The sequence below is a fragment of the Lampris incognitus genome, chromosome 5 (assembly GCF_029633865.1).
Source record: "Lampris incognitus isolate fLamInc1 chromosome 5, fLamInc1.hap2, whole genome shotgun sequence".
Taxonomy (NCBI): domain Eukaryota; kingdom Metazoa; phylum Chordata; class Actinopteri; order Lampriformes; family Lampridae; genus Lampris; species Lampris incognitus.
Window position 1 is genome coordinate 15562432 of NC_079215.1, and position 56958 is coordinate 15619389.

Sequence of the window (56958 nt, forward strand, 5' to 3'; positions counted from 1 at the left end):
GAACGACACCCGAGCATATCTGCTGTATTCTTCACCATGGTGTTTGAACCTACACTAAGTGCATCACCCAGTCAAGTCGTCTATTACCCCCTTCACTGAATAATTAACACTGTTTATTCCCTTCTAATCAGGCAGCTCCCATTCACTTCTCTCCCATTTAAGGTGACACATGTTTGTGTAGCTGGGCATATGTTACAGAAAAAAATGTGTTACAGATACATTTTCTAAGCTTCCCTCGGCTAACTTTTTTAATTGCTCAGACAGAGCTCAGTCTCAAACGCTGGATGTCTCTACCTCTCTCCTCTGCAGGTTGTATCAATTCCATACAAATGAATACTCCCCCCAAATTTACCTATTTATTTCAATGCATCCCTATAGTCGTAACCAAACATGTTTTTCCGCAGACTTAATGCCATTATTATTATTAATTTTACTTTCCCCTTTTTCTCCCCAATTGTATCCGGCCAATTACCCCACTCTTCCAAGCCGTCCCGGTCGCTGCTCCAGCCCCTCTGCCGATCCGGGGAGGGCTGCAGACTACCACATGCCTCCTCCGATACATGTGGAGTCGCCAGCCGCTCCTTTTCACCTGACAGTGAGGAGTTTCACCAGGGGGACGTAGCATGTGGGAAGCTCACGTTATTCCCCCCAGCCCCCCCCCCCCCGAACAGACTGACCAGAGGAGGCGCTAGTGCAGCGACCAGGACACATACCTACGTCCGGCTTCCCACCTGCAGGCACAGCCAATTGTGTCTGTAGGGACGCCCGACCAAGCCGGCGGTAACACGGGGATTCCCTGTGTTCGTATGCAACGGAATGGACCGCTACGCTACTCGGACCCCCCCCCCATTACTTCGTCTTTCATTTGGAATAGTAACACGCCCCAAATTGCAAGAAGTGTCCTGCAACATCCAAAATGTCTCGGCGGTATGGCAGCACCAAACGTTTTAGCATGCTACAGGGCGTCCGATATCCCTCTGATCGTGGACTGGCTGTATGAAGACCCTGGTGCAGATGCTCCATCATGGTACACTCTCGAATCCTTGTCATGTCCACCCTCCTCTTTGCCAGCCTTATTTTACTCCTCCGTCTCCACATCGCCAGCAGGTTGTGCTAAAAATAAAATAGTGAGATCAACCATGAGGATCTGGACACAGATGCGACGCCATTTCGGGTGGTTGTCCTCTCTAAAATCTCCTGTCCACTGAAACTATGCTTGCAAACCTTCCCTGCTAGATAACACGTTCATAGATTGGCAAGATTCTGCTATTAAAACGTTTAATGATCTCCACTCAGGCGGCGTCTTTTCCTCATTTGAACAACTTGGGTCGAAATTCAATCAGCCTAAAAGGGATTTCTTTCGTTATTTACAAGTCCGAGATTTTGCACGTAAAACGCTGCCCCGGTTCCCTTCTCTACCTCCATCCAATCCGTGTGATGCTCTATTACAGCACCCGCCTACTTTTAGAGGTAGACTATCAACACTGTATAGAAAGATCAGTACAGTACAGCACTCCTCCACCTTCTCTACAAAGACAGACTGGGAATTAGATGTGTGCAGAGGACATAACAGAGGTACGGTGGCAGTCCATCTTACAAAGAGTCCACACCTCTTCAATTTGTGCCAGGCATGGTCTAATGCAATACAGCATCATGCACCGTACCCACTGGACAAAACAAAAGATGTCACAACACTTCCCGGAAGTGAGCCCTGCTTGCAGTCGTTGCAGTTTTATTCCAGCTACTCGTGCCCATATGCTGTGGCCATGCGGTGAACTTGAAGTGTCTTGGTCTCTTTTCTGTAAAACTATTGCCAACTGCCTGACGAAAAAAAATTGCCCCGTGCTCATATAGCTATCCCGCAGACACACTCCTCCTGTCACACCTTTGCCCACTGGATAGGAGACGTACATATTTTCTGAAACTAGAGAATAGAGGCTCCATAAAGACCTTTTATAAAACATGGCATCCCTCCCTGAACCACATTAAAGAAAATATGTTTAAGCCCTGCCCACTCAATTTAAAAACCACCATACAGGGGGCGTCTGGGTAGTGTGGCGGTCTATTCTGTTGCCTACCAACACGGGGATCACTGGTTTGAATCCCTGTGTTACCTCCGGCTTGGTCGGGCGTCCCTACAGACACAATTGGCAATGTTTGTGGGTGGGAAGCCGGATGTGGGTATGTGTCCTGGTCGCTGCACTAGCGCCTCCTCTGTTCAGTTGGGGCACCTGTTTGGGGGGAGGAGGACTGGGGGGAATAGCGTGATCCCCATGTGCTATGGCCCCCTGGCGAAACTCCTCACTGTCAGGTGAAAAGAAGCGGCTGGCGACTCCACATGTATTGGAGGAGACATGTGGTAGTCTGCAGCCCTCCCGGGACTGGCAGAGGGGGTGGAGCAGAGACCGGGACAGCTCGGAGGAGTGGGGTAATTGGCCGGGGATAGCTGGGGAGAAAAGTGTGGGGGGGGGTCCAAAAAAAAATCCCCGCCATACTTCATTCCCCCTCATTTCTACACATCTCTTATGACATCATTACTTACTTGCCTTTTTTGTTTCTGCTCTTTTCCTCTCTGTTGGGGTATTATTGCTTCTTATTGTATATCGTCATCTTTTATGTATCATTGTTTTTTTTTCTTTTCCATTTTACCAGTTTATATACAGAAGGTGACCTTGAACGTGGTGGACTTTTGTATCAGATTTTGAGGAAATCTTAATAAAGTATTAAAAATTTACATGATTAGCACTGTTGATCTATATTCACATGTTACATGCCTCATCAGGCATGTCTGTGATCTGGCATGTGTAAACATGACAGATTTGTCATATGTTGAGTTTGACCAGTACACCATAATCCCCGTGCTCTCATGTCTTTGCATCAATTTGTTTGTAATAATTGGTTGTTGTTTTAACTTGCCTCAGGTCCATTTTGTGGGACTAAATTGCCTCCCACTATCCAGACAGTCGGCAACAGGCTGGTGGTGCACTTCCACGCGGATCTCTTCACCGAGGCCAAGGGCTTCCGGGCCTACTGGACCACGAACACTGGTCTGCCTGCTCCCACTGAGCCCCCGACCCAGCCCAACCCCTGGGATGACATCCCCATAGGTACACGTCCCTCTGGATAACTGCAGCTGAACTAAACAAATGAAGATTGCATGATCACAGAAGAGTATGGAAGCTGTTTTCTTGTCTTAAGTGTCTGTCATTTACACATCCATACTATCCTTTACCCTACCGACTGTACACATGGCTGCACTGCAGCGCGGGCCATCAGAGAGTATCCCTGGTTCAACAATCCCGTAAACCAACAGCCTCTATAAGAAGCTGTCAGGAGACTTGGCCTTGTTTCACCTGACTCATGCCGTCTCCCCTCGCCGTACCCAGATAGATGTGCAGTAAAAACAAGGTAATTTGGTGTCTTGAGAGCAGAATGTGAAGCGGCCTAATACCGCACTTTCCTTCCTCTCTGCTTGTCACCCCAACTGCCATTCTTTACCTTGAGACTCACCCCCGGTGGTCCGGGCCTCTGCCAAGCCAAATGCTGAAACACAATTTTTATAGATGGGCCCTGCTGCTTCTGGCTTTTTTTCACCCAGGTGTAGCGCCGAGGTGACATATGTTTGGAGAGAGAGAGAGAGAGAGAGAGAGAGAGAGAGAGAGAGAGAGAGAGAGAGACGGGGGGGGGGCATTATAGTGTAACTGTTTGGATGACAAAGGTAAAACTGGTCACAGTGACCAAAACGGATGCCTGGATTTGTGTGGGTGATGTCATGTGAAGTAGCGTTGCCCCACAGCAGTTTCTCAAATCCTGTCTGGGGACCCCAAGGTGAGGTGCAGAGAGATCAAGGTGGGTCTACTAATCCCTGCAGAGGATTTGATTGGACCTTTCTAAGCGTATGAAGTCATCCACTGTATTTAAATGTGCCAAAAAAAAATACTGGAAAAAACAACAGTAGTCCTAACTCATAGGTTGACGAAAAGAAAATATGAAGGGTCGCATTTCTCCAATTTGTCTGCACTGTGGCCACTAGTATCAGTTTTATATAGTTTTGTAATAGTTTGCAACGATTTGTTGTAGTTATTGAAAGACACTGCCTGAGAACATGAGGCTTGTTTATGCTTGTTTAGTACTCTTGTTTGCACACACACACACACACACACACACACACACACACACACACACACACACACACACACACACACACACACACACACACACACACACACACATACACAAGGTGCTATAAATAACAGAGATCCCTCTTTTTCCGCAGACTGGCCCAGCACCTGCGGGAAGCCTGCCATTCCTCCCAGTGTCAACACTCGTATTGTTAATGGAGAGCCAGCAAAGCCCCACACCTGGCCCTGGCAAGTGTCCATGCAGGTGAGGAGCTCCACTATTGCACTTGCAGAGTATACTGCATGCTCAAATACAGCCTAGCATATAGCTGATCATATATCATATCATACCGCATATTCTAAGGCAACTGCTATACTATACAGTACAGTCAATTTTAATACCAGTGCTAGTTCTCACAAATGGAAAAGCAGAATTATTAGAAGCAATAATCATGGATTGTTAAAAAAAAAATCTTAGTGATGTGTCAGGATAGAAACATTTTAATTAGCAGCATATTGCAGCACGATGGCGCAGTGGTTAGCACTGTTGCGTCACAGCAAGAAGGTCCTGGGTTCGAGCCCCAGGGTGGTCCATCCTTGGGGGTCGACCCGGGTCGTCCTCTGTGTGGAGTTTGCATGTTCTCCCCGTGTCTGCATGGGTTTCCTCTGGCTGCTCCGGTTTCCTCCCACGGTCCAAAGACATGTAGGTCGGATGAATCGGCCGTACTAAATTGTCCCTAGGTAGGTGTGTGTGTGTGTGGGGGGGGATCCTGTGATGGCCTGGCAGCCTGTCCAGAGTGTCTCCCCACCTGCCACCCAGTGACTGCTGGGATAGGCTCCAGCATCCTCGTGACCCTGTGTAGGATAAGCGGTTTGGATAATGGATAGATGGATAGTAGCATATTGATATTATTATGTTAAAGACCACTCTATCTTTTCTCCTGTCTGATGTTAGTATATCAGATGACAACAGGATTCACCTAACCTCTCAAAACAAAAAACAAAAAGCAAAAAAAGGCAAGGAACGCCTGGTTTCAGAGCATCCAACCAAATATAGTATATCATCTTTAATGCCGTGCTTTTTATTTCTGTCACGCTCTCCCTCTCTGTCACCCATTCTCTCATGGTTTGTGCATGTTTGTATGTGTGTGCTGTGCATGCATGTGTGAACACATATTACAGGTGTGGCCTCCCAGCAGACCAGAGCCCAGCTTCTCCCACATTTGCGGTGGTACTCTTATACATAAAAACTGGGTGCTAACAGCAGCCCACTGCTTCATGAAGTAAGGTTTTTTTCTTTTTATTTCATTTTCTCCATGTTACTAGAAATGTCAGCGAGAGAGTCGCCGAAGCCTTCAATTCTCCGCATAAGATGACAAATCATGTGCATTCGCTCTTATTCTCAGCTACGACACCAAAACTTCCAAAACTGTGACGCAATGAAATTCAGTCCATTACCAGTGTTTGCGTCGAGGCAAAAAAATTGAAGTCTATTGGCCTAATGTTGTAGGGCAGGTCTATGTGAGCTGCGGTCATGCCTGTGCTTGTCCCCGGGGCATGTCACAGATCTGAAACCATCTCTTGTTAGAGACGTATCCTGGCCGTGGCTAATGGTCTACAGTGCCTTGACAAGGGCCTGTCTGGCAGTGAGATGTTGATGCTCTGTGGAGCTTGTGTACTCCACGCCACTCTTCTTATTACCCACACGAACCCGAGATTATTGATGGAGAATATCATCAACACGTGCACAACTTAAATACGTTGCATACAGTCCATACACATATTTGTTTTAGTAAATATTGTACACTCAGCACAAGCATGTAGCCATCATATCCTATCATGTATGAGCATGATGTGTCACAAAACAATCCCTCGTGGCATCTGGGTAGTGTGGCGGTCTAGTCCCTTGTCTACCAACATGGGGATCGGCGGTTCGAATCCCAGTGTTACCTCCGGTTGGGAAGCCGGATGTGAGTATGTGTCCTGGTCGCTGCACTAGCGCCTCCTCTGGTCGATCAGGGCACCTGTCCAGGGGGGAGGGGGAACTGGGGGGGAATAGCGTGATCCTCCCACGCGCTACGTCCCCCCGGTGAAACTCCTCACTGTCAGGTGAAAAGAAGCAGCTGGCGACTCCACGTGTATCGGAGGAGGCATGTGGTAGTCTGCAGCCCTCCCCGGACCGGCAGAGGGGGTGGAGCAGAGACCGGGACGGCTCGGAAGAGTGGGGTGATTGGCCGGATACAACTGGGGAGAAAAGGGGGGGGATCCCCCAATAAAACAAAACAATCCCTCATCTGTGCATTGGCTGTATTAATTGTACACTGTGTCTATCAACTGTGTATCTAATGTTGCATTATTGATTCATCTGATCTGGCCCTTCTGTGCTCAGCTACGCAGATGAGCTGCATCGGTGGCGCATGTGCCTCGGCAAACACAACCTGACCCACACAGAGCCCAGCGAGCGCTGCTTCCCCGTGTCCGGCATCTACCGCCACGAGGGCTTCAAGTACCCCACTGTGCCCACTGTGGAGTTTGACATTGCCCTGGTTAGGCTGGATGGAGAGATGAAACCCAGTCGGGAGATCTCCTATGCCTGCCTTCCCGCCAAGGAGGAAGTCCTTCCAGGGGGAAAGAAGTGCTACGCCACCGGCTGGGGGGACGAGAAAGGTGCTATTTATTTATGAGCTTTATGTCCGCGTGCAGCCTACGCCTACAACACACATTTGCATATTCTTCATCAAAATGACACATTTGCATATGAGACATTCATCCAGCCTAATTGCCTCTTGACCAGAACGTCTTGGCCACTTGCTGCTCAAAACTCATTCAGATAACATTAGCATATCTTGCCCGCCCTCTGCTGGACAGAAGGTGTAACTACTTGCAGTGTCTGCTTCCATATTTAAACGGATCGGCTTCACTGTTCTGTGTGTTGATCAGGTGATTCCCTGAATGCCAAAGTTGCTGAGGTTCTTAATCAGGTGGCTTTGCCTGTTGTGCCCTATGACACCTGTAAGAGAGCGGATTACTGGTGGTTTCAAGTCAAGACCTCCATGATTTGCTGTGGTTACACCCAGCCGGATGAGCTCAAGTCTGTCTGTCAGGTAAGTCAAAGGCCCCCTGAAAAGCCTTAGGAGTGAGTTCTGCTGAGTATGGTACCACGTCTATCAGTGAGATAAAAACAGGGTGCTTCTTTCAAACGCTATCTTTTTTTATTTATTTTTTGCGTGGTGTTTCAGATCAGATCATATGATGTTTGACTAACCCCCCCCCCCCCGGGAACGAAGGCTGGCATGGGACCAGAGAATAGTTGTTGCATCAGCCAAACATACCAGAGCCACTACGGCAAACACATAAAATTATGATCTATTTATTTATGAATGAGGAACGTGCACGGCATCTTCAAAGAGATTTGCGGGTTAAAGTTGATTTGGTACACGCTTTTCCTAAATTGTAGAAGCAAATATACAGTCCAAATATGCAGTACAGCAGAAATGTCCAAATTTGTTTGTGTCTATTTATGTGGTGGAGTGTGCAAAGAAAAAAAAAGTCATCTTGTTCTACAGGGAGATTCAGGTGGTCCTCTTGTGTGCCAAGATGCTCCGAGCAGCCCTTGGGAGATTCATGGTATCACCAGCTTCGGGCCTATTGGATGCATTATGAACAAGAAGCCCTCCGTGTTCACCCGCTCCTCTGCCTACATCCCCTGGATTGAGAATGTCCTCCGAAGGGACAAATACAACAACCACAGTATGGGTCCAACTGGTCTACAGAAATCTGAAATGAACAAATTAAGTCCTCCATAACCTTTTCACCTACAGGCCACTTATTGCACAGAAATACCTGAGTAACATACAAGTAAAACAAACACAACTGATGATTAGTGGTGAGTAAAATATGGGCTTTTCTGTAGCTTTAGTTTGCTTCATTATCATTTTAGTGTGCTGCTGAATATAATCACCACCGATCACTGTATGGGATAAATTCACATTGTGCCGAACAAAAATATTCTGAATCCTTTGTGTTGCAGGTATAACAAGTAATCAGTTGTTAAAACTTGAAAGTAAGGGGGGGGGGGGGTCCGGGTAGCACAGTGGTCTATTCGAATCCCCGTGTTACCTCCGGCTTGGTCGGGCGTCCCTACAGACACAATTGGCCATGTCTGCGGTTGGGAAGCCGGATGTGGGTATGTGTCCTGGTCGCTGCACTAGCGCGTCCTCTGGTCGGTCAGGGCACCTGCTCGGGGGGGAGGGGGAACTGGGGGGAATAGCGTGGTCCTCCCATGCACTACGTTCCCCTGGGGAAACTCCTCACTGTCAGGTGAAAAGAAGCGGCTGGTGACTCCACATGTATCGGGGGAGGCATATGTGGTAGTCTGCAGCCCTCCCCGGATCGGCAGAGGGGGTGGAGCAGCGACCGGGATGGCTCGGAAGAGTGGGGTAATTGGCCGGGTACAATTGGGGAGAAAAAAAAAGGGGGGGTGATCAATCAAAAAAAAAAACTTGAATATAAGGTGGCTATGGAGTGGATGGTTATGTTAATCAGCAGGACATTCAATATTCACTTCATATCAATTTTAACAGCTAATTACCACCCGGCACCACAAAGGGTTCAGAATACTTGTTTGGCACAATGTGATTTGTGAATTCATGTGATGTAGATGACATTTAACAACACATTATAATGACAAAAAAGCAACCTAGAGATGTAAAAAAACCCCACTATTTTGCTCATATATTGCTCATATATTGCTCATATTTTGCTCATATTATTCACTTATTACAAGCCATCATAGCTCAGTTAAACCTATTTTATTCATATATCATTTGGGTATTTCTGTGTCATGAGTGGCCTGTGATGTAAAGCATCACCGAGTTACCAAGAAAAGCTTAACCCTCACAATGTCATACAATAATCATTTCCAATAAAGCATTTGGCATGTCAGAGAAAATAAATGTAAAAAAAAAAGAAGGTAAAAGTGATATTTTCAGGATTTATAGCTGGCTGTCTCTCGTTGTCCTCCCTGCCTAGCATCCGGCTGTGGCGGGCCAAAGGACTTGACTGGCACATCTGGCACCCTGTCCTCTATGGGTTACCCTGACACTTACAGCAACCAGGCCCTCTGCAAGTGGAACATCCGGGTCTCCTCCGGCAAGCTAGTCCACCTCCGCTTCCACAACTTTTCCCTGGAGGAGAGTCAGCTGTGCGTTAACGATAAAGTTGCCCTCACTGACCAAGCAGGCAGTCTAGGTACAGTATAAAGCCTATTATGTACATCACTATGTCTGTCTGTGTGTGTGTGTGTGTGTGTCTTTATTTCCACGTATATGTTTTTGTTTCCCTCTCCAGCTAATCATTAATTTGCCGGGTCACTCTTTGGTACAAACGCCAACGTTGCACCACCTCTCACACACTTGAATTACTGAAGCCTGTTTTTTTGTAATTGCCTGCTTATCTGTAAGTGACACGCCGCAGTTGTTTGCTGTTGCGTACTACTGCGTAGTCCCGGGACTAAACGGAGCACATTTACAGGCCTACCTGTGAGTCTTGACTCTTCCTCATCTTCAGGCTTTGTATAAATGTTAAACCAAAACAAACCAGATACAGCTGGTGAATGGTAAACGGACTGCGTTTATATGGATGATGAAATAGACCAAAGAGGCTCCTTAAAGTTGGGTTTTGAAATCAAATATGAGAAATGGGATTGTGTTTCACAGTGCGCACACTATATATATATCCCTCTAATAAGAGATGCAAGTGATCCCCAAGATTAAATGTACCAAACCTCACGTTCCCTTCTCTTTCTCAGGCACCTACTGCAGCCAAACACCTCCCCAGGAACTGGTGAGTGATGGAGAGATGCTTCACATCAGCTTCTCCTCCAATGACAAAGTAGTGGACACCGGCTTCACTGCCAGCTGGAAGGAAGTAGACCCCTCTGAGGGTAAGACGTTGGTCCCTGAGTGGACACTGGGCCACCATTTGCCCTTAGAGCCTGGAGTGATGTGGCTAAATGGAAATGTTGGGTCCCATATCAACCTCTTTTCTCTCACTCACATCACTTTTAAATCTGTCTTTCTCTCTTCCTCTTCCCACTTTTCTCCTTCTTCCCTGTCTTTCCGTCTCCTTTTTTTTTTTTGCCCGTTTCTTGTCCACCCATAAAGCTCCTTGTGGGGGTCGATTTAGCAGCGAACAAGGAGAAATCACCTCTCCTAAATGGCCAAATGATTATCCGGCCCAGTCTGTGTGCACGTGGCGTATCGCCATTCCCTCGGCCACAAAGATCCATATAGTATTCACTCACTTTGAGCTGCAAGCTGCAAACATACTGGGCAAGTGTGTGGACTACGTGGAGATCTTCAAAGGAAAAGGGATGGTCTCAAAAGGTTAGTTCTGAAAAAAAAAATCTCTCAAAGAAATGTTGGTTTCACGTCTATCTTTCTTTTTCTTTTTTTGTCATGCAGTATTTGCTGTAAAAGGTCTGTGTCATCTATGGAGACATATTTATCATTGTCAATACCCTGCACAAACGTGACGGATTTCTCGTCTCTGATCTCCTCGCAAGGTCAATTCTGTGGCTTTGCCCCGCCTCCAAAGGTTACCATCACTGGCAACACGGCGGTCATCCGTTTCCTTAGCAACGGAGTCAATCAGCAGACAGGTTTGCGTGGTTATTGGACCACGGATCCCAGTGTGATCCCTACTTTGCCCCCTCCACCCCATAACCCATGGGACAACATCACAATCGGTGAGTATGGGTTAGCTGCACACATGACCTCTGCACCCCATCGTTTATCCATCTGAGGACCATAGTCCACACACTTTCATTCATGTCAGATTTTTTTTATGAAAATTAAAACGGGCACTTTCCATGCCCAGCCTGGCCAGAGGATTGCGGCACACCTGAGGTGATGCCCAGCAGCGCCACCTTGAGAGTGGTAAATGGCGTGGAGGCAGTTCCCCACTCCTGGCCCTGGCAGGTCTCCATGCAGGTACGGCTACACAAGTCAAAGCGAGTGCGTTCACATTTGTGTGTGTCTGTGTATTTTTTTTGCTGTTGTTGTTTATGTGTGCCTCTGTGCTTGCTGTTATGGGAGAGAGAGTTTGTATGTTGACCAGTTTTCCTGTTTTTCCAGGCCAGTCCATTCCCTCCGGTTCCTTACATGCACGGCTGTGGAGGCTCTTTGATCCATGAGGAATGGATCCTCACTGCTGCTCACTGCTTCATGGTGTAAGATATAATCACAGGGGAAGGGAGAGTGTATACGCCTTTTTGAAGTACAGCCTATGCGTCCTTTAAACAAGACTTATCAGGGTGTCCGGGTAGTGTGGCAGTCTATTCCATTGTCTACCAACATGGGGTCGCCAGTTTGAATCCCCGTGTTACCTCCGGCTTGGTCGGCCGTTCCTACAGACACAATTGGCCCTGTCTGCGGGTGGGAAGCCGAATGTGAGTATGTGTCCTGGTCACTGCTCTAGCACCTCCTCTGGTCAGTCGGGACGCCTGTTCAGGGGGGAGGGGGAACTGGGGAGAATAGCGTGGTCCTCCCACGCACTACGTCCCCCTGGTGAACTCCTCACTGTCAGGTGAAAAGAAGCGGCTGACGACTCCACATGTATCGGAGGAGGCATGTGGTAGTCTGCAGCCCTCCCGGGACCAGCAGAGGGGGTGAAGCAGCGACCAGGATGGCTCAGAAAATAGGGTAATTGACCAAGTACAAGCGAGGAGAAAAAGAGGGGGGGGCGCAAAAAAAAAAAACCAAGACTTGTCAATGGCACACAATATTTCTTTCGATTTTGTACTGTGCAATAACACATTGAACCTCCCCCTCCTTTCCAGGCCTTTGAACAAACCGGGATACTGGCGCATGTGCCTTGGTAAGCACCATATGAACTCTTCAATGGACGTTCCCTCTGCTGAGGCCTGCTACGAGATTGATGGTGTCATCCGTCATGAGGGCTTTGTCTACGAGCAGGATCGCACTGACATCACCAACGACATAGCCCTGGTACACCTCGCCAAGCCCGTCAACATGACCAGGGAGATCAGCCCCATCTGCCTGCCCCAACGTGGGGCTGTGATGCCTGCTGGGACCCAGTGCTTTGTCACCGGGTGGGGAGATGAGAAAGGTAGAGGGCAGGACTGAATATCTGAACTTTTTTCTCTGTGTTTTCCATCTCAATGTCCTGCTCTAGATGAACTGTAGTCGTGCAGCTCGGTGACAAAAGTCGTGTCTTGTCTGGAATTGCTACCCGAGAAACAAGGAGGATGTTATGGTATAGTTTTGAAGTATCCAATTCATAGCTCACTGTTAGAAATCTCATAGGTCTATCATTCATTGTTGTCTGTGGGCGGCACGGTGGCCCAGTGGTTAGCACTGTCACCTCACAACAAGTAGGTCCTGAGTTTGAACCCCAGGGTTGTTCAACCTTGGGAGTCATCCCAGGTCGTCCTCTGTGTGAAGTGTGCATGTTCTTCCCATGTCTGTGGTGGGTTTTCCCCAGGTGCTCCGGTTTCCCCCACCATCAAAAAGACATGCATGTTAGGGTTAATACTCCTGTCTGTGGCCCTGAGCAAGGCAATGGGAAAAGAACTGGAGTTGGTCCTCGGGAGCAGCATGAAGGCGACAGCCCACTGCTCCTAGCTGCACAGATCACAGCTAGGATGGGTTAATTTGCAGTAACTGAATTTCCCCAAGGGGATTAATAAAGGAAACGTAATTAATTAAATAAATAAATAAATTTGCTGGCATGATGCTGCTGTGGTGTGTCTGCAGCATTTTAGCTTTCACAACTCCACTTTGATCACTTCTGAATTTGTATGAATTATCTGCAGTTATTTTCTTATTATGTTCTGTAGTACACACTCACGCCCTTGAGCCTGTGAACTCTTTCAAAAGCCAATATATAAAGGAAAAATAACATCTGAAAATATAAGGTTTTTTTTCTTTTTTGCACGGTCTCATTCTGGGTAGTGATAGTTCCATGTTTTGTCAATAAATTTATTAATGGCAACTTTAACCAATATTTCATCACAATGAAAAACCAATCTGTTTGCCATGTGCTGTTAATCTGAAGACGTCTCTCCTCGTCATCACCTCTCATTTGCGACAGCTCTAGCTTTATGTCCCTGCAAGACAAATAATACTTATCTTACCTTTCAACCAATTTAGGTAGCCTGTTTCCCAAAGTTTCCAAGAAGCTGAACCAGGCAGCCCTCCCTATCATTGACTTCTCCACCTGCAGTAAGCCTGCATATTGGTGGGACACACTGAGGCCCTCTATGGTTTGTGCCGGCTATGAGTCCCCGGATGAGCTGAAGTCAGCTTGTCAGGTAAGAGAACACATCTAGATAGGAAACGCTGTTCCTTGGATGGAGAGAGCCTTGTTCTGTGAGTTAGAGACGGGCATGGTGGAGGGAAATGCTATTTCTTACAAATAAATATGACCATGACCAAGTCTTTGCAGATCTACTAATGTGGCTAGAAATATATAGTCAGTGGGTGCTGCAGAAGTAGCGAGGTAAAGCACCCTACATGCTCCACAGTCTGCAGTCAGAATTTTCTAGATACTTTTGCCGCATGTACGTATAATATATTGAATAATGTTTGTTTTTGTGATGACCAATCAATCTTGAAAGGAAATGGCTGCCAAACGTTGCTATCATAACTGGACAGAAAACACAATTTGTGTCTATAATAAGGTAAATTCCAAGCAAGGAAATGTATATTTCTCTTAAGAGGATGAGGAGACCTCAACAAGCTCCCGTAAATTTAATGTCAGGAAATATGGCAGCCATTTGAATACTCACGTGATTATACAGGTTTCAGATAATACTAGCATTTGTGTTATTCGTGCTGCGAGAGCCATCTTGGGTAAGATTTCAAAGAAAAGACAAACTAGCATCCACAGCACATACCGATAATGAAACGGTAAAGCTTTTTAATCGAAGAAGGTTGAATCAGTTCGTCTGGATACAACGTTATACGTTTCATCACTCAGCTAAGTGACCTCTTCAGTCTAAACCCACTGCAGGTGTCCCCACCCTTTATAAACAATACAGTTGTATAACAATCAAAACCAAGGTCACACCCATATTTGCATATGAAATGGATCGTTGGTTTTGGTCGTTATGCAACTGTATTGTACTGTGTTGTTTATGTAACCCGCACTTTGCGTTCGGCCGTCGTCTCCCTACACGCCCTGGGACTCTGCGTTGTGTTTGTTGTAGTATGATGTTTGCGTGGAAAAGGAAGGAGGCGGAGGCTCGGGATCGTGGCTGAGACCTGGACACTTTATTGGCACTCACTTACACTTCACCTCTCATCAATCAGCTGGCCGCTGGCCTCCTCATACTCACAGCTTCCGGCAGAAGAATAAAAAAAACATTTGATCAACGTAGCCTTTTGCCCGGGACAAGAACTAGGGGTACGGTGTTGCAAAAGGGACAAACATCGCCATTTGCGGCATTCCCAGGGGAACATACAGCGTAACAGTGCCACCCTGTGGCGGATTTACATTACTACCTTACATCTATAAGGGGTGGGCAGGGGCGCAACGAGGAGGGGGGTGCGCAGAGGGTGCAATGCACACAGGCGCTGCATCAGCGGGGGCGCCAAAAGTACAGTGTACAGTAAACAATTTCTGGTTATAGGCCTATTTGTTTTTTAAAAGTTTAATATTTATAAATATTATTACTTAGATGAGGATTTTGGATTAGAATATATAGTTACATGTTATATTTTTTTAATTATGATATATATACGTACGGTCTTTTGGCGCCCCCTGCTGATGCGGCGCCTGTGTGCATTGCACCCTGGGTTTGGGGATGTATGCCTGCAGTCAGTTTAGACCAGCGTTTCCCGACCCAGTCCTCAAGGAACCCCTATCCTGCAGATTTTTATTTTAAACCTGCATAGGTAGCCCTGCTTGTACTTACTCAACCAATCATCTCACAGCACTTAATTATGCAAGGTGTGCGACAGCTGACATAATTCATTGCTGATTGGTTGAATAACTACAAACAGGTACCTATTCAGGGTTGCAATGAAAATCTGCAGGATAGGGGTTCCTTGAGGACTGAGTTGGGAAACACTGGTTTAGACTGAAGATGTCACTTAGTTTAGTGATGAAATGTATGTCAGTAAACGTTGTATCCGGATGAACTGATTCAAGTTTCTTTGATTTTCTTACCTGGATTATTGAGCGTGCATCAAGATAAAGCTTTTTATCTGTTTTTCCTTTCTCTGTCACTTCCCCTGCCACTCTGCTCCAGGGGGATTCTGGTGGTCCATTTGCATGTAAGCCTGCAGGAACCAACGCAACCTGGGAGGTCCATGGTATCGTCAGCTTCGGACCTCAGGGCTGCATCAAGGACAAAAAGCCTTCTGTATTCACCCGCGTGTCCGCCTTCAGTGACTGGATCCACCACAACATCAAAAAGTTTCTCTATGAAAATGGCAAAACTCACTGAAACCGCCGTCTTCAAAGAAGCTTTTCCGGTTTGGGGTTTCCATGCTTGTCCGTCAGTGTGCTGCCGTCCGAAAGCTGACAAACGGTTTATGCACTGCCTGAAAGTGGGCATCATTACTTGTGTACTTACATTTTTACAAGTACAAAGTAAATTGTCAACTAACATTTATTTAACTGGTTTGGTTTTGGTATGAAATGGCTTTTCTTTTCAACCCAGCGATACATTTGATGATTAATAGTCCCTTGACAAAAGCATCAAATCCCGAAGAAGACAAAAAATAATCCCTGTTGGGAGTTTTTTATTTTCACTTGAAATAAATTTCATGTCCATCACAGCAAATATAGTTTTGTGACGCTCCCTGTAAATTTTACTTCTCGAGATCTAAACAGAATACTGACCTATTCATCTTGGGGTCACGCTGTAAAGAATCACACCGAAGTCAAACAGTGAGGGCAATACCAGCATTTCCCTGTCACACGCATAAAAAAGCAGTTTTTTTTAAAGGTGATTCTCAGACTTTAGAGTTGTTTCTGTCAGATAGGATGTGAAAATCATACTTCTGAGATGGGTTTTCCGTGCAAAACAGAGCTTGATAAAAGTACTAATTGATGAAAAAAACAACATAAAACTCAAACTTGTCACACATTACGGGGATGCTCAAATGTTGTAAGTTTTGCTGATTTGTGGCACTTTATGATTTACATTAGCCTATAAAGAGACTGTACAGATAACTTTGGTGTTGTGCAGAGGATATTTAGGAAAATATATGAACTTGAAAACTCAATTTCCCGGTGATGCTTTTGGACCATTTGTTGTCAGATGTGACCAACTGACTATTGCAGTGCAGTGCATGTGGAGTCAGCGTTTTCACCAGTACTCCTGTTTTGCTTTGGACTGTCTTCTGGCACCAGCAAACAAGGGGCACAGGAGGAGGACGGGACTGGTCAAGAACAACTGACAGTAGATCAACTGTCAATAGCTCTCGCACATCTGGCTGTGTGCCTCGTCATTTTAAGACTGCCCTAGCTTAGCCTGTGGTGTAATGTAACTAAGTGCACTTACTCGAGTGCTGTACTTAAGTACAATTTTGAGGTATTTGTACTTTACTAGTATTTCCATTTTATGCTACTTTATACTTCTGTTCCAGTACATTTCAGGGGAAAATATTGTACTTTTTCCTCCACTACATTTATTTGACAATTACTTTGCAGATTTAGATCATTAATACAAATTTTCAATCAACTATTGAATTATTATATACTTTTATAGGTTAAGCTACCAAGCAGTACATAAAGTAATTAAAATTAGCCCCACCTTTACCAGCTGCAACATAAGAGAGATGAACACGTTAATGCATCAACGTGATATATATGATTCTGAAATGGGTCAATCTGCATGAGTACTTTTACTTTTTCTACTATAAGTATATTTTGATGCTAATAGTTTTGTACTTTTACTTGAATGTTGGCACTATGACTGGTAAAGGGAGAGAGCTGGCTGATATGCTGAATATGGAGCTGCCAGGGAAGAGGAAAAGAGGAAGGCCAAAGAGGAGGTTCATGGATGTGGTGAGGGAGGACATGCAGGTGGCTGGTGTGACAGAGGAAGATGCAGAGGACAGGAAGAGATGGAAAGAGATGATCCGCTGTGGCGACCTCTAACGGGAGCAGCTGACAGTAGTAGTAGACTTAGGTAAGATTTTGAATACAGGACTTATACTTGCAACAAGGTATTTTTACACTGGGGTATTGCTACTTTTACTTAAGTAAAATATCGGAATACTTTTTCCACCACTGGGTCTAGCCCCTCCAAAAGAAGCCATACCCTGCTCCATCACTGCCTCAAACCTGACGATCAACTTCAAAATCCGCTTTTGTCGCTAAACCGTTACTAGCTGTTGTTGAAGCGAAATGATAGCTTTGTTCATTTCCAGTCTGGCTTTCACCAGCATCACAGTGCAGAAACCCCCCTCGTGGGGTCTTTATTGACATACTGCTGGCTGCAGGTAAGGGTGAGGGATCCCTGCTGGTGCTCCGATTGACGTACGTGAGGCACGTGATCCAATCGGTCCCTCCAGTTTGATTGCTGCCCTTAGGCTCTGGGGCAGTTTTTCCGGCCCCGCTCTCGACCAGTTCACCTCACGCTTTGACCAACAGGAAGCTCTCACATCCTTTGGGAGATCGTAATTCTTCCCTTGCTCCAAAACTGGCTGTTCACAGTTTTGGTTTTATAGATCATTTATCGTGGATCAGGGTTTGTTTCTTCTTACTGGTGTTATGTTAAATAGTTATTTCTTTCCAGAATAAAGAAGCCCTCGCTGCTACAGACAGTATTTCGTGAAATTGTGTTTTCATAACTTAAATTTACCAAGGAAAACACTTGGTAGTCTGCTGTTTGCAGCTCTTCTCAGCTATGTAATCCCCACATCTTCACAGATTCAAGCACTGATGAGACTTTCAAACACGAGTAGCCCTTTTCCTCCAGCCTTGCCTATGCTTGTCATTACACATGAACGCAAGTGAGAACTGGATTTAATGTTTTTATTTCCAGTTTTAAGCCATTAAAACAAGGACATTTTAAATGCTGTGTGTGCATCTGGTGGCTACTATTGCCCACACTTCATTTTTGATATCCTCCGTAACCGTCTATCCACAGTGTGGCTGTCCGTCACCTTTGCAGGGTACATAAGGAGAGCTATATTTGTGTTGCATGACTTGTTCTCAGGTTTCTGTACATAGGGCGCCAACACAAATTTATTTCACTTGGCTGTAAGTGATGATGAAAAGCTCAGCAAATTACAAGGAGACAGTCAAGCTTGTTGTGCACATTCAGTTTTTTTACAATAAAAAATACAATATGTTCATGGGGTGTGTAGCTCCGAATTCAAACAAACATTAGGAGCTCGGGTGGGTGCGGGAGATACCTTGGGTTATGACGCGCTGCTGTTGTCCAGATTATTGTTCCAAGTTGAAAGATGATGGATTTGTTGTAGCGATGCAGGAATCCAGGTTATTGTTGAACAAAAAACTAAGCCATGACTGTAACCAAAAAGTGTGAAGAAGTGCTGTGTCCCAGCTTAGCGGTAAAAACCGTGTCAACTCCCCGTCACCCAACCACCAGGTAACAAACACACCTATGCTTTTGTAGTGAGGAGTGCAATCCCCCCAGGAAGCCACACCTACACAATACTACCACCTAGTGGTGAACTAAGATACCACATACAGAACCATCAGAATGGCTCTTACACACCGGCCCCATAATTGTGAAACAATTACATAGATAGGGAAAAGAGCCATTCAAGTCACCCAAATCCACCTACATTCCCACACACAATCTAAGTGCATACTAACAAACATACAAGCATGCACCCCAACGGGCACACAAGAGTCTTTGTCTTCTTTCTTGACAATCTTGACTCATCCTTCTTGAACCAAGCCCTTATACTGCCTCTTGCAGCAGAAAGAGCTTGGAGATGGGCCTCTCCAGCAGCCCGGTCTTTGTCCTCAGCTGTACAGCACGTACGTATCCATCCTTATCGGGATAAGTCTTCATTACCTTCCCAAGGATCCAGGATCCACGCGGAGCGCTTTGGTCCATGACGACGACAATGTCTCCTACAGTAAAACTTCTCCGAGACTGCATCCATTTTAAAGGGTAGGTCCATGCAGTAATGACCTTCCTGCTTGCATGTTGATCTCTTCATTATCTCCATGAACCTGAGGTCCTCCCTTGACATCTCCGGCTTCTCTTCCAATGTTTTTTCACTGAACTCTTGGTTGTACTGAGAGACCAATAACTCCTCCAGTTTGGTGATGGATATCCTGTTGGCGTAAATGGTTGAGCAGCCTCTCTGACTCCCATTGCCTCTCAAAGGACCATTGACGACCCACCCTAGCAGGGTCCTCACGGCATAAGGGCCATCACCTTCGCTATTGATCACTTCCCAGGGTTCCATGAGCTTCGGTGCATTAGTCCCGATAAGAATCTCCACGTCTGCATCCAATCCTGGGATTTTGACTTCCTTCAGATACTCCCATTTCTTGAGGTCTCTTTCAGTGGGGATGTTACGTCTTGAGACAGGGATTTTCTCCTGTGTTAAAGTTACTGGAAGCTCCAAGAAATGATTTCCATCCAAATTTGACACTTCCAGACCTGTAAGCATGTCACTTTCCATCACTGTTTCATGTCCCAAGGTTTGCAATGTGATGTTGGTCCTAGTACCTTGAAGATTCAACTTCCTCATCACGTGACGTGTACAGAAGGTCGCCGTACTTCCAGGGTCTAAGAAGGCATACGTCCGTAGCACCTTATCTCCTTTCCTAGATTTCAACTGCACTGGTACAATGGACAGAGTGCAGTCTTCGTCTCCGGCCCCAGTAGAAACACACGCCTTAATAATCGGATTATTGGCTGTTTCCTCTGACTCCTGCCGCTTCTCCTTGTTGGGGTCATGTAGTAGAGTGGGGTGTTTCAAGCTGCATTCTTCACAAGTCAAGCGACCCTTGCACTCCCTAGACATGTGACCAGGCTTCAAACATCCAAAACAAACGGCTTTCCCTTTCAGGAATTCAATCTTCTCCGCTTGAGGGAGTTTGATAAGGTTTGGACACTGGAATAATGCGTGTTCTTCTTCACAGTACAGGCAGGACAAAGATAAGGAGGAAGAGTCTATAGTACAGTCGGTAGCTGTAATTGCAGTTGCAAAACTGCTTCCTTGATTGCTCCTGGTTGGTGGCTTACTCCTGTTTAGTGTTGTTACTGGAGCAGCAGGTCGAGCCTCGGAAATATTTCCAAAAAACGGATCAGAGAGAATCCTAACTTGGTTCTCCAGGAAATTCACGAGGTCTGCGAATGTGGCCCAATAGCCTCGCTGTTGTTGGATATCACAGGCTGTGGACCTCCAGCGCTCCCGCAGTTTGTATGGACACTTCAAGATAATGTTCCTCATGTTTGATGGGATATTCATCTCCTCCATGTACTGTATCTCCATCATGGCGTTACAGCACCCTCTCAGAAACCTTGAAAAATCTTGCAGTGCCTGAACATCCTCAACTTTGATAACAGGCCAGCTAAAGGCCTTTTCCATGTAGGCCGCGGCAATTTTGTATTCATTCCCAAAGTGTTCCTTTAACAGGCTCTTTGCCATTTCATATCCTTCCTGTGGTGCCATATGCATACAACTTCTGACCATTTCCCTGGGTTGGCCCCGTGTATATTGCTCCAAAAAATATAAACAGTCCTGATAGCTGCCAGTTCTCTCCTCCACGCAGTGCTCAAAACTTCTGAGGAAAGGCATACACTTTAGCGGATCACCATCAAAGAGAACCATCTCTCTTTTTGGTAAAGTCGACTGTATTTGCTGTTGGACCAGCATTGTGGTGATTTCATTCTGCTTTTGCATGATGTCACAAATGGCATTAGGGTTACTTGCATTTTGCACCACTGAGGTGCTCCAGACAGATTGAAGCCCATTTTCCTGTGTAGGCATTGGCCTTTTGGGTGCAACCGTTGAAGCTGTGAAAACATTGTGAGGCTGATGCATAACAGTTGTGTGTGGTGGTCCAGTATCCTTTTGTGGATGTGGCCTGCGGATGGAATTCATCGGTGCCAACTGTGATTTTGGCCGCACATCCTTTGAAGAGAAGACAGGGGGCGCCATTGGGGCATGTTTCATAGTCAGAGCCTCTCCTTTAGGCTGAAATGCCTTCACCGTCGGATTGAGTCCTGACCTCTGTCCTTTTTTCAGGTAAGAATTCATCCCATCAGAGGCAGACTTTCCTCCAACAGAACTGCCTTCCAACACAGACAATCTAGCAGCGGCAACGGCAAGCTCAGTGTCAAGCTCCAATTGTTCCTTTTGTTTTCTTAGTTTCTCCTCTTGTGCCTCTAGGTCATGCCTCCTAGCCAGAGCAGCTGCCCTTTCCTGTAACGCTGCTTTCTCTGCCTTAGCCAGACGCAGAGCAGACTTGCTAGATCCTGAGGAGCTTGTCGAGTGAGATACTTTGCTGGACAAATTGGATGCACTATCTGCTGGTTGAATATTATCATGAATATCCTGTTTATTAACATGACCCCCTGTATCATCATTCACAAGTTAATCATCATCCACATTTTCATTTTCTGTCAACCACGTGTTCACTTGTTCAATAAAACCTTTATTGCGGTCCATTATTTTACAAAAGTATGCCTCCTGTTTACCCTTATCTTCCTCAGGTAAACAAAACTCATTGATCAATGTGTTATGGTGTTCAGTGCCAGTTTCACACAGGGATTTAACCTTTTCAATTTTCTTTGACAGGGCACACACATTTTCTTTGGATACCAGACACCCCAAGAGCTCTTTGATTTCAATTTGCAATTTGGTCACCCTTTTGAAACATTTGTTTCTGTCCTTTTGCAACCTCTCAACAATCAAAGCCAACCCCTTTTCAGTAGGCTTTCTTAGCCTTTTGTTAGTAGCCTCTGGCTCATTTGAAAGCACTCTCCCAATATTATGTACATCAACATTTTCAACACTTGTTTCAGGAATATTGTCAGACACTTCATTGGCAGGCTTTTACATAGCACTCACAGGTTTATCCTTGGATTTGTCACCCATTTTCAAAAATGTGTACTGTCACTTTAAGACGCTTCAGTGCGCACTGAGTTTGACAGTCGGTGGATTTTTCTTCACTCAAAAAACAATCGCTCAATTGATCAACAATCAGAGGGTAAGTATCCACATTTCATTTCAACATTCCTTGACATCATGAATTAGAAGGCAAGAATCCATCTTCAATGAGCACATTGCAATCGGCTTTAGCCTACTTTTGGAAAAATTGTATCCACAAAACAACCATTGAAGAAGGCTACCGTAGCGGGCTGCACATCATCTTATTTCAGCTCCATTCAACAGACAAAAACATAAATACGCGGGTGCACTAACCAGACCTCCTTTTGGCTTGTGTTAGTCGGTTCCCGGTAAATTTCCTTTCCTTCTGAAATGCTGATGGACTCGTGAAATATCCTGATGCAGCCTCGGTAGCACTAGGACTCAGAAAGTATAGGTGTCAACAAAAAATATTCACTCCATACATGAGATCAATCGGCCTACTTTCAATTTCCAAACTTCTCATGAAACAGGGCAACTTCACAATCACAGTCATGCACGATGCAAAGAGCAAATCGACTGGTTTCCATGAGCCTAAGGTTTTTACTTGTGTAGCTCCGAATTCAAACAAACATTAGGAGCTCAGGTGGGTGCGGGAGATACCTTGGGTTATGACGCGCTGCTGTTGTACAGATTATTGTTCCAAGTTGAAAGATGATGGGTTTGTTGTAGCGATGCAGGAATCCAGGTTATTGTTGAACAAAAAACTAAGCCATGGCTGTAACCAAAAAGTGTGAAGAAGTGCTGTGTCCCAGCTTAGCGGTAAAAACCGTGTCAGCTCCCCGTCACCCAACCACCAGGTAACAAACACACCTATGCTTTTGTAGTGAGGAGTGCAATCACCCCAGGAAGCCACACCCACACAATACTACCACCTAGTGGTGAACTAAGATACCACATACAGAACCACCAGAATGGCTCTTACAGGGTGGCACGATGGCACAGTGGTTAGTGCGGTCGCCTCACAGCAAGAATGTCTGGGGTTTGAACCCCGGGGTAGTCCAACCTAGGGGGTCATCCCAGGTCGTCCTCTGTGTGGTGTTTGCATGTTCTCCCCGTGTCTGCGTGGGTTTCCTCCGGGTGCTCCAGTTTCCTCCCACAGTCCAAAGACATGTAGGTCAGGTGAATCGGCCATACTAAATTGTCCCTAGGTATGAATGTGTGTGTGGTGTGGTGTGGTGTGGTGTGGTGTGGTGGGGCCCTGTGATGGACTGGCGGCCTCTCCAGGGTGTCTCCCCGTTTGCCGCCCAATGACTGCTGGGATAGGCTCCAGCATCCCTGCGACCCCAGTTGGGATAAGCGGCTTGGATTATGAATGACTGAAATATGTTCATAGTTGATTTTGTTAAATTTTGTTGAACATATCACCTCTGTGTCTAAACTTGTGTTTAACCACTCTAAATCACAAAAATCCATTTGAAGTAATTCAGTCGGTGCTGTTGTTTCAGCACCTTCCCCACTGCCAAACATAACAATACGGAGGAACCTGGGTTTCATCTAATGATGTTATTCTAATTGTTGGCAAAGCTCTTATACGAGCGCATTCTGCCATATGAAGCTTTACACCAGGAAACAAAACAATACAAAAATACAAAAAACAGAAAACTTGTGGATTAGCTTCTTTTTTCTTTTTTTTTTTTTTAAATATGCTAGCATTAGAAAGTATACAAAAATGGCATTTGCTTGCATGTAAATTTTCAGAATTTTCACTTTTAGAAAGTTGTATTGCAATATAAAGAAGCTCGGTGGGTAAGGTGCAATGCAAAAATCTAACAAATGTTATCTTACCTGGGGAATAGCACTGCTTAGCAAGGTATGACCAAAAAATTGGACAGGGTACCAACAAATAAATGATAAAACATAACTTTTTTATGCATACTGAATAATCCAGGTAAGGAAATCGCAGAAAGTTGAATCAGTTCATCTGGACACAACGTTTACTGAGAGAAACCTTTCATCACTCATCTAAGTGACCTCTTCAGTCTAACCTGACTGCAGGTATCCCCCACAACTGACTACAGGTATCCCCCACAACTGACTGCAGGTATCCCCCACAGCTGACTGCAAGTATCCCCACAACTGACTGCAAGTATCCCCACCTTTCGATCGTTATACAGTGGCATAACGACCGAACCCAATGATCGGTTTCATATGCAAATTACCGTGACCATTAACTACTACTACTTTCGGCTGCTCCCATTAGGGGTCTCCACAGCGGATCATCTGTTTCCATCTCTTCCTGTCTTCTGCATCTTCCTCACACCAGCCACCTGCATGTCCTCCGTCGCTACATCCATAAACCTCCTCTTTGGCCTTTCTCTTTTCCTCTCCCCTGGCAGCTCCATATTCAGCATCCTTCTCCCAATATACCCAGCATCTCTCCTCCACACATGTCCAAGCCATCTCAATCTTGCCTCTCTTGCTTTGTCTCCAAACCGTCCAACCTGAGCTGTCCCTCTAATACACTCGTTCCTAATCCTGTCCTTCTTCGTCACTCCCAGTGAAAATCTTAGCATCTTCACTCTGCCACCTCCAGCTCCGCCTCCTGTCTTTTTGATTTCCAGCGTCATACTCATCACTGTCTGACACTCCCTTCACCTCCAGCACACTCTTGACATACTCTTCCTTCAGAATTACCCCTACCCAATTTCTCCCCCCATTTGCACCATGGTAGAAGAGTTTGAACCCACCTCCGATGCTTCTGGCCTTACTCCCCTTCCACCTGGTCTCTTGCACACACAGTATGCCTACTGTGACCATTAACTAGAGTTACCATAATGAGGATGTGCACATACTTGATAGGGAGGAGTGCTGGTTTGAACGGGAACTCCAAGAGGCCAGCTCATCATCATTGGCGGTCACTCAGGGTCGAGTATGACTGTCCTCCCTCTGGATCCCTCTGGGTCCTCAGGTGGGTGTAGAGGCTGATCCTGGAGCCACATAATGGGAGGAAACCTATGCTTGGCAGCTTTTTACATGGAGAGGCTGATGCGCCTGCAGCCACCACACGGTCCTTGGCAGGGGGTAGCCAGAGTCCAATGGCATGGAGAACCAAGACGATTGGGGACCGCCCTCTGTTGCAGCCTTCATCTGCCTTCACTGCCGTTGTGACTTGGAGACAATTTCCGCCAGTTCCGCCGCTGAGGTCTTTGTTGGATCTTTGTTGGATCGCACTTCATCTGGAACCTCCTCCTTGACCTTTCCGCCTTGGTTGACCCTACCAGGAGCCAAGCTCCAGACGGCAGCTCTTGGGATTATTGGTACATGCAAGCTTCCCACCACAGCAAGGTGGCGATCCAGGAGACGAGGCAATCTATGTGAATTGGGGGGGGGGCTAAGAATACATCTGTTGCCATCTTACAATACTGTGGTTGCAACTATTCCCAAACCTCTGTGAATAGTACACATGGCCATTGTAACTCTACTTAATGGTCACGGTAATTTACATTTATGAAACCGATCATTGGTTTTGGTCGTTATGCCACTGTATTGTTTATAAGGGTGGTCTCAACTGACCTGCAGTCAGCTGAGACTGAAGAGGTCACTTAGGTGAATGATGAAAAGTTTCTGTCAATAAACGTTGTGTCCAGATGATGAACTGATTCAACTTTCTGTGATTAAACATAACTCTTTTCCTCATGTTGACTGGTTGAATTGAATGCCATGGGGTGTGTGTGTGTGTGTGTGTGTGTGTGTGTGTGTGTGTGTGTGTGTGTGTGTGTGTGTGTGTGTGTGTGGTTCATTCAGACTCTTGGCTTTATGATGATTTCTTTGTACAACACCTCATTTTCCACCTCCTCTGTTTGGACTCTGGCCCTGCAGTGTAAAAGGAGAGAATATGAGCCCAAGTCACATCAATCTGAAGCTCTTCTGTCCTGACTCATCCGGCAAGTTAAATTCTCTGTACCTGTTCTTTGATATAGATACCTGCTTACTCCCCTAGGATCAGTAAAGTATGCATCTCTTTGCCTATTTGTTGACTGATCCCACCCATCCATTCATCTACCTACCCCAGCCTATTTCTCCATTGTAATGTAAAGACATGCTCACTTGGAGGCAGCATTGGCTGTGTTAAATTTGACTGCGGCATACAGGACATCATCCTGTCTCTGGGGTGGAGGTGGTTGGACATTTTGGTGATAGGGCACTTCCTGGTTTTTGGAGCTAGGGAGGTGGTGGCCAGTGCTGTTAAGGTCTTTCTGCTGCGGTTCATTCTCTGCTTTTGCAGGGAAGGTGCTACTGGACTCTGGGAAGACGTTGGCATACAGAGGACCAGGGAAATCCAGGTCAGACTCTTCTTTGTCAAAGCAACTCTAAATGAGTAAAAAGAAAAAAAAAGCAGAGAAAGCTGCTATCCCCTGATAGACTTTGCAATGAACAATCAAGGTCAAGTTTAATGACAGTCAAGTTTGCATATAGAAGGAATTTGTCAGATGCTCAACATAGAGACCCAACGATGTGAACACAGCATTTAAAAGTAGAAAACCACAAGTAGTCTAAATTTGCCCATGAAGAAGAATTTTCCACACCTAAGTAACACAATGTTGCCATCATCCTGGATACATACCGTTCAATCAACCAATCAATCAATCAATCAATCAACCAATCACTCAATCCATCCATCCATCCATCCATCCATCCATCCATCCATCCATCCATCCATCCATCCATCCATCCATCCATCCATCCATCCATCAATCAATCATCTAAAGTTAAAAAGTCAAAGCCACACTGCTGACATCTGTCTTGTCAGTGCATTATAGAGTGACAGTTTCTGACAGAAGAGCTAAATTAAGAGATTCGAGCCAGAGAGAGAGAGAGAGAGAGGGTTAAGTCTTACTTCTTAACTATACAGGCAAGCGACAAACAGCCTCACTGTGTGGAGGAGGGAGGTAGGGGAGTGTTTTTGATGTAACACACAGGTACATTTCTCTTTGGCTTTCTTTAGCAGTTGAATACCTCTGTTCCTCACCTGTACAATACTGCTGGGTGTTTGTCCAGGTGCAGAATGTAGCTCGAATGGTCTCTTTCTTTGGAGAAATAGCATTAATGAGTAGTAGTCGTAATAATAATAATAATGACAATAATAATAATAATGTATAACCATATATAGATAGCTCAATTTGATAGCCTTACTGTATTCAGTCCAAATTGCTTACCTGATATAGACAAAGACAGACACCAGTATAATAAACAGGAGAATAACAAAGATTCCTGAAGCTGCTGTTGCTAACACCCACGTTACAGGAAACTGTTGATCTGATGAGAACACGGATAAAATGTTTATAAGAACAACCGGTCCATTACCGATACGGATAATACGGATTATTTCAGATTTATACTTTCTGATTCATAGACCTCTAGAGTCACAAAGGGCACTTTAAGAAAAAAAAAGCTTTAGTGAACTGATTTCTTGTATAGAAATACTTTGTTTTGGAGAGGCTGATGGTAGATTTTGCACTTCATCACTATATAAGGTCATGGGCGCATTACTGCAGGATTATACACTACCGTTCAAAAGTTTGGGATCACCCAAACAATTTTGTGTTTTCCATGAAAAGTCACACTTATTCACCACCATATGTTGTGAAATGAATAGAAAATAGAGTCAAGACATTGACAAGGTTAGAAATAATGATTTGTATTTGAAATAAGATTTTTTTTACATCAAACTTTGCTTTCGTCAAAGAATCCTCCATTTGCAGCAATTACAGCATTGCAGACCTTTGGCATTCTAGCTGTTAATTTGTTGAGGTAATCTGGAGAAATTGCACCCCACGCTTCCAGAAGCAGCTCCCACAAGTTGGATTGGTTGGATGGGCACTTCTTTGAGCAGATTGAGTTTCTGGAGCATCACATTTGTGGGGTCAATTAAACGCTCAAAATGGCCAGAAAAAGAGAACTTTCATCTGAAACTCGACAGTCTATTCTTGTTCTTAGAAATGAAGGCTATTCCATGCGAGAAATTGCTAAGAAATTGAAGATTTCCTACACCGGTGTGTACTACTCCCTTCAGAGGACAGCACAAACAGGCTCTAACCAGAGTAGAAAAAGAAGTGGGAGGCCGCGTTGCACAACTGAGCAAGAAGATAAGTACATTAGAGTCTCTAGTTTGAGAAACAGACGCCTCACAGGTCCCCAACTGGCATCTTCATTAAATAGTACCTGTTAGAGCCTGTTTGTGCTGTCCTCTGAAGGGAGTAGTACACACCGGTGTAGGAAATCTTCAATTTCTTAGCAATTTCACGCATGGAATAGCCTTCATTTCTAAGAACAAGAATAGACTGTCGAGTTTCAGATGAAAGTTCTCTTTTTCTGGCCATTTTGAGCGTTTAATTGACCCCACAAATGTGATGCTCCAGAAACTCAATCTGCTCAAAGAAGTGCCCATCCAACCAATCCAACTTGTGGGAGCTGCTTCTGGAAGCGTGGGGTGCAATTTCTCCAGATTACCTCAACAAATTAACAGCTAGAATGCCAAAGGTCTGCAATGCTGTAATTGCTGCAAATGGAGGATTCTTTGACGAAAGCAAAGTTTGATGTAAAAAAAATCTTATTTCAAATACAAATCATTATTTCTAACCTTGTCAATGTCTTGACTCTATTTTCTATTCATTTCACAACATATGGTGGTGAATAAGTGCGACTTTTCATGGAAAACACGAAATTGTTTGGGTGATCCCAAACTTTTGAACGGTAGTGTATGCCGACCCCATGGCATTTGTTTAATGATACGAGGTCATGGATAATTTCTGGTCTGCACCGGAAGCGTGTGAGCATAGGTGAACAGACACATCTCACCTGCCACAACAATCAACTGGTAGGTGGAATTCTTTGCGCCTCTTCTGTTCTGGGCTTGACAGTAATAGTTCCCAATTTGGTTGATTCTGAAGTCAGTTATGGTGAACGTCCGTCCGGATGCTCTCGGTGAGTCCTCATTCTCCTTAAACCATGTGTAGTTGTCAACTGAAGGGTGGGCATCACTGCTACAGGTCAGAGTCAACCTCCAACTATCCTCTAATTTCCCCGACACTGAGGGGACTCTTGGAGCGTCTGGTGGATAATACATAGAGACACAATTCATCAGTATTAATCCTGAGGTAAGATTTAGAGTGAGCAATACAATGCAGTTCCATGTAGTGCTCCTGCTACATCAACTATAGAAGAAAGAAAGCCACTATATTTTTGTCATTGTACAGTTGTCATTGTACAGTTACAATGAAATGTGTTCTCTGCATTTAACCCATCCTGTTGTATAGGAGCAGTGGGCAGCATCCGGGGACCAACTCCAGTTCTTCTTTCCATTGCCTTGGTCTGGGACACAGGCTGAAGTGCATGCACCCTAACATGCATGTCTTTTTGATGGTGGGAGGAAACCGGAGCACCCGGAGGAAACCCACGCAGACACAGGGAGAACATGCAAACTCCACACCGAAAGGACCTGGGATGGCCCGGGGTTCGAACCCAGGACCTCCTTGCTGTGAGGCAACAGTGCTAACCACTGGGCCACCGTGCCGCCGCTAGGTGTAATCACATATGGCTAGCTACATTTGTACAAGCACTTTTCAAACTGGAGGTTTTTGCAGATTTTATCTTAAGCAATAAAGAAAGACACGAAGACAAGTATCAGATTTAAATATACCATACCATATGCCATACCATAAAAAAGGCTCCCCCACACACTGACTTCTTCACTTACAAGTAAATGTATGAAACGGTGTTTTGACCTAAAAAGGGTCTTCATCGGGCAACTATCTATTTGCCCGATGAAGATCTTTTGAGGAAAACACTGCTTAATAAATTTGTTTCCAAATGAAGAAGATGGGGTGCAGGGGCCTTTTCTCCATTGTGATTGAACCATGGTCTTCTCCTATACACCTGACTGCTCAATCAGCTGTGCAAAAAGCTGTACTGTTTGCAATACCACAACTATAGCATGACGTGCCATACCATAAATTAAGAACAATGCTGATAAATTACCATGAATTAAGAACAAAGTGATTTTAAGAAGAAACTGATTCTAGCAGCCTGAGCTGCTCCCTTAACCATAATGTTTTATTGAAACCATTATTAGCCAATGAGACATACTGCTATGTTTTATACTTACACTGAACAGCTATAGATAGATTGGCAGAGTAAGAGTGTCCATATTCATTTTCAGATCGACAGCGGTAAGTCCCACTGTCCTCTGATCTAATGGAGGTGAAGGTGTAACTTTTCCTCAGTTCCCAAGGCAGTGTTTGGTTATCTTTGTACCAGGTGAAATTAGCTGGTGGGTTAGCATCGCTTCTGCAGTTCAGAGTCACTGAGTCTCCCTCCTTTATTTCATCAGAGGGGCTCACCAACAGTGAAGTGTTTGTAGGGGCATCTGCAATAGATGGTAAAACTGCAAATTAACTGTTTAAGATGAGTATGTTGCTGTTAAAAGAAATATTTAGGATAGGTGCTCAGTGTGTGTGTGTGTGTGTGTGTGTGTGTGTGTGTATGAGAGTGAGTGAGTGAGAGAGAGAGAGAGAGCGAGAGAGAGAGTTAATGTGTGGGTGCACGTGCACGGGTGCAAAACCAGATGAAGGCTCCAGTGAGCCGTGTTTTACTCACATTTCACATCAATCAGGATGGAGTCAGATTTGTTACTCCCCAGCTTATTTGCAACTGTGCAGAAGTACTTTCCAGAGTCAAAGGACTGGATGTGATCAAAGACGAGATTTTCTGTCTCGCTCCCAAGTGATTGATTTCCATTCTCCTTGAACCAGGTGTATGTTTGGATCGCGGGGTAGGCATCACCCCTACAGGTCAGAGTCACTGAACTGTTTTCCTTGATTTCATCAGGACTCACTGACACTGATGGTGCATCCGGAGCGTCTGCATAGAAATGGATTTATTATAAGAACAGTCATGCATGGAAGCAAGGACAGTTTATTTATGATGCGTCATAATTTATATCTCAAAAACGTACAACTGGTCTTTCAAATGCAGAGTCAGTGGTGCCACCTGCACACAGTGCTTAAAAAGACAACACAGTTTTAAAGATTTCTGATCAACATTCCAAAAAGAAATCGTACAAACAGAGCTTGACTTCATTTGTCAAAGACGAATACGCACATTGGACAGTGAGAGTCCGCTCAGGAGCGGAGAAGTTTTGGTTTTTGACATAACAGGTGTAGATCCCCGCATCCTGACGGCCCACTGTGTTGAGAACCAGTCGGTTGGGGTGTTGATTCTCTGACTGGGGCAGAGCCTTGCCGTTTTGGTGCCAGGTGAAGGTGGTGTGCTCGGGCAGATTACAGCTGGTGTCACAGGTCAGTATCACTTTTTGTCCCTCCGTCACCACAGGAGACATCACCACTGTTAGACCTGAAGAAGTCAAGAAGATAACACTGTAAAATCGTTACTTTAGGGATCACTAAGAGATTTGAACGGAACAGATCTTTTTTTTTTTAAATGAATACAAATTTATTGAATGTGTTTTAAATAATGTACACTCACGGTAGAGCAGGACCGGAAATGCTTCGTGTGTTTAGAATGAACAAGAATGAACTATTTTATTCAACATAGCAGGGCACCCCCTGTCACGAATATAGACATATAAAGAGTAGAAGCCGCATTGGCTGTTGGGGCGCGAGAAATACGGCCGCCATCTTGGACCGGTCATCCTACGAGTTGCCTAGCAGCAGAATACATGACTGAGAAAGATGCCAGAACACTGTTCAGCATATTCCTGCTCCAATCGACGGACCGTCGAAAACAGGGCTCGGGGGATTACTTTTCACAAGTAAGATTGAACATCACTATTGGCTGTATTTTGTGAATATAATATTACTGTACTGTATTTATGTCCAACTGCGAAATCGTAGCCAGCTAGCTAGGCTATGCTCAGTGCCGGTGTTCACCCGGCTATGAACTGAGACTTTATAAGTCATAGTCCATAACACTGACTTTACAACTGACAAAAGAATGCTATTGTACAAATAAAACAATATTAACGTTACTGGTATTATATTGACCAGCGAATTTTACACATGTGGCGCAGACTGTATTATTCACATGTCATCCATCCTAACAACAGGAAGATAGGGGAGAACCGGGCCCAAAGTAACACGCCGCGAAATTAGCACATAGCTTTTTTCCAAGGAAACAAAATAGGACGTGATGCAATTAAGTCAGTGTGTGTGTTTATAAGACCTCTCCCTTCTCCCAAAAAAATGGCGCGATACGCAGTTATTTAAAGAGGTTATAGTGCGAAAGCTGTCCTGTGATGTGTGCCGTGCGAGCCTTGTCAGAGATGCTGCTGTGCCATCACCACGTGACGAGAGCTGCCTGCCACCTTCTAGCCCTGCAACACAACGGCGGGCGGCCTAGTGATCCCATCACAAGGCACAGTGAAGGTTTGATTTCATTATCTTGTTTTAACAAATATTTTCATCTTTGTATATTAGAGTTGCTTTGTTCTTTGTTCTTATTTTCTCTGTTCTGTAAAGTGTCTTTGCGCACTGTGTAAAGCGCTATATAAATATAATGTATCATTATTATTATAAGGTGCTGAGAGCTGCAGAGAGGGTGATTCGCCAAGCTGCAACGAAGCAAACTCCAAAGCTGTCTACAGTCACCCACATCGTCCGAGAGGAGATTGGCACGGAGGATGTTTTTCTGCTTGGGGAACACATTGAGGAGACACAGTTTGGCATCGACAACCACCACTACAACTTGTTGTCTTTGGTTGTGTCTGTGTTTCTCAAGATAAGGTTGCACCACATTGCAAAACTCACCTCTCTTGACCTGCGGAAAGGGAGCACGAGAAAGAAACTCTGCAAAACAGTTCTCTTTCAAGGGTTTTAGGGGTTTCATGTCAAACTTTAATTAGCAACTTTTATTTTTTTTCCCTACATTGTTATGCTACATTGTTTATATATTTATCTCTCTTTAAAATATATATGTATATCTGTATTTATTTTTTATTATTACATCATACTATTGGATATAATTACGATAGTATTACAGTATTATACCACTTTATTATACACACACACACACTGTATATGTTAAAGTGTGTTGTTTCCTTCTACTAATGAGACGTTACAACTCGTTTCAACCCCACTGGGCTATAAACTTTAATAATAACTTCGGCACGTAAGGTTATGCATCATGCTCGGTCCGTTATTCCAGGTGCAACAACATAAACGACCCCTGTGTAAACAAGGAACTAAACAATGGTTCCTAACAATAGTTCCTATTGTTACAGTATACTTCCTACCCTCACATGTAAATATTTTGTGTTGTTGTCAGTGTTTACGTTTGTCCATTGTGTGTAATGTACTGGTCACCTATGTAAGCAACTTTGTACATGTGTAAATATGGTTTGGGGCGGGGATTTATATATTTTTTCATTTTCTCTGATATATAACATATATTGTTGTTATATATACTGTAGATATATAATGTGTTCATATATTGTTTATATATTTATATAGCCTAATCATATATTGTTTCTTCAACTTATTAAAATAGCTGACTTTACTGCCACTATCTGCTTCTGCCTCTCTATCATATTTTAGCGTGTGTGTGTGTATATATATATATATATATATATTTATAGTGAGTGTTTTGCTAAATACCGTATTGTTCCGAATATAAGACGACCCTGATTATAAGACGACCCCCCTTTTTTCAAGACTCATTTTTGGAAAAATACTTTTTGAAGAGCAAATATTGGTTTTATAAAGAAAAACACTATATTGGAAAATAATGATAATAAAAACACATTGAATAAAACAAGGTAGTCTGTTTAACAGCTTTTAAATAAAATTATGTTTTCAATATATTTTAGATGAAATTGTCACATTTAAATAAAAAAATGTAAATACATTTGTAAATGAATGACTTGTGGTATTTAAATAGCATACAAATGAAAATAAACTGTAGTCTATTGAGACTATCCATCTCAGTGAAAAAATAACCATTTCAATAACTGCATTAACCATCGAAGTGGTCTAATTTTAGAACGGTCTTGAAACAAATCTGACTGAGTGAGAATGTATATTGACATTCAAAAGTCTAGACCTCGAATGTAAGACGACCCCCACTTTTTCATACGTATTTCCAGGGTAAAAACCCCGTCTTATATTCAGAACAATACGGTAGCTACCTATCATACATCACATATCATATATCAGAATATTCTATTACTGTTAAGCCAACTATGAATATTAAAATACGTCAAACCATGTGTCCTGTATCATAGCTACATGTATGACGTTTTCAGCAACAAAAAAGGCGTGGAAATCAGTTTGGTATTCAGCGAGTTATGATTGATTAACTGCGCTGACAGTTCATTGCGCCTGCCAAACACATTACACTGAGTGAAGCGGGTGACCGGTCCAAGATGGCGGCCCCACGGCTCGTCAGCGCCAATAGGCAGTAGCGGTCGATGCGGCGTCTACTCTTTATATGTCTATGGGGGGGAGCCTTGCTCGCCGCGGAAGTAAAAAAGCTTCGTGCTGATTGGCTAAAAGCTGCTGCTATAACAAGTCTCTTGCCTACTCAGTACAGTGAGTGGCTAGCGGGTCAAACATGGCGTATCGTCGATATACCTTAACGGCAGACACAACGGGAGAGTCTGCAAAAATTAGACCTAAAATGACCACAAAAAAAACAGACAAAAGAAGAGAACGTTGAGACCAACGACGAGTGAAAACGAGGGTGAATATTGGCGTGGCCTTCTCAAGACGGAAAGTACTGAATATGGGCGAGGGATCTTCAAGTGACACCAAAGTCGCTCGTGTTCCGCTTGACAGTCAACTAGCTAGTGTAGCGCTATCTATCCCTTTTAACTGTCAAGGACAACGCTCCTGAGTTCTCTATACAACTCGGTATCCAATAAACTATTGAAGTATGTTAACTTCGCTTCTTATGTGTTTAAAGTATGTTCTAAAGGCTCTAAATGTCTTACAGTGTCATCTGGTAACTCCAACTAAAAAGGTTGACTACCCCTTTAAGGCGCTCAAATATGGCATATGACCCCTTTAAGGCAATCTAACATGGTCTAGACACCTCAATGTGTCACCGAGTAACTTATATTAAAATGGTGGACTAGCCCTTTAAGGTTGTCTCAACATGTCGCTTACCATAGCATATACAGCTCAATAACCCTATAACTAAGCCGGCAATAAAATAAAAGAAAGTCAACCCCCAGTTGCAGGCCTGTTTCTGTATCGGGTACGTTGGGACCCTCAACAGCCCTCTGCTCCCCTTGGAAACCTGCACATCCGGCTTGTACTCACAATGAATGCTCCTCTTCGTCTCAGCGCAGCAGCGAACGTCAGGCCGGCAGCCCTCCTAGCTAACTGGCTAGTTAGCCGGTAGCACCATCTCACGGTCGAACCGTGCGCTCGCCTCGGCAGCGCAACACGGCAACAGACGACTCCTTCTGTGTTCCTCGATGGTCGCATGAACCCACCACTATACTGTAACTGATAACTTTACGTCGCTAAACTAGAAGACGGCCCGACTCACTGTGGGGCAAGCCCCTTACCGCATCCAGTCCATTCGCCTGTCTTGCTGTGCTAACAACGGACACCGACTGGCTAGCTCGCTACGTAACGTCGCTGGGTCCACATATGGGACTGACGAGTAGTCAGTTTGTCTCCCAAATCCACACAAACAGTTCTCGGGATGGGTCTCGGTCAGACACCCGCACACATCACTGTTCACTAAACTTCAATTACATTTCTCTCACCGCAAAATAGCATATAACAACTCGACATCAAACTGCTCCGTTTGGCTCACACAAGGGACGAGAGACCTCTCTCTCCCCGTCCAGTCTGCTCGTGCTGACGTTTTCCGCTGCCCTCTCAACCAATCACATTCAAGGTAAGGTATTCTCTCCACAGCCAACCAATCACAACAATGGTAAGTTTCAACACTAAAGCAAATGCATTTCACATTGGTAAACAACTGTTTTGCAGAACAATATCAACAATATAATATATTCATATTCAAAAGGTATACAAAATAACAAACATAGGCCAAACTCGTATCTAATAGTGCAATGTAATATATCTAAGGCCTGTAGAGCCGAAGGAACGGAGAAGACCGTAGGTTCACACTTTAGCCGTGTAGGCAACTTTCTTTAATCCACGGTAAATCAGAGAGAGAACAAAACCACAGCTCGACTGAGCGGAGGTGGCAAGAATAATCAGAAAACTGGCTGGACAACCATAACTTAACCCTGCGTTAACCTGCCAGGGCAACCATGACTTAACCCTTAGTTCCTGGGTTGAATTCTGTCCCCAATACGTGTCCACCACATGAGCCCCCCCAGAATTCGCCCTAGTAATCGAAGTCAGGCAGGCGCGGGGGGACGACAGGCCGTCCGAGGCGGCTCCGGATAACAGGGGCCGGAGTGTCTCTGGGAGGCATTGACGCGGGCCTGTGGAGGTCGGCCTGAGGAGCAGAAGAGGCAGCTCGGGCCTCCACGGGGGGAGGAGGCGGAGCCGGGGGACGACCGCGACGAGGAGGTTGGGCTAACTCCAACGGCTGCGTCAAGTCCAGGTGTGCGGGTTTAACTCGGTCCACTGAAACATGCTCGGCCGTGCCCCCAAAATCCACCACCAGGTGCTTAGTTCCCCGTTCCAGGACGCGGAAGGGGCCGTCATAAGGGGGCTGCAGAGGGGGGCGGTGTGCGTCATGACGGATGAACACGTAGTCCGCTGACTGCAGACCTGGGGGCACCTGGGACACCGGAGCGCCGTGTTGGGCGGTAGGGACGGGTGTGAAAGCTCTGACCCCGTCCAGCAAGGAGGCTCGTTGGTCCACAGCTGACCAGGGACGCGTTGCATTGGGCATGAAATCGCCTGGGACTCGCAGCGGCGTGCCGTACACCAGCTCCGCAGAGGAGGCTTGTAGGTCTTCCTTCGGGGCGGTCCGCAGGCCCAGCATGACCCATGGGAGCTTGTCGACCCAGTTGCAGTCCTTGAGAGTAGCCCGAAGCGCAGCCTTCATGGACCGGTGGAAGCGCTCACATAGGCCGTTCGCCTGAGGGTGGTAGGCGGTAGTGCGATGAAGCTTGACGCCCAGAGCCTCACCCACAGCATTCCATAGCTCTGAGGTAAACTGTGGCCCGCGGTCAGATGAAAGGTCGGAAGGCGTACCGAAACGTGAGACCCACGACCCAATAAAAGCCCGGGCCACATCAGCAGACGTCGTGGATGCCAGGGGAACAGCTTCAGGCCAGCGCGTAGTCCTGTCCACCACAGTGAAGAGGTAGGTGAACCCATGGGAGGGGGGTAGGGGACCAACCAGGTCGACGTGGACATGGTCAAATCGTCTCTCCGGCACTGCGAAGCGTTCCAGGGGCGCCTTAATGTGGCGGTGTATCTTAGCCCGCTGACAGGCAACACACGAGTCGGCCCACGCTTTCACGTCTCTCTTAAGTCCCTCCCACACAAACTTAGCAGAGGTCAGGCGCACGGATGGCTTACCGCCTGGATGAGAGAGGCCGTGCACAGCTTCAAATACGGGGCGTCTCCAGCTGTGCGGGACGATGGGCCTGGGCTGTCCTGTGGAGACGTCACACAGGAGGGTGACACCTGTGTCGCTGAAAGGAACGTCCTGCAGGCGGAGCCCCGTGTCGGAGGCCCGGAGACGGAGGATGCTCGGGTCCGTGGCCTGGTCAGCAGCCATCTGTGCATAGTCAAGGCCTAGGTGGACCGCTCCAATCACCGCCCTAGAGAGGCAGTCAGCTACCTGGTTAGACTTACCAGCGACGTGCTGGATGTCGGTAGTGAATTCCGAAATGAAGGAGAGTTGTCGCTGCTGGCGAGCGGACCATGGCTCGGCCGTCTTGGACATGGCAAACGTGAGGGGCTTGTGGTCCACGTACGCAGTAAACTCGCGGCCCTCTAGCAGGAAACGGAAATGCCGGACGGCGAGCCAGAGACCGAGGAGTTCCCTGTCAAAAGTACTATACTTGCGCTCTCGGGGTGTAAGCTGGCGACTGAAAAAGGCCAAAGGCTGCCAAGCCCCCCCCACCCACTGTTCGTGAACCGCACCAACAGCATAGTCCGATGCATCCGTGGTTATGGAAATAGGCGCTGTAGGTGAAGGATGCGCTAGCAGGGTAGCCTGGGAGAGCGCAGCTTTAGTCTCGGTGAACGCACGGTCCCGCTCTGCTGTCCAGTCGACCGCCTGGTTGGGGGACATGCCTTTCAGCGCCTCGTACAGTGGCCGGATGATAAAGGCGGCTCGGGGAATGAAGCGGTGGTAGAATGTCACCATCCCGATGAACTCCCTGAGCGCACGAGCTGTTTGGGGGCGCGGAAAGGCCGCCACCGCTTCCACCTTTGAGGGCAGGGGGACTGCCCCGTCCCCAGTGATGCGGTGCCCGAGGAAATCAATGGCTGTCAGCCCGAACCGGCACTACGCCGGGTTGACGATCAGCCCATGCTGGCTGAGGCGTGTGAAGAGGGCATGAAGATGGGACAGGTGTTCTTCCTCGGAGGCGCTGGCGATGAGTATGTCGTCCAAATAGACGAAGATGAAAGGAAGGCCACGGAGCACTGAATCCATCAGCCGCTGAAAGGACTGAGCCGCGTTTTTGAGTCCAAATGGCATTCGTAGGAATTCAAATAGGCCGAATGGGGTAGTCACCGCTGTCTTGGGGATGTCTGAGGGGTGCACGGGAACTGGATGATAACCACGGACCAGGTCGACTTTTGAGAAGACGCATTTGCCAGACAGGTTTGCAGAAAAGTCCTGGATATGCGGGACAGGATAGCGGTCGGGCGTGGTGGCGTCATTTAGTCGGCGGTAGTCCCCGCATGGGCGCCAACCTCCATCAGGCTTAGCGACGATGTGGAGTGGGGACGCCCACGGGCTGTCAGAGCGGCGGATGATCCCCATGCGTTCCAGGTGCTCGAACTCAGACTTGGCAATGGCGAGTTTGGCGGGGTCGAGACGCCTGGCTCTGGCGTAGACCGGGGGCCCCTTCGTAGCAATGTGATGCTCCACCCCATGCTTAGCGGTGGGTGCAGAGAAGGTAGGCTGGGTGAGGTCAGGGAACTCAGCGAGGAGGCGGTTGAACTTGTCTGCCTCTGAGAGAGAGTTGGCTAGACCTGCATAGGCCGCTTCCCTCCGCGTACATGCGAAGGAGGAGAAGGTTAAGGCATCGACCAGACGGCTGTTCTGAATGTCCACTAGCAAACCGTAAGCGCACAAAAAATCAGCTCCGAGGAGGGGAAGCGTTACATTGGCCATGACGAACTCCCACGTGAAACGTTGTCCACCAAAACACAGTTCTACAGACCGCACGCCGTAGGTGTGGATAGGGCTGCCGTCAGCCATCGCCAACTGGGGGCCCCGCTCCCCGCCCATGATGTCGACGTCAGTAGCAGGGAGCACGCTTCTCTGTGCGCCCGTGTCACAAAGAAATCGCCGACCGGAGATGGTGTCGAGGATGAAGAGTAGCCTGCTCGTATCGCCAACACTCATGGCCACTACTGAGTGTTGGCCCTCTCGTTTCCCGTCGGCCTGTAGTTGCAGGGGGAACGGCACCGTTTAGCTTTCGCACCAAATCGAGCGTGGTACATACAGAGTCCAGAGGGCTTGTAGCGGTCTGATGCTGTGGCGCCACCGTCGGGCCACGCCCGCGATGTCGGCGGGGGGCCAGTGAAGGTAGGAGCCAGCACCCCGGCATGGGAGGAACGTTGTGTAGCGACGAAGAATCGGTCAGCCTCCTTTGCCAGCTCACGGGGATCAGTGATGGTGGAGTTAGCGAGCGCAGTCTGGACGTGGGGCGGCATGTTGCGCAGAAACAGCTCCATAAACAGGAAACATGGCTTTTCTTGACCCAGTAGGTTTAACATCCTGCTCATTAGCTCCGATGGTTTGCCATCTCCCAAGCCCTGAATTGCGAAGAGGCGACGTGCTCTCTCCGTTGTTGACAGTTCAAAAGTTTCAAGGAGGAGATGTTTAAGTGCGGCGTATTTACCGTCGGCCGGTGGGTTGGTTATGAAACCGCTTATCCTGGAAGCCGTAGCGCCCCCCAGCGCTGCCACTACGTAGTAGTACCTGGTCTCGTCTGCTGTTATGTCTCTGAGCGCGAACTGTGCCTCAGCCTGCGCGAACCACGTAGCCGCGGAAGACTCCCAAAACTCCGGCAGTTTAATTGCAACGGCGTTCGTAGCCATAATGTGTGTGGTTTCAGAAAACTTATCCGAAAACCGACGTCGGGGTCACCAGTGTAGAGCCGAAGGAACGGAGAAGACCGTAGGTTCACACTTTAGCCGTGTAGGCAACTTTCTTTAATCCACGGTAAATCAGAGAGAGAACAAAACCACAGCTCGACTGAGCGGAGGTGGCAAGAATAATCAGAAAACTGGCTGGACAACCATAACTTAACCCTGCGTTAACCTGCCAGGGCAACCATGACTTAACCCTTAGTTCCTGGGTTGAATTCTGTCCCCAATACGTGTCCACCACAGGCCTATAATTTAACCACAGGGTTACACTAGCCGAATTAATAATTTTTGCTCACCCCCATGTCTTTATCACCGGCATTTTCTCATGAGCCTTTATTTTTGTGGGCTGTAACGATCACGGATGATAGGCTCGGTAGCCCTTGGCTAATGGGTCGGACCCTTTAGTCGAGCGGTTAGCGGGTTCGCGTCCCGGCTGCGGCAGTTCCTGTGGTTGCCCCCCCCCCCCAATTCGCTACGTTGGTGTCAGAAGTCTCCCGCGGTAGGGAATACACGAGTTCGCGTCTCGGCTGTGACGGTCCGGCCGGGGACGCCCTTCCCGAAGGATGGGCGCAATGTAACGATCACGGATGAATAGACTCGATAGCCCTTGGCTAATGGGTCGGACCCTTTAGTCGAGCGGTTAACGATGTCTTCCGCGGCGCGGGAGTACTGCTTCGCGTCCCGGCTGCGGCAGTTCCTGTGATTGCCCTCCAAATTCGCTACAATCGGCAATTAACTTAGGGCTAGTCGAAAGCCTCAGCTACACCTATGCCAATAGGTTTCAGTTGAGGGCAAGAACAGCGTGTCATATCTGTTGCTTTGAAAGGCGAGGAAAGTCCATACGGGAAATCCTTTAATGGACCTTTATTACTACTCCACGGATTTAGAAATGCAAACACAAATATCCGCCTAACTGGGTCTATAGTGTAACGTGCATGGATAAGTAGACACGTTGGTCCTTGACTAACGGGTCGGACCCTTTAGTCGACCGGTTCACGTTGTCGCTTGCGGAGTGGGAGATACGGGTTCGCGTCCCGGCTGTGGCGACGGTCTCCCGGATTGTCCCCCGAATTCGCTACATTGGTGTCAGAAGTGGGATGGTGAGACTGTTACCGCAGCCACCCATGGACGGGGCTCCTCGGGTTCGATTCCCGGCTGCGGCTGGCTAGTCCCCCCCCCTCCCCCCGAGTTCGTTGTCAGAAGTGAGATGGTGAGACCTGAGGCCATCGGAAGCAGGTGCGCCCAGGGGTCAAGGAGCTGATATGCTGAAGGGGCGGGAGGGGTTAGTGTAACAACCACGGATGACTAGCCTTGCTTAGCCCTTTGCCAACGGGTCGGACCCTTTAGTTGACTGGTTAGCGCAGGTTCGGTTCCCGGCTGCGGCTAGCTACCCCCCCCCCCCCCCGAGTTCGTTACATTGGTGTCAGAAGTGAGATGGTGAGACCGTGAGGCCATCGGAAGCGCGTGCGCCCAGAGGCATGAGGGAGGTGATATGCTGAAGGGGCGGGAGGGGTGAGTGTAACAACCACGGATGACTAGACTTGCTAGCCCTTTGCCAACGGGTCGGACTCTTTAGTTGACTGGTTAGCGCATTCGCTCATGGTCCGGGTTCGGTTCCTGGCTGCGGCGGATTCCCGGCTGCCGGACAGCTTATTTATGATGCGTCATAATTCGCATCTTAAAAACGTATAACTGATTTTTCAAACGCAGAGTCAGTAGTGCCACTTGCACGCAGTGCTTAAAAAGGCAACACACTTTTAAATATTTTTGATCAACATTCAGAAAAGAAATCGTAAAAGCAGAGCTTGTCTTCATTTGTCAAAGACAAATACGCACATCTGACAGTGAGAGAGTCTGTTCAGGAGCGAAGAGGCTTTGGTTTTTGACATAACAGGCTACGCTGTAACGAATTCGGATGTACTGTAGCTGCCACCGTATTATAAGAAATTAATATAACTTACCTGTCACTTTTAAATCGACTCCAGGTTCGCCAGTATATTTTCCTCCATCTTTGTTTGTTTCGAATCTAAACTTATATGTAGCTGAGTCAGTCCGTCTCAGGCGTCTGATTGTCAGGGTACAATTCCTGTAACCATCATAATCAGGGGGATTCCACTCCACACGATCTCGATAATCGGGGTTGTCACGCAGATCCACTATATTGTTTATCTCGGTAAACCAAAATTTTTTTTCAACAATGATAGTAGGTTTTTCACACGGATACTTGAAGATGCAGCCAAGTTTGACGGTTGATCCTTCCAACACACAGACCTGAGAAGGGTCATAATTCACACCCCATGGCTGGATAGCCCCTGCAACACAGACAAACAACACATCAGAACCACAAAATAGTCCCTCATACCTAGTGAAGATGTTCCTGTTGAATGCCTGGGGGACAATTTCTAAAACAATTTTTGCATCAGGGGATCTAAACTATCTTATGACTGTGGACCCCAATCGAAGGGCAAAAAAAAAAATCCTTCGAAGGGGTTGTATCGAGTTTACATATATTCAAATAGTGGAGACATGATGTCACACTTACTTTTTTTGAGGGGGGGTACTTCTGTACATGAGGGAAAAAAACATCTTGACTATGTATGTTTGGCTTCATAAAATAGTTGAATGTATCGCGTTAGTAAAATTATCTCCATGCAGTAAAATTTGGACATGAAAGTGTGAAAAAATTCATAGGGGGCTAAAAACTTTCTGCAGGTGGCTTGATGCAGGCTCAATAACCCAGGTAAGAAAATATGAGAAGGTTGAATCAGTTCATCTGGATACAAGGTTTACTGACTGATACGTTTCATTACTCAACTAAGTGATATCTTCAGTTTAAACTGATTGCAGGTATCCCCACCCCTTATAAACAATACAGTACACTACACAGTACACACATATGTACATACACACACACACACACACACACATGGCACAGGGACAACTGGACCTCACATACAGCATAAAGAGTGAGCGCAGAGAAATACACCTATTCATATCACTACAAATTTGAGTTTATTATGACGATTATTTGTCTACTGAGACAGCAGGTAACACAGTGTGGCTTTAGCAAGAGGGAAGATGTAGTGAAGCCCCCAGTAGTGCTGGTCCAGTGTGCTATGAGGTGGCTTTACTCAATAGGATGGGACGCATAAAGAGTTTTTAGTTTGCATGTTAATTACAACTGGGTGTAATTAACATGTAGCTGCTGAAAGAGAGAAGTGTGAATGGAAACCACAGATAAATGTTGATCACTGAGGTATTGGAAATTAGCATCATGTCCTCCGTCACGGGAACACATCTTGGTGGCTCAGAGGCCCAATAATGAAGTCTTAATAATTGAGTTCAGGAACACAGACGGCGCCTCAAATAATCCAACCACGTGTGCTCTTGTGTCTACCTACGTAAGCGCGCCTAACCACTTCAACCCCGTTTGTCTCGGTTTTTTCATCCCACGTCCCCAAAACCGTGAGCTCTGTTTCCTGATTATGATGCGCAAAGGCTCCTCAGCAATGAGATACCAGCCCCACCTGGAGTCTCAGCCCCCTGGGTTCCTCGATCAGACCACCCTTCTGACCCCCTTGTGTTGACTGCCCTTTGACCCCTCGATCTGTCCTCTGCATCCTCCTCTGTCACACCAGCCACCTGCATTTCCTCCCTCGCCACATCCATAAACCCCCTCTTTGGCCTTCCTCTTGGACCATTTCCTAATTCATATTTTAGCGATCAGGGAAGACGGTTGCTGGACTGATGATGGCTATGCGCTGGGGAAGCGCAAGGGATTATGGGACTGATCATGTTCAGATCATTGTTTTATTAATGTTGTGCTCATGTTCTGATTGTTGTTGTGTTGTTGTTTGGATGTTTGACTCCGGACTGGGTAGACAACCATTTTACTGACCGGCTGTTGGACTGTGACTAAGACTTGTATGTTCCATAATGACCTTGTTAAGGGAAGCAATCATGGGGGGGCAGAATACAGGAGCGCTCCTGGGATCATGCGGTGTATGGGACACAGGAGATGCGACTCTAACTGTACTCTTAACCTCTTGCCTCCCATTTCCCGACATCCGTTCGGTTCTGACGGTGTGTTAAAATTAGACAGCACTCTCAGGGTCGAGCAATGTATGGGATACTGGAGCAGTGATAAAGAGCTCTCTGTCTCTCATCGTGTTTTATTTTTTTCCAAACAACTCTTTATTAACACAACAGATTCAGTATACTGGAGACAGTATATTGAACGAACATAAAGGAGCCAGGGGTACGTTACATTCCATTCCATAAAGACATCCGTCCACCCATCATGGATCCTAACCGCTTATCCTGCTCTCAGGGCCGCTGGAGCCTCTCCCAGCAGTCATTGGGCGGCAGGCGCAGAGACAGCCATCACAGGGTTCGCTCACACACACACACACACACACACACACACACACACACACACACACACACACACACACACACACACACACACACACACACACACACACACCTAGGGACAATTTTAGTACGGCCGATACCAGAGCAAGCCCACGCAGACACGGGGAGAACATGCAAACTCCACACAGAGGACGACCCATGACGACCCCATCCAGGTTGGACTACCCCGGGGCTCAAACCCAGGACATTCTTGCTGTGAGGCGCCTGCGTTAACCACTGTGCCACCGTGCCACCATAAAGACATAGTACATAAATTAAGTTTTGACAGCTTTTTTGTTTGTAGAAAAAGAAGTAAGTTTTACATGTTGTTCAATTTCTTTCAAGAAAACAACAAAAAAGAGGGGGGGGTTGTTTGTGAATTTGCTTTTGTGAATAAATGTTTTTGCCAATATTATTAACAGATTTTTTATGAAAAAAATATTTGTCACCTTTTTTGGGGTGTTTGAAGAGATCAAATACTACTTTCCCCCATAATAAAACAAAGTCTTTGGAAAGATGACCAATGACAAATCTGCAAAGATTTTGCCAGAGTTTCTTGGTTTGAGAGCAGTGCCAGAATAAGTGTACCACTGTTTCTGGATGTTCATCACAGAAAGAACAGTTCCTGTTTACAACTCTTTTAAATGACTGCATATAGTGATTGGCGGGATAATATTTATGAATGACTTTAAAGGACACCTCGTTAATCTTATTTGTGATTAGGTACTTATGTGGAAGCATCCAGACCTTCTTCCAGTGTATGTCATTTACTAACTGGTTCCAATACGCCGTGACATATGTGATAGAGACAACGTGTCTTTGAAAGAGGGCACGTATGACTCTATTATTATTTTAGGGATGCAATGAAAAGCAAATCTTACCTACTGGAGAGTCAGCTGGGTCAGGGACAGAAGGGTATCTGGGTGCAGGATTAGCTACAGTTCTGAAAAGCATTAGGGTGCCAGTTGGAATGGCATCAAAAACTACTGCAAATTCCTTGGGGGTTACTGGGCTATGTAGATAAAAAATCTCTGTAAGAGAGTAAAAGCCCCTCTCTACTGGGCAGCTGACCCACTAGCAGAATCTGGTTTTGTACCCATTTTTCTAAGAAGTGTGATTTGTTCTTAAACGAGATGTCTCTATTATTCCAAATAATATAAGTATGAGGTGAAAAGTTGTGCTTACATATCAGGGACCAAGCTAGAAGGACCTGCTTGTGAAATTCAGATAATTTTACAGGGGGTCTGTCTATATTATAATTACAACTTAAAAACAAAGCTCAGGCCACCAAAACAAGAGAAAATGTTATGGGGAGTAACATTCCAGAGTGAAGTAGGGGTTTGTTTTCTTTTTAGAAAATGCTGCGCCCAGTTAATTTTAAATGTGTTATTTAGGGTAGTGAAATCCAGGAAATTAAGCCTTCCGGATTATTCATAACAACACGGTTTTTCCAGGTATAGTTAAAGGGCATACAATCAATAGCCTTGCTGATTGTACTGTCAAGATGTGAGGAGAGAGAGGCATATGTGAGCCTAGGCATTCCCTCAGCTTTAGTCATCAGGACGCTCTACCTTTCAGGGATAGATCTCTTCGCAGCCACTGATGTAGTTTCTTTTGAGTTTTTTGAATAATAGGGGTAAAGTTAGAAGAACATCTTAATTTTTGATCTTTGGAAATAAAGAGGCCCAAATATGTAACCTCCTTTTTCACAGGGATATTGCAAATGATATGTATATCCGTCATTTATTGTTAGCAGTTCACTTTTTTTTTATATTCCAACATAGGCCTGCAGCCTTAGAGAAGTCATTATCATATCAAGAGCAATGGGTATCTGACTTGCATCTCTTAACTCTATCTCTCATCATTCATCCAGGCCGGCTCGCCACATTGGTGTCAGAAGCAGGATTGAGCAAGGAGAGGGAGATCCAGAGACTGGAGCCAGTGCCGGATTTAGATGAAGGGAGGCCCTGTGCTATTCCGCTTGTGAGCCCCCCCCCTCAATCCCCCACCCTTACGACTAGAGCAAGATGGAAATACAAACGTACTAAATATGTCGGGGTGGTTTCTGGATATATCACAATGCGGGTTTGAAGCGTTTGCGCCTTATGTTTACATTGTAACAATTAAGAGTGCAACATGTGCCTTGTGTTTATTTTGTAGCGTTGAGAGTGCAACAAAGTCTGACATAGCGCAAACTCAATGCTTATGAACAAATTCACTGTTTCAATGTGTATAGTTAAACAAATGTGCTAGCTAGAATAACCATACTGGAAAAATAATTAAACAGATAGTTTTACTAAAATATGCCCATATTTCACTAAATTATTTGCTCTGAAACAAACATTTATTTCCTGTTGGTAAGCCGTTGTAATTCGGAAGAAGGCTTCGCAATATGTTTGCGATTCTGTGAGCCGCTATTTTCATCTGTGTTTGTTTTGTGATTCAAAATTGTGTTGTACTTTGTAGTCGCCATCCGAATCCCATGCAGATTGGCATAGCGTCGACCACCATGTTGGGTATTTACATTAGTTTTACATTTAACAATGTTAAATTGTTTGCGTAGCCTATCTGACGGGGCGGGGGGGGGGGGCCGATGGACGTATGTGCCCCGTGGCCCCCTGGTGGGTTAATCCGGCCATGGTCTAAGATCATACAAAATGATCTGATTGAAGCCATTGCTGCTACCGTTCAGGAGGAGTTAAAAGTGAGGTTGCTGCTGCGCCTTTTTTTTTCATGACGGGTAGACGAGATGACCGGTATATAATTCAAAGCCCAGTTGTCCATAATTGTCCGTTATGTCGATCCTCTGTCATGCCCAGCTCTCTCGTGTCCAGCCAGCTCTGCCCTCCTCTGTCAAACCAGGCACTCTCAAGTCCAGGAAAGCAAGCCCACTAGTAAGTATTATTGTTTCAAATTCATTTTATTATGCTTCAAATATTTGTTCACTTGAACTAATCTATGTGTTTTATGTCTCTGTTTCCAGCACAGAATCACCAGAAAACCAGCATACCCGTTCCTCTGCCCTGCTCCATGTCAGATAATTCACTGCTGTCATAAGTCCAAGTAAGTCCTTGTCTATTAACCTGAAATGTCTGTATTTGTTTGTGTTTTTAATTATTGCATCAAATAGAAATGCCTATTTGGACAGAGATTGTTATATTAGTCACGTCTTGAATAAAAGGTCATGAACATATGCTGGGTTTTTGTTTTTCAGGCTACACGTCTGTTTGCAGTACAGTCCAGTCCAGCACAGCCCTCCACTCTCCATGTGAAGCACAGCCCAGACCAGCTCAGTCCCCTCCCATTGCTCTCAGCATTATCCTAGCAGAGAACCAACAGCTCTTACCATTAGTCAATATTATTGTTTCAAATTAATTTTATTATGCAAAAAAAGAAGTGACCAAAGCACCCTTGAGGAAGAAACATTTAAAAAGCCTTTATTAATGTGCTAATACATGACTCAAGTGAAAATGTTAAAAAAAAAAAAACACCAATGCGTTGCGGGAACACTGGCCTTCATCAGGGTGACTTAATTTTATTATGATTCTAATCTATTGAAGGTGAAGAGTTGTTTACTTGAATGATATGTTTTATGTCTGTATTTGCAGCACAGAAGCACCAGAAGACCAGCAGACCCTTCCTTGTGCCCTCCTCCCGTCAGATAATCCACTACTGTCAGAAGTCCAAGTAACTCCTAACCTGAAATGTGTTAGATTTTTTTTTACCCAAAGTTAAAAAGAGGTCAGCTGGTGGCAGGGCCTTTTCCTATCGGGCTCCGTTTTTGTGGAACAAACTGCCTGCTGCCATCAGACAATCAGAGTCTGTTGAGTCCTTTAAATCCAAACTTAAAACTCATCTTTTTGCCTTAGTTTACAATTAGTTGCCTTTAAGTTGAGTGCTTTACAACCTGTACTGGATGGCGGGTTGGTTCTCTGTCTCAATTAATTTACCAACCACTCTTCTGCCGACGAGATTGTCGAGCATAGATTATGACGAATTGATGACTTAATTGATTATGGCTAATGACTATTGCAAACTGTTCTCTTCTCTAACATGTCTTTTCTCTCTCTCTGAATGACGTCTTCTCCTTTCTCTTTTTCTGGGTTTGAATGGTGTCATGTGAGTCTCTCTTGCATGCATGTGCAGTCGGGTCTCCTCCCAGGTCTCTGTGGTGATGGTGGCTGCCATTTGGATGCTGCCTGCCCTTCTTCTCCTCACCTAAGTTTTTCTTATTACATGATGATGCTGGTCGCGTGGCTTGGGTCCTGGACTGCTCCGTTAGCACGTGGACACTGCTTGGCATCCTGTGCATCATGTTCTTCATAAATTTTATGTCCATTATAATTTTGTTATCCTCTTTCAATGTTGTATTATGTAAATTGCGTGAACACAACATCCATTGCACGCTGTCCGTCTTGGGAGAGAGATCCCTCCTCTGTTGCTCTCCCTGAGGTTTCTTCCTATTTTTCTCCCTGTTAAATGGGTTTTTAGGGAGTTTTTCCTTATCCGATGAGAGGGTCTAAGGACAGGATGTTATGTTGCTGTTAAGCCCACTGAGGCAAATTTGTAATTTGTGATATTGGGCTATACAAATAAAATTGATTTGATTTGATTTGATTTATTGCATCAAATGGAAATGCCTACATCAAAGGACAGAGATTGTTATGTCAGTCATGTCTTTTGAATAAAAGGTCATTGACATAATATGCTGGGATTTATCTGCCTAATGATTTGCTGTTTTTACACATACAGTGAGGGATGTTTTAGAGATATAATAGGGGAGGTTGGTTGGGTGGTTGCTTCACCAAAAATTTTGGTCAGCAGCCACCACTGGCTTAAAGCCTGGTATCACCCTTCCCATTAACATCAGAGTAAAAATGACTGAGGTCATCTGTGATAGCCCTGTAACTATCCAAAATAGCTTTTGTTGCTCTTGCATGTGCCTCCCACCTAGTGTCTGACAAATATTTAGGAACTTTTGACTGAGGTTGCAAAAATGATTTTAGAATTGCCCATATCTTTGTATAGGATGAAAAGAAGGTATATATTTCATTGATAATGCCAAAACAGTTCACTGCATCAAGGCAGCAACCAACAGCCGAATGGCCCACCAAATTTAAAGAGTGACCAGTGCTAAATCTTTCAAATTTGTTTTTTTTCGATGATTTTTTTTGTTTTGTTTTTTTTTGCTGCATACCGTTATATTTACAGCCATGTTGGCAGCATTGTCGTAAGACTGCCCTCGGCATTTTCTAAAGTCAATTTCAAGCTCAGTAGTGAGATTTAGTTAAACACTAAGTCAGCCATGCTTTCTCCTGTGTGGTCTTTTAGCTCAAGGAAAGTTAAAAATCTCTCACTTGGTAAACCGTCTTCAGTTGGTACATATCTGATAATTAAGTCAACTGATCAGTATGTGAAATGTCAGGGGTGGAATCTACTGACAAGCTGAAATATCCAGCTATTGGTGCCCCGTGTGCTCCGTCCCCAGGTTCTCCAGATGGTCCATGGCTTGGTGGGAGCAGGACACTACGGGAATGCCAAGACCCTCCACTGCCTCTGGGGGCGGTTCTACTGGCCTGGCTGTCGACACGACGTGCAGCTGCATGTGCACTGCTGTGACTCCTGTGGCTCGTTAGTGCATCAGAAGAGGGCCTATGGCACACGGTGCTTTGGACGGCCTGTTCGCCAGCGACGGTCCCCTGGACATTTGAGGGACTATGTCTTTGGTGATGGGGTCATCGAGGACAACTGACCCCTCAGGTGGGGGCTATGTAGCGATCAGGTAAGACAGTTGCTGGACTGATGACAGCTATGCATTAGGGAAGCGCACGGGATTATGGGACTGTTACGATCATGTTCAGATCATTGTTTTATTCATGTTCTGATTGTTGTTGTGTTGTTTTTCTGATCTTTGACTCGGACTGGGTAGATGACCAACTTACTGACTGACTGTCAGACCAACTCTAAAAAAAACTAACCCTAAAAAAAACTTCATTTAGATTGTTCTGACCAAAAAAGTTACTGACCTACTTTCAATTTACCATTCATCTCCAAAATCCTTGAGAGGGTAGTTGCATCTCAACTTCAGATCTACCTTGATAACAATAATCTCTTTTGAACAATTCCAATCTGGCTTTTGCCCCAAACATAGCACAGAAACAGCCCTGGTTAAGATCACTAACCGCCTTTGTGCAGCTGATTCCAGCCTACTCTTTATCCTCATCCTCCTTGACCTCACCGGAGCCTTTGATACTATATCCCATCAGCTCCTCATGGGTTGTCTATCTAGCAAGTTGTCTGTCTGTCTAGCTAGCATTGGAGTTTGGGGCATTGTGTATCAGTGGTTTGCCTCCTACCTTACAGATAGGACACATTTTATACAAATTCAGAATTACCGGTCAGAAAGTTTGATAGTTCCTCATGGAGTACCATAGGGCTTAGTTTTGGGGCCACTCCTGTTTATTATTTATATCCTTCCTATTAGCAACATCTTCCAACACTATGGTATCCATTTCCACTTTTATGCTAATGATACACAGCTTTATGCGTCCACTAAGCCCATTTACACTCTCCCATCCAGAACCATCACAACTTGTCTCCATGATATACAGATATAGATGACTAACAATTATCTGAAATTCAACAGCAGTAAAACTGAGCCACTCCTCTAAATCTACACTGTCAAAAACTATTTGCTCACTCCCCATTGTTGGATCCACCATAACTGTCTCCGCTCCGACTAAGAGCCTTGGTGTTATCCTAGATAGTACCCTTTACTTTTCTAGTCATATAAACAATGTCTCCCGGATTGCCTTTCGCCATCTATGAAACATCTCCAGACTACACCCTGCACACGCAACACTCCACAGAAGTCTTAGTCAATGCTTTGGTCACATCACACATTGACTACAGCAATGTCATCCTGGCAGGCATCCCCAACAAACTTCAACTCATCCAGACTTCTGCAGCACAAATACTTACATGTTGAAAGTCCACTGACCATGTCCCTCCACTGCTGATTCAATTACACTGGCTTCCTGTGTCACAGCGGCTTAATTTTAAAGATTTATTATTAGGGTAAGGAGGGTTTATCATTTTATTATTAAAAGAGGAAGGCCAAAGAGGAGGTTTATGGATGTGTTGAGGGAGGACATGCAGGTGACAGAGGAAGATGCAGAGGGCAGGAAAAGATGGTAACGGATGATCCGCTGTGGCGACCCTTAACGGGAGCAGTCGAAAGCAGTCGTGGTAGCAGTAGATTATTAACATTCAAAGCTCTTTATAATCTGTCCCCTGCTTATCTCACAGACCCCCTTCAGATTTATACTCTATCTCACTCCCTGCGGTCTTCACCAGCAGGTCTATTGGCACTACCAGCCATCAACCCCAGCACAATGGGTGATAGGGCATTCTCCTATGCTGCACCCACATTCTGGAACTCGATTCCCCATCACATCCGCTTATTGGACTCAGTTACAGAATTCAAAACTGCTCTTAAAACCCACCTTTTTAAATGAGCATACTCACTTTAACAGCATTAACAGCATCAAACTTACCTTCTGACAGGAAAGAAACGATGTGATCACATAACGCCTGTACTGGCCTCCCTTCATTGGCTTCCTGTCTGTTTTAGGTTCCAGTTTAAGATTTTATTACTTGTTTTTAAGTCTTTAAATGGGCTGGCACCACCTTATTTATCTGAGCTAATTCGTCATCATACACCAGTCAGAGCACTCAGGTCAACAAACCAGATGCTCCTAAATGTTCCGAGATCCAGGCTTAAGAATAGGGGCGACAGAGCCTTTGCAGTGGCTGCCCCTGATCTCTGGAACAACTTACCAGTACACATAGGATCTGCTCAGACCCTAGAGACTTTTAAATCATTGTTAAAGACCTGCTTCTTCTCGCTGGCATTCAATTCAAGTTGAGCTTGATACCCTGATTTTATTGTGCAAATATACTTTTACTCTTATGTTTTATTGTTTACATTTTATATTCTTTATTTTAAGTAGTTCTTTATATACATATTTTTATATTCATATGTGTCACTAATTTTATATTGTATTTTAAGCTTGTGCAGCACTTCGGTTCAACTGTGGTTGTTTTAAATGTGCTATATAAATAAACTTGACTTTACTTTTTTTTTACTCCTGCTGATGTATACTCTATCGCTTATTGTGTGTTTTATTGTTGTTGTTTTTTTTACTGCTTTATTTTATTGTATTTGATGTAAGGTGACCTTGAGTGTCATGAAAGGCATCTTTAAATAAAATGTTTATTGTTATTATTGTTTGGAAAATTATCAATGCCGTTTAGTAAAGCTCTGATAAAAAGCCATTGAGACAATGTAAAAACTATTTCACAAGAGTCCAACTTACAGTTTCCAAAGAGATTTGAGGACATTGAGATTTGAAAATTTAAAATAGCCATATATATATATTGACCTTTGCCGAAAGTCCTCAGCTTTGAACATTCTGTATGCAAAAGGTGGAAGTAGCTAAATAAATAAATCTTATAATGCGCATAAGAAATGAATGCTCTTTCACCAACCACAGAGGGTGATAATTCTCTGCAGTTTCAGGGTTGCTTACATTAAGCATTAACTCAAACGTTCTCCTCATCACATCACAATACTTCACTATCTCATGACTGCACCATCACAAAAGCAAAATCAGCTTACAGGCATAGCGTATGGCAGACATGATCAAGCTAGGAAGGAGGAAACGTAATATACATATTTTGGTGTTGTGGGTTTGACCTGTTCTGTCTGCTATTTTATTTGTTTTAAGTTTCATAAAATGTTGGTCCAGTGTTAAAAAATACGGAATTTAAGCCAATTCTACTGTTGTACTCAAAGTTTCTGTGGATAAGACTGCCAACTAAAAAGGTAAGTGTAAATATACAATACCTGATGCAGAGAGAAGGATGACAAGAAAATGATTTGCTGCATTTGAGAATCTCATTATTGGTCCTCTTCTTGACTTGCAGAAAGTGTGCAAAAATGTAGCTATATCAATTAATTACATCAAGAAAATCTATTTATGCCCGGTCATTACCTTTAACGTCAACCAAAGTCTCAACAAAGCCTCAACAAAGCCTTTAAAAAAATTCTTGAAATGTAAAATAACATGTAATGTTTCCCACAGTTAAGTCTCTAAAACTAAGCAATATAACAAAACGTTTGACATTTTTGTTTGCTTGTTTGTTTGTTTGTTTTTGCCTGTTAAAACTTACAGAGAAGAATGACGCGAGCCCCAAAGAGAACTAAAAACCATGCAAGTTTTGAAAAAGGCAATGGTTTGTACTTCCTCTTTACATCATTTACATGAACTTCCAAGTATACCGGTAAGTCAGTAAGTATACTGTGAAAGGTCAGGGCTACTGTTTTGACTAATAATCAGTATCTATTTTCGGGAATTGGATGTAATTTTTTTTTATAATGTAATTGTCACACACTGGGATTTTGATTTGCGTTGCTCGCTGCAACACCAACTCATAAAAAAAAGCTAAGAGTTCTCTGTCAATATGTGTCTATGGAAAATAAAGTATGTGTAGTAGAGGCACTGAGACATGTTTCCTGCGGGGAAAAAAATAATTTCTTTAACAAAGAAATATGAAATAATGGCTCCCTACAATACAGTATTCACAAATACACAAACATGTAAAGGTTGTACTGAGCAATGCTATTAACTTGAGGAAAGAGCAAAGAAAGTTTGTATGCGGTGCAATAAAAGTTTGCACTGAGACCATGCAAATTGCTGATAGGGAAGTATTAGTGAGGGGATTATCACCACTGATGTGAACGCTTTCTGCTTTTGCTCCAATGTGCTGGTAAGAATGTGGGTAATTATTGACAGATGACTTATCTCCTTTTGTGCGTTTAATAAAGCACAGTAGCACTAGAACATGAGCATGGCACAAGTTCCCGTTTCTGTTCGCAGCAAGGTGTTTATGAGAACACCATTAAGTGCAGTTAGTCCTCAAGGACGAACTTTAGTTGTTGAATTAGTAGATACCAGCTAAATATTGGATGATGACAGCAGAGCAAAAGTAACAGAAGCAGCAGGCACCTTCGCACTTCTTCTTCTTTGGGGTCATGCTCAATTTGGTCACCCCAGGATGCACAGCTGGGAGGTCACGGTGGTGGAGCTTTTGATGCTCACTGTGATTTATACACAAGCCTCATAAATTTTGCATAGGACGTGTCATCACAACGTAAAAAAAACGAGGAAGGACCCAATATATTGGTACAAACACTATAAAAACTTATTCAGACTGCAGGCAAAAGTGGCCCAAATCTAATTTTTGTTTTGCCTACATGTGACATAGATTGGATTTTTTTCTAAGCACACAAATCTGGCCCAAATCTGATCTTTTTGCTTTATATGTGGTCCTAAATCCGATACAGGTCTGATTTTTTTTTTGTAATGCGACCTCAGTCTGAACAGTCACATTCATCACTATTTTGGATGGACGGGAGTCACATGGTTACACACATGGAAAACAGATGTGATGGAGGGAGTCTGGAGACAGTGAGGTATTAGACCCCATAAGACTTTGGGGTGACACTTCTGTACAAGCAAAACTTGACAGGTCGTAGCCTAACCAGTCTGTTTCAAAGCAAATTTAGTTCTCTTTCTCCTCACCCTCGAATCATCTGCTCATGAATTCGCTGGCTTCCATTGCACATCAACTTGTAAATTAAACCGTCAACGCTGACTTCAGCGGCCTCCATGTTTACTTCTGTACGACAGCAACACTGTGCTGTGTGTGATGTCTTTGCTATTGTTCTTCTGTACATGCAGGTCAGTTCAGGATTTAAACAATAATGTTAACAGCCACACAAAAACATTGGATTTGATCAATAAATCCAAATTCAGCACTAAGGCTTGCAGGGTGATTTACCAACCTTTGACTGTAACTTTGTGTTCGCGAAGCGAACCCTAGTTATATGAACAACGACAAAATGGCTGAGAGGGTTATTGCATTGTGACATCATCCACAATAGCTCGCTGGAAAAAAGAAAAACGATGGAGGTGCATTCCCCGTGCCAATCCCGGACAATATGACCCCCTGTGGTCATATGTCCTCCCACCGACCCCGTATTGGCACGCCCACCGGAAGCGCTGTTCCTCTTTGTAAGTCGAACCATCTCCAACTAAATGAGCACCACACCTGTGGCCCGGGTAGGAGGAGAACGGCTCTATTCTCAGCCATTTTGTTGTTGTTCATATAACTAGGGTGTAATATTTGCTAGTTCGCTTCGCGAACCCAAAGTTACATTCCACGTACTCCAAAATGGCTGAGAGGGTAATTGCATTGAACAACGACAGGATTCGTGCCTCCGTTCCCTAGCCGTCCAATGAACCCTTCAAACCCCTGGTGGGAAGGGGTACGCGTTCTGATGAGAGCATCCTAAGAGGCCTGCTCCAGAACAGCGTCGGCAACCGACCGCACCTTAACGTGCCGGTAATAATGCCGTAAGAAAGTGGCCTCACCACTCCAAACCGCCGCCTGGCGGATGACCTCCCAGTCGATACCTGACAACACAGCTATCGACGTAGCAGTCCCTCGGGTAGAATGCGCCTTCAGCTTAGGAGCTGTTTTACCCGCTTTGGTATACGCCTCCGTAATACCATCCACCAGCCAGTGTGCTTGCCTCTGGGTGGAAAGGGCATAACCTGGTTTGCTCACTCTGTAGGTCAACAGCAGCCTGTCAGACCTACGAATATCTGCTGTGCGCCGCATGTAAATGCGTAAAGCCCGTACAGGACACGAGAGGTGCAAGCGTTTCTCATCCCTAGTCACCGGTGACGGATGAAACGCGTCTATCACCACCGGGGCCCTACGCGTCAGGACAGACACAGTTTTGGGCACGAAGCTGGGGTCTGTAAAGAGCGTGACCATCAGATCACCAGAAAACACCATCCCCTTGATGGTGAGTGCAGTGAGCTCACAACCCCTCGCTGCGGTGGTAAGTGCCAAGAGCACAGCCAGCTTAGCCGAGACATAACGCATGTCTGCCGTAGACATGGGTTCAAAGGGATCTTTCTCTAGTGCGCGCAGAAC

The 56958-nt window shown here is 45.3% G+C and overlaps 2 protein-coding genes across 2 annotated transcripts in view; one reads left to right on the forward strand and one right to left on the reverse strand.

The window, feature by feature from the left end:
* The window catches only part of zgc:154142 (uncharacterized protein LOC555481 homolog), a 26067-nt gene extending 13959 nt beyond the window's left edge, over positions 1-12108 (forward strand). Inside the window, exons 11-24 of the mRNA XM_056279778.1 lie at positions 2922-3107; positions 4277-4386; positions 5304-5404; positions 6511-6788; positions 7062-7225; positions 7688-7871; positions 9153-9371; positions 9931-10065; positions 10286-10495; positions 10678-10869; positions 11001-11113; positions 11258-11352; positions 11962-12062; positions 12098-12108. Coding sequence (XP_056135753.1) covers positions 2922-3107; positions 4277-4386; positions 5304-5404; positions 6511-6788; positions 7062-7225; positions 7688-7871; positions 9153-9371; positions 9931-10065; positions 10286-10495; positions 10678-10869; positions 11001-11113; positions 11258-11352; positions 11962-12062; positions 12098-12108 — 2099 coding nt within the window. The remainder of the gene's footprint in view (positions 1-2921; positions 3108-4276; positions 4387-5303; positions 5405-6510; positions 6789-7061; positions 7226-7687; positions 7872-9152; positions 9372-9930; positions 10066-10285; positions 10496-10677; positions 10870-11000; positions 11114-11257; positions 11353-11961; positions 12063-12097) is intronic.
* A 16874-nt stretch (positions 12109-28982) lies between these two features.
* Positions 28983-55624, reverse strand: LOC130112441 (B-cell receptor CD22-like). Its single transcript, XM_056279785.1, has 7 exons — positions 55536-55624; positions 54960-55051; positions 42438-42788; positions 31346-31597; positions 30842-31105; positions 30351-30611; positions 28983-29296 (listed from the first exon to the last, which is right to left on the reverse strand). The coding sequence occupies exons 1-7, from the start codon at positions 55622-55624 to the stop codon at positions 28983-28985; spliced, it is 1623 nt and encodes a 540-aa protein (XP_056135760.1).
* Positions 55625-56958: the final 1334 nt, after the last annotated feature.

Excerpts from the sequence above, each read along its gene's own strand:
- LOC130112441 (XM_056279785.1), bottom strand. The coding sequence starts at position 55,624 with ATGGAGGCCGCTGAAGTCAGCGTTGACGGTTTAATTTACAAGTTGATG. Across the intron at positions 55,052-55,535 it reads CATGAGCAGATGATTCGAGG|TGAGCATCAAAAGCTCCACC; the intron begins GTGAGGAGAAAG and ends TATAAATCACAG. Across the intron at positions 42,789-54,959 it reads AAAGAAGAAGAAGTGCGAAG|GGGCTATCCAGCCATGGGGT; the intron begins GTGCCTGCTGCT and ends TCTGTGTTGCAG.